We start from the raw sequence: 72,089 nt of genomic DNA on the forward strand, positions 1-72,089 counted from the left end.
ACTGTACGAAGTGCTGAATACTCGCTGAATACATGCACAGGGTTGTATTACGAAATGTGAAGTCAACGTTATGCCTCGAAATATTTAAATTATTGTTAGCGTTGAAGTTTTTGGATGCTCAAAGGAAATATTTGAAAACAATATACATTTATCTCATTACATTATTTTGTCGCTGTGATGACTACTTTAGACCAGCTTCATTTAATTACAAGGCTAAAAAACAAAAAGTGCAATCAATATAAGTTAAAAAAGAAATACAATTCTTATTACATACATATCGCGCTTTTAATAATATAGAGAAGTAACTCAAGATAGATATAGAAAAGCGGTCACTGCCCTACATGCACGGAAAATGTCTATAGGTACAATAAAAAATTGCGGTTGTTAGGTCTATCTTTTTCTACAGCGTCACTGCTTGGTGGTCAAAGTTAGAAAATATGATATCCTGAGCAAAATGGAAAGTATATAAAAAGCAACAGTTATGCTTATCGCAGGATCGCTGCTTTCTACCCCCTCCAAGATCCTTGATACTCTATTAGACCTTCTCCCCAAAGACGTCTATGGCAAATTACGGGCTAATTGCAACACAATCGTACTGAATGTATGCCTACTCGGGAAAGATTTCAGATTTTGACACTTGAAAATTGTCGTAACTTTTTCTGCAACACATATAGGACTAGATTACACTGATCCACAATTTGATTTCGAAAGTAATTTTTGGTACGAGTGCCAGAGAGATGTGAATGGGTTAACATTAAAAACCTTGGTCCTGGATATCTTCACCGACCGCTCAAGACTAAATGATAGGGTCGAGAGTGGCAACCACTCAGAAGTGCTGCAGCTGAGCCTAATACTACTGTCTTTCAAGCAGAGTTAGTAGCAATAAAAGAGGCTGTGTTGTAGGTCAGGGACTTGTCTGTTATAGCATAAGCTATCATTATCTACTGTGTAAGTCAAGTGCCCATTAAATCTCTACAGTGCCAAAATACTTCATCCAAAGAAATTGAACGTGAATCTATTCTGAATGAACTGGCTACGCAGTGCACTACGAACGTTGTCTGGAGCCATGGACGTAAAGATTTTCCTGGAAGTTGCATTGTCGAGGTGGATTGGAGGAAACTGCTCTTAAGTCAGTCAACTCTCCCTTATCCCCAAACGAATTCTGAATCAGCTTGGTCTACATCGCGCAGGCCCACAGCAATGAATCACGTAGCCCACTTCTGAGGTAACTAGACAGGTTTGACCTAGAAATGATGAACCGATATTCCATTAGGACGGTGGAATCAGCGGGCACTACCTAATGCGAACACAATCAAAACATACGCGGTTTCCTTAAAATTACTTCTGTAGCAGCTACAGGAAAGAGAGGCAAGTGGAGATCGGTGAACATTTCTTACCAGAATGCAACGTCGATGTCTAAACTCTTAACTTTTAAACTCTAAAATCTAAATTTTTTTGTGTCTATGTCTAAACTCTTAACTTTTAAACTCTAAAATCTAAATTTTTGTATGTCTGGCAGACTTAAAATCCATAGCCATCTACAATATTTTATCATTTAATAGAGAGACGAAGTGGTTTCGACACATTGATGAATAAAGTGATCGAATTCAGTGTTGCACTAGCATCAACTTGAAATAAATCCTTTTTTCACTAACATACCAATATATAACCTTGGTCAGAAAATTCCCGGAACAACCCCCAGGTTACGCTCTAAGACAACTGAAAAATAAACAAATAATTTTGATTTTTACTTTTTAATGATAAGATTTCATTCATTATTCATAGGAATAAATTAAATATACTATCTGGAGCATAGGGCGTCATCTATTCCTCTGACCAATAAACACGGTTATGTGTTTTCGATCTCACTTCGTTTCATGTTAGGCTGAGAGATTTCATTTCGGCATCTGTAGAATTGGTACGTAGTTTACCAATTCCTCGATCGGTTTGGTGAAAAGGATTCTGGCGCAGGTCCTGTTTAGTAACGTTGGCATCGCACTTTCTCAGCGTGTGGCCATTTTCTTTGTCATATTTAGGTTGCTACATTCACAAATCGGCTCCATTCACAACCACAAGGCAAGAACAAAGTCCATGGTGGTGATACAAGGAAAAACTTCAGACTACTTTGATGTTGTGACAGGTGTAACTGGTACACTTTCTACCATCATATTGAACTTAGTTTTAAATTTTGTAATCAGCGATATCGACCATGGAGCTATCATTTTAATGAAAACCATCCAGATCTGCGGCTATCCTGACGACCTTGCTTCTCGTTGCGAGAAACCAACACGCATTTGCTTACTAAACGCTGGAGTTTGGATTTGGCCTTGAAGTTAATGCCTACATATAAGACAAAATACTTCGTTAGGTCTTTAAGCGCCACACGCTAAGGCAACCTGCCCAGGTCGGCCCATATATTTTTCGCAAAGTGGAGAGTTTTAAATACCTGGGTGTAAACCTTAGCCGCGCTGTAGACCCCCTAATCGGCGTGAATGATGGACTACAAAATGCTAACAGAAGTTATTTTGCTTATCTGAAGCTTCTCAAAAATAAATTACTATCAAAGTCGTGTAAGATACAAATCTACAGGACGCCAGCAATACCAATAGCTGCATATGGCTGCGAAGCATGGGTACTTTCATCTACGATAAACAACTACCTTCTCTGCTTTGAGCTCATGGATATTACTGAATCAGACACCATGATAAGATCGAACAGCTGATATCAGGTCAAAATATTGTGCATTTTGCTAAAGCTTAGCTGCTGAGATGGTTTGGACACCTACTCAGGATGAGCAACTGCAAAATAACGAAAAGGACCTGAAACTCTCTTATTATGGGCAGTAAAAAGCGCGGAAGACCGCCAATAAGATGGGCAGATGATGTAGAAGCAGATTTACGGCTTGTAAATGATAGAAGAAGCGATGCAATGAACCGAGTCGCATGTAGCTCGATTGTGAAGGAAGCACCTGCTCGCCCCGAGCTATAATGGCTATGATGATGATGAATATGTTTATTGTGAATACCTGAATTTAGAAAAAAAAAATAATAATAATAAAACACTGATCTTAGTAGAAAATTATTTAATATTTGTCTTAATTAAGGATTTTTTAAAATAGTTTTATTACCAAAAAACTAATTCACAGGAACCAATTGATTAATATACATACACTTTTCACATTTTTCAATATCAAATCATTAATTCACTTATTTGAGTATTTTTCCATTCAATTGCCAAAGATGATAAAATACAGGTTCATTGGTTAAAGTTACTTACTAACCGATTCTGTTAACAATAAAGCTCAAAACTGTTCCAATACAATAAAAGCATTTTATGTTTGAGTATTAGTGAGTAAGAGTGTTAGTACCAAAAAAATGCGAGAGTGCACAGTGGTTAAAAATGTAGAAAAAAGCTGACTGAAATATGGATACCCAGATTTTTTGCACACCTACGATTTTGGAGGTTGCTGGGTAGCAATGGTGAGTTCACGTTCCCAATATGCAATATCGTGAACTCGAAATGGCAAACACAAAAACTTGGTCCATTTCTTTAAGCTTAGTATATTTAAATGAGGCTGATTACGTCATTACATTCAAATCTCCAAGACTTCAAATGATTGCATTAAAATGAAGGGCGAATTTCGAAAAAAAAAATTATTAAATTGGCTTGACCTTAGCACACCTACTTATAAACAAATTCTCTAGTTCCCAGATTGCGATATTTTATTTAAATTTTCAAAATGTAAAACAACGGCTTTAATGGGCGCACATATATTGGAAAAATTTGTTGAGTCTTGAACACAGTTCTAGAGATCTTAGCTCATCTTGGATTTATATATATATTACGAATATTTTCAGTCTTATTTCGCCACGATGTTTCACCGAATTCTTTAAAAGGAGATGCAGACTGACCTTTTGGTTCCTTCCAGTAAGAAATGATGTAGAAATTGACTTGGCTGGTTGCTTTTACTATACTTATTGACGTTGCTCCAAATCAGTAGAATATACATAGTATATGTACATATATTACCTATAAAGGCTGATCAGATTGGAGGTACTTTTTTCAATAGGGTTTTTTTTGCGGATCACGTGTGGCTACTGTCAAACTAAACATATATTTTTTTTCAGTATTCATTGACATTTCATCATGGAAAGACTTATGTCTCAACAACGTTTACAAATCGAAGAAGATCGACGCTCTGTGAAAAGTGTCCATCGCGCGCTCAGGCCAACTTATGAGGCTCCTTATTCGGCTTAATGGCTACGTCAATAAGCAAAATTGTCATATTTGGGCTGAAGAGCAACGCGAATCCATCCAAGAACAGTCCCATATGACCTAGGCCAATCATCGGCCCATATTTCTTCAAAGACGAGGCTGGCGTCAATGTAACAGTGAATAGCGAACGCTATCACGTCATGATAAACAACTTTTTGATGGCAGAAATTAAAGCCGTGATCTTCACAACAATTGATTTCAACAAGACGGCGCTACTTGCCACATAGCATATGAAATAATGGATTTACTGCGTCGTCGTTTCGGTGAGCCATTTATCTCTCGTCTCGGACCAGTGGATTGGCCACCAAAATCGAGTGATATCACGTCTTTGGACTTTAATTTGTGGGGTGTTTAAAGTCTAAATGCTTTGTGTATAAACCAGCTTCAATTGAGGCATTGAAAGCCAACATTACTACAGTTATTCTCGAGCTACCGACCGAAGTCCTACAGCGAGTCATTAAAAATTGGCTTTTACGGATAACCGAATTAGGCCGCAGTTGAGGCCAACATTTGGAAGAGATTTTCTTTAAAAAATAAATATCATGAATAGTTCTACGCGAAAATGATAAAGATTACCCAATCAATTTGGATTTAATTAATCACCCTTTAAATATATAATTGGCGCATACACCCTTTCATTTAGAGTTTTTGGCTGAGTTCCTCAGCGTATTTGTTCCTCCGCGTAATGTATGATGTAATGATGGTATTTTGTGGAGCTTTTCTATAGTAGAAATACACTCGGAGGTTTGCCATTGACTGCCGAGAGGCGATCGCTATTGGAAAGAACTTTTTTTATCATTTGGTGAGTCATGCCGAAAAATATGATACTTTGTTTTGTTCGCACTATGGAAGGGCCAACATACATTCTGTCAAAAAACGTACCGGGAATTGTTCAATAAAACGGAAAATAATTGTTTAATTAGCAAAATTTATTTTGTAGCCTTCAAAGTAGACTCCATTCGAAGCAGTACACATATGCCAACGATTAGTCTAGTCATCAAAGCACCTTTTAAACGCGAATCAGCTAATTGAGGGAATTCACCTTAATGGGTTTTATCGACTTAAAGCTGCGTCCGCGGAGTGGCAATTTAAGTTTTGGGAAAGAGAAAAAGTCACAGGGGGTTAAATCTGGCAAATACGGTGGTTGTTCGCCGATATTTGTCGAGTTTTGGGTCAAAAAAGTGTTCACAATATGTGCCTTGTGAGACGTTGCGTCATCATCTTCGTGCTCTGTCAACACCCTTTGCGTTCTCGCTCTTCTCAATGTTGTTGTTGACTGTAGACTAAAAACTCACGGGGTTGCCCTGTGTGGGTCTACTGAAACTCTCTTGAAATAGAGTTGGCAGTATTGAAAATAATGAGTTATACTAGTTTTATAAGGAATAACCATACTTGCTAGCGGCGGCGAATATTGCTCGATAACTTTGTTCCTGCTTTCACATGCAAATTTTTCATCAAGTGAACAAAACCCAGAGATAGCGAGCAGAGAAGTGGCGAATCGAAGGCACTTGCTATTTTGGTTGTCAAGGCGCAGTGAAGTCATCGGTCGCTTACGTCTAACTCATCTAACGGCAGGCCCAGGAAAGACGTTATCCCGAGGAGGTGGGTGCAGAGGGAAAGGGGTGTAAGATGAGTGGCGTAATAAATTTCAATTTTCAGGCATAATAAGAGTGGCCATTGACAGATTGAGGACCTTTGTGAGATAAACTACACCCGCTTGCATTTACTATAATAATTCTTACTTGTTATAAAATCTTGTATTACATCCTTCATCTATTCACATTTGCTAATATCTCATTTCATTCATTCATGTTGCTGAAATATTCCAAATTCAAAGAAGTTAAACGACGCTAATTTTTGACCAAATTATTTGAATTCTGAACCACTACTGGCTGGCGTACTTTTCACATACAAAAAATTTGCGCAGTCACTGTTAACTGGATACAAGAACGCCACACCGCAGCTCTAAACTAATGATTTTATATTGATTTAACTCGAATATTTCCTTTCTTTTACCACTCAAGCCATTGAATTTTGGGACGAAAAAATACCCAAATGGGGTGTGCTTATAATCCACGAAATTTAATTGCCAATACCTAATTGTGTTGGTTCCATGAACAAACAGCAATGACAATCAGTAAAATGATAAAAAAGTTGCTGTAAAGGCTGCTGTGACGAAGAAAAGTTGAGCAGCGACCGCAGCAACAAAAGTGGTTTTCTTTATGTCAATAAATTAATTAAAGTTCGAACAACAGCAAAAAATGTACAGAAAAAAAATCTGCAAATTACAGACTTATGTACATATGCACCTATAACAGAGCAATGCAACAATAATGACAACAGAAATAAAACAGGGCGTCGCGATAGCGCTGAAAATAGCAGTGTGAACAACAATAACAACCGGCAAACAACTGCGTGCGCACACATACATATGGACTCATAACATGACAAACAACAGCCATACCCACAACAGACGGTACTTCCCAGAGCATGAACAGTAGGTGAATATGCCAAAAAAGATTCTGTATCACAATGCATTAAAATTGTGGTTTTGTTTCTGCTGAACTTCTCATTACATAAGTTGTTCCAGTTTGGTGTGAAAATGTAGAAATGTACGGGTACATAACAGAATAACAAGTGATTCATTAATTTGTGTCATTTGTTTAATTTGTTGAATAATATCTGCGCTTTTTAACTGTTAACTAATTAAGTCACATTAAAATATGTCCTCATTTTTATTTATTTTAAATTTAGCATCAAGAGATACAGGTATTTTGTTTTTCATTTGTATAAACGCAATAACTCAACAGATTATTTTTAAGCAGAAGACTACCAGCTTCATAAATAAAATTATCAGTAATCAAGCGTCGACTAATAACGAATATCTTTGAATAACTAAGATTGAGAGCATCCAGCCAATCGAAAGTAATTGAACTGAACCTAATAAACTTTTCCTGCTAAAACATAGATGCTAATGCCTTTATAATAAATGATATTTGGTAAAGATAAAATTTGTTAAAGAGTGTATAGATAAACTTTTCATCAACAAATTACTTATTTACGGTCACAAATTCAAATATCTCTTCCAGGTTAGGTTATAGCGACTAGCGACTAACCACTATGAGACATACTCAAGCACACAACCCATTATGATATCGCGAAGGTCGTTCAAAATCGGTTCCAATGTCAAATAAAATCGGCGTTGACTTGTGATATTCCGAGAAATTGAGTAGCTTCAGCCTTAAATAGCAATCCTCATAACAACCAGAAATCTAACTCTTTCTTCCTCAAGGTTCTATGAATATTGTAAAGGGTGGTTAAATTTCAAGGGCCCATGTTGAATGTGAACCACGCCTAAACGTCAACGACACCGTTGGACTTCTTTCTTTGGGGTTATTTGAGAGAAAAGGTGTACGTTGATAAGCCAGCAACAATTCAAGAGCTAAAGGATGAGATAATTCGGCACATTAACGGCATAGAATCTCAATTATGCCTCAGCGTCATCGAAAATTTGGACCATCGGATGGAAGTGTGCCGCCGAGGCTGCGTAATGTTCCATACATAATTGAACCATACTAATATTATCATAATAAAGAGAAATGGCAATCATTTCGTAAAAAGATTGTATTTTATTCAAAATCAACACCGGCCCTTGAAACTTAACCACCCTTTATAATACTCGTATTATTAAAATTTTCTTTGCTAGCAACTAAATATAACTAACATGTTGTACGATGGAAGAGTCTTGTCGAGGCTCTATGTTCCCGAGAGGAGTGAACAAGGAAAAAAGTAGCTAACATCCAAAAGGATCATTGGGAGCGCTTCTCTTTTGAAATGGAACACTACTTATATGGCACACAAAAGAAGATACGGAGCATGCTGCGGAACCTAAATAAACCTATTTAGTTAGCTTTGCAAACATCCCAATGAAAGAATGGGAGAATTATTTTAGCCAGCTCTACCTAAAGGAGCAAGAAAAGACGAAGCGGACTAATAACAGTGAATTGAACGGCGTCCTTCTGCACATTCACAAGATTTAATCTCCCTTAACGATGTGTAATCTAATGCAATGAAGCTCAAAAACCGAAATTCACCAGAAATGCTAAAATATGGAGGTGACGAATTGCGCATTGAGCTCTCACAACTTTTCAACAAAGTACTGGAGCAGCCTATAAGCACAGCATTACCACACTCGAGTGAAAAAAGGTGACAGGAAGACATCAGACAATTATAGAAGAATAATTTTATTAAGCGCAATGCTAAAGCGTTTCACAAAAATAATATACTTGGAAATAAAATTGAAGAAAATGGAACAACAAGGTTTCAGAAAAAATAGGTAAATACTTCGACCATATTTATACTTCGGCAAATAATCGAAAAATTGATAGAATACAAAAACCCTACCCATGTCTGTTTCGTTGATCTTACTAAAGCCTTTGACATGATTGGAATTCTGAAAAAATAGAAAATAGATAACCGAATCATTTCAGCTATCAAAAATCTTAACATCGATCACACAACAAGTGTAAAAGACGGTAATTACGTATCTAAGAATCTATTAGTAATCTCTGGGATAAGAGAAGGGGGATGAGGCAGCAAGGGGATAAAAATTAAAACCGAAAAAACTGAAAAAAAATATCTTCCGACAATGAAGACGATTTACAACTTCTTCTCTATAGTTTCGAAAAAGCTGCAGAAGCTTTGAATATGAAAATGTCCGCATCAGAAACGAAATCGCTTACAATCTCAATACATACGCTAAGACGCTGCGTAAGGTGCATCAATTGAGCAAGCTAGTGAGTTCAACTACCTCGATGCCAAAATAACTTCTTCTAAAGACCTCTGTTCTGAAGTCAGCGCACAAACAAAACAAAGCAGCGAGTAGCACGATGTCTTAGGGACACTACGAGTATATGACGCAAAAAACAGCTCATCGCCAAAGGTAAAGTCAGAACATATAAAACATGCGTGAGGCCTTTACTGACAACAACCGAGCAGGCAGTATCAAGAACCGAAATGCACACACTACGCACTATAGCAGGCATGAATCGCCGAGGCTTTAGGTGCAACGAAGAGATACGACAAATATGCGGTGTACCGGATGGAGCAGAAAGAGGCGGAAGGAATGGTAACATGTAAGCATGTACAGGGAATGGCCGACCAACGACTGACAAAAATATCAATGATAGAAAAACCAACAACTTCAAGACGTTCTGGTCGACCTCCAAAGACATGGCAGAATGTTGAACTTCAAGCTCAACCAATACATAATTTTTATATTGTATAGACATTTATTAGAAATGATCTTTAAATATGTCGTGTTGTGTGTATTTTAACCGTTTCGGGATGGGAACTTTTGTGACGTACAATCTCAAAGAAAAGTGTTTATTTCGTCTCCTATGGCTATTTTAAGAAAAGTAATTTGATACAATAATATATTTTTAGCGCATGCCTAAAAGGAGATATTCTCCTGGGATAAAAACATCCCAAATCCATCTGTATTCAAAAATATTAATAAAAAAGGTGATATTGTCCTGGGATAAAAACATCCCAAATCCATCTGTATTCAAAAATTTTAATAAAAATTCTAGACTTAAATTCACTCGATTTCATTTTATTTTGTCGTTTATATATTCAATTTTATCTTATAAGACATTATATTTATATCTGATGGCAAGGAGTAAAACATTTTTTACAAAATGCCAAGTTGCAAGCAATGCAAATCTGATTCGTACGGCTCTCTTTGCCCCTTTTAGCACAATTTACGCATCGTTGTCTCTTGTTCGTTCTTTGGGGCAAATGATCTCCCAGATTTTGTTTAATTTTTTTCTTCATTGCGGAGACCGGTTCTGTTCGAACTTTGCGCTGAATTTTCGCATTATTTTTCCCTTCGTCGATGAGGCATTCGGATAGCTCTACCAAGAATCCCAAGAACGGTTCTCTTTTCTGACGTGGATGGTTTATTTCCGCCTGGATAATCCAAGCATTTACGGCGCATGTAATCATAAGTCGAAAGAAAACTTTTCGCCACCATTTAGCAGACTTTCGGTCTAGTTCATACAGGGTAACCATTTTGTCGGCCAAATCTACGCCACCCATAATGTTTCGGTATGTTTTCACTAAATCTGGACAAGTCACATCAACTCTGGTGCCACCTTTTTGTTTTCTTTGAACGGTGCCCACTGTAGCCTCATGGCAATTGCTTAGAAGCATTACATGTTTAGTATCTTGCCAAACCACTGCCAAAATACCAGATGAATTACACTTGAAAACATATTCTCCTCTGTTTAGTTTTTCAGTAACTTTAGGTAAATTTTTTCTGTTAGATATACAGGTACCTAAAGCTGGAAAAGGAATATTATTTATCAATTTTGTTGACGTGAAAAAACGGTCAAAACACAATGTAGTGTCAGGATATCTGATGGTCGATGCCAATTTCATAATAACGCGTTCGCCTTATGTGGATGATGTATGCGAATTGTCTTCTTTTCCGGAATATATATTAAAATCGTAAGTATAGCCAGTCATACTGTCGCATCTCATCCATAATTTTATTCCTCTCTTCACTGGCTTCAATGGCATATACTGCTTCAAGGTAGAGCGACCCAAAAATTTGGTCATAGACTCATCAATGCTTTGGAATGGAGAGTCGGATCTACATTTTTGAAAGGTGCTTTTGAGGCAATTGACCAAATCATCAATGAAATATGTTTTAGGTTTTGGATCAGGCTGGTATGATAACGAGGAAAAATATAGTTTGGACATAACGTGTAAGAACCGATCTCTGGACATGGCTTTTTTTATGTATGGATTCCCCAATGAAGGGCTATTTGAAAAATAGTCCTTCAAACAAGGCACTCGATTATATGACATTACAAATGTGCATCCGAGAATTATGAGGATCTCACCAAAATCGGTTCTAGCTCGTTTGTTTTTTACATGGCTTATATTGTGAATATCAATTCTCTCATTGGTACAATATACTATGTGATGAATAAAGCTTCTAGGCAATAGCTTGAAAAATACCTTCAAAGGTTTCAGTCCACGAGTTATGCCCTCATTACTAATGATTCGTTCTTGGCTAATAGTGAATCGTCTCTTGAATGTCGGTTGTGGGTCTGTCCATATTATAATATCATCAGGCCATTCATTCACATTATCTTCTTCCAAACGTTCAACTTCGTATATTTCATCATCAGTACTTTCATTTTCACCATCATTTTCATCTATAGCACTTTCATTTCCACGATCAATTTCTATTTCTTCATCATATGCTCTGCCGGGCTGTGTGTTTTCTCCATCTTCTGAATTAATGTTGCTTTTTTCACTGGGACTGTATGCGAAACCACTATCAGCAAACAGATCATCCTCATCACTCGATTCATTCAAAAAGTTCTGAATTTGTGAAACACCCAGTCTGCGTGGTCTCTCCATTCTGTAAGTAAAATAATGTACATGAGTACGTATGGGATAATAATATCCCACAAATAAACAGATTTGGGATGATTTCTTCCCACGGAACTTACCTTGACTTCTTATCAGGAAAATAAGTTATTCTTTATTCTAAACTTTTTATTTCAATAGATTAGCACTATTTGCACAAAATGTAACTATATTTCTAAGCTTTTTCCAAACAAATACCATCTACGCAACGTGTCTAGAAAATGACATTTAATAAAAAACTGATGACTCCAACCAACAGCTGGTATTTTTGTTTTTGTAGAGAAGAGTATAATGAATGATTTGGGACTGTTGTGAACCGAATCGCTTCCATATTGTGACAGATATGATTTTTTTAATTTCTTCGGGATAAAAACATCCCCATCGTCCCGAAACGGTTAAATCTAAAATTGTTATAAAACAGGATTTAATCATACAATAAAAATGAAGCAGAAGAAGTTTACTAGAGTGGACAGATGTAAATCTGCCGCTTGAAACCATAATCTTCTTCCTTACAGCCAAACTAGAATTGTAGGTAAATGTAATGCACATGGAATTTTATTTTAAAGTTGTATGGAGTTGTAGATATGTACAAAATTTCTTCCTTAATAATTTTTTAACGCACATAAAAACGCACATAGCAGCCAATAAAAAATGCCAACGATAAATGCTGGCAGAAAACTGGTTTAGTTTGTGGGTGGCTTGGCCGTTGGCAATGAGCCGGCGTGGTTGCCGGCGTGGTTGTCGGCTTCGAGCGGTGACGACCAGCAATTATTGTAATTTTCGCTTTGGCTGTGGGTGAGATGCTGTGATGTCATCATCAGAACATTTTTGAATTAACATCGTTGTTTTTTATTTTTATACATTTGTTTTTTATTTTATTTTGTTTGTTACTAATTTCACTCAACAGCGAAAATGAGTCGTCGACATCATTTTTAAATTAAATTTAAATAACTAAAATCCGGTTAAAAAGCAGTTAAGGCAAATAGCGGTACTTTCGTACCGCAAATGGTATGCACGCAAACATGCAGCATAATCATCCCTGCAGGAAATGAAGCAAGTTTAAAATTTGTTGCGAATTGTATTATACTTAGAAGTAGTATTCAAAAAAAGTACCCTAGTAAAAATTTGTGTGTGGGAAATAATTCAATATTACTGAAAGTTTTCACTTTGTTTTGAGCAAAGTGTGTTCTCGAATTTATCTATACCTTCAGCATATCTTTGAGAGCGGTTGCCATTATCAGTGAGCACATACAGTGAATTGTCAACGACCAAACTCGCAGGTGAGATTGTAGCACTCACACCTGCATGCACTTTTTTTCAATTATTAATTGTATTACGCTGTTCATTATAACGGTCCCTGCTACTCTAGTCCGTAGCAATAACTCTATCCATCTGCAAATAAATCTTTTCTTTACTACAGGGCCCTCCATGTATCGTTACGGATTTGAACTAGGTATTATTTGAAGAATGGTAACACTTAGCTGTCATCTGATTTGACAGAAAATTAGTTTTATTCTTCCGCTGAACGAAAATGGTTGCGTATACGCTCAAAGAACGCTGGGATATATTGCGACATTACTTTGAAAATCATGGTAATGTTGCAGAATGTGTACGAAAATTACGTACGGCAAAGGGAAGAAGAAAAGCACCGAATGAAGCGTATGTGCGTTACTTTGCGAAAAAAGTAAGAGAAACTGGGCTGCTTATTGAAAAACCAACGCGTGACCGTGGGTGCTGTCAAAGACCAGTGTTATGCCAACAAACCAGCAACAATTGATGCACTGAAGACCAACATACGCGATGTCATAGCTGAAATACAGCCTCATACAATCGAAAATGTGTTGAAAAATTGGACCGATCGTATGGGATGGTGCATGGCTAGCCGAGGCAGCCATATGAATGAAGTTGTGTTCCATCATTAATCGGATTGTACTTCAAAACAAAAAAAAACAGTTTGGAAAAATATTGAGTAGTTTCTTTTTTCTTTCCGTAAAGTTATATGGCGGACCCTATATTTGAGATGTTCCCGAACGTGAAGCCTTGCCAAAGGCTCATTCGGTGTCGAGAAAGGCACAAGGTAATATCTCCTCGCAGTCAAAAGCACTCGGGATCTCTATGGACGCCTGATATAGTGACATGCCCGTAGATTTTCCTGCTCTGTATGTGTGTTGATTTAGATGGTGAGGTTTTAAGCACAGAATTTTTGAACTGACTTGAGCAACAAAAAATTTCTCTAGTACCTTCAAGGCAAAGGAGGTAAGGTTAATCGAACTGAAGGACATGATTAATCGACTTGACGAGTAGTCATTTTTTTCTTATCTTCCGAACAAAAATTACTTCACCTCTTCCCTACATCTTTGGAATGTAGGCTAGTATACGACTGTCTCGCATTAGTTGGCAGATTAAATTGGTCTCTCTGTTTTAATAACCCCAAACCAATGTCATCTGCGCTGAAATATTTTATGGATCAAAGCAACTCACGGCCACCTTTGGGTTGCTGGGTAAATAGATATTTAGTCAGTCCGATTGAACCGGATTTATACATCGAGCACAGGATTCCAAAACGTGCATCGCTAATTGTAACGATTTCTTAAATTTGCTGTGCATCGTCTTCAGCAGCGCTATGAGTTCATTCAACAACTAAGGTATTTTGAGTATGCCTTTTTATTTTGGTCTCGAGACAATTGCAATTAATGGCAACAGTAGGTAAGCATTTTGTGAGATCTTCTGGTCCTGTTTTTTGAGCTTCATATAGTAATTTATTTTGTAGTAAAAATCTGTGCTAAGTAAATTTATAGCCATAATATTTGCAAATATATTGAAATTAGTGCTCTGGGGTTCCTCCCAGGATTTCGTTGAGTGACTTTTGCTCTCAGCTTAAACTGGACGATTCTATGGAGTGATAGAGAGGTCTCGGAGGAAACCTTCTAACAGCAGACCATATTCTCGGCAAGCTTGCTGCTAAAGCTGAGGTAAGGATATATTGGAGACTCAGGTTAGGAGAATCCTGAGAGACTCTGGTTAGGAGAATTCAAAAGACTGAACTAAATAACTTAATGCGCAAAAATTATCTTCTAAGACAAGACCAATCTCTTGCTCAACAGCTAAAGGGTGTTTTTTTTTAAGAGGTTAGGTTTTCAAGATGAAATAAAACATATATAATTTAATATTATGGCCAAGAATTTAGCTTTATTATAAAGATAAGGGTTTGCCATTATGTTTTAAAAATGATTTCGGGCAAGTGGCCGCCGCGGCTGGCTCGAATAAATTCCAGCCGAGAGGCCCAATTTTCGACCACTTTTTGCAGCAATTGGGGCCGTATGTCAGCAATAACGCGCCGAATATTCTCTTCCAAGAATTCAATCGTCTCGGGCTTATCTGCGTAGACAAGCGACTTCACATAGCCCCACAAGAAATAGACCAGCGGTGTTATATCGAACGATCTTGGAGGCCACGCCACAGGTCCACGGCGCGAGATGATGCGCTCACCAAAAGTTTCCTTCAATAAATCGATTGTTGCGTTGGCTGTATGGCATGTAGCGCCGTCTTGTTGGAACCAAAGGTCGTCCACATCAACATCGTCCAATTCAGGCACGAAAAAGTCATTAATCATGGCTCTATAGCGCTCTCCATGGACTGTAACATTATGGCCAGCTTCATTTTTAAAGAAATATGGACCAATGATTCCCTCTGCCCATAGAGCACACCAAACAGTGACTTTTTGAGGATGTAACGGCGTCTCAGCAATGGCTTGTGGATTATGTTCACTCCAAATGCGACAATTTTGCTTTTTGACATACCCATTCAACCAAAAGTGAGCTTCATCGCTGAACAAAATTTTCTTGTGAAAATCGGGATCGGTGGCCATCTCGTTTTGGGCCCATTCACCGAACGTGCGACGCGCTTGTTCAGGTGTAAGTCTATTCATTATGAAATGGCAAACCAAACTGAGAATAAATCAAGTGACAGCTGTCAAAAAGACCATCTACGAAAAAAGTAGTGCCAACTTGAAAACCTAACCTCTAAAAAAACACCCTTTATGTTCGCAAGTAAATTTGCCGCTATTGCAGTGAACAAAATCACAAAATCCACAAATATTCGAAAAAGTACCAACGCATCTCTTGAAATGATGAAGCAGAAGCTGTTGCCGACAAGAGTTCTCAGTATAAAGGGATGTAAACCGGCATCCTGTTTCGAGAGTTAGACAACATAAGAATATTCGAGCTGTGGTTTCAGCAAAATGCAGCCACGGGTCATACAAGCGATGCAACGCTCAAGGTTTTGAAAGAAAAATTGAGCTACCGGGTCGCATTACGGCGAGCGTTCATCAATTGGTCACCACGACTTGAAATTCTTTGATTATTTTCTCTGAGACTACGTCAAGTCATAGCTACACATATCATTTGTGAGCAGGTTTTCACAAAAAAGGGGAAGATTTGAATATCTTTCACTATCTGCTCTTCGAAAAGTGGGCTTCGTGTAAAGTCGGCGAGCGCTGGGTAAATAAACCAACTTACAAGTTCGCGAGATACTTCTGAACTCGTATGGATTGGAGTTCCCAATTTTAGTGCTACGTTTTTATACTTTTTGTGCTGTGTGCCTTGGTGTTTTCCATAAATGGACGAACCTACAGTTGCACGCCATTGAGCGTCCGATGGTTTTTTTCATGAGCAGCTTTTTTGTGGCAGAAATACACTCGGAGGTTTGCCATTGTCTATCGACTAGCGTGAGCTATTAGATAAAAACTTTTTGTATCAATTGGTGTTTCGTGTCCGGGGTTTCGAACCTGCGCACTTTTGAATGGCAGTCAAGCAGCAATCCATTCGGCTACGGCGGCCACATTACTCGACATTACGTGAAGTCATTTTTGAAGCAGCTGTTTGGAGGGTGAGGTTGAATCATTTCAGCAACTTTTCTTCAATCCTACTGCTTTGCAGTGCTTTGCAGGGCTAATACTTAGGCATCTTGATGCCCACTTCACTTTTGATCATTTTTATCTCATCACCCTTTATAGGGACAGAACTTTCATTCTGTTGCTCTAGTAGCGCTCAGGCAAAGTTAGCGCCGCTCATTCTATTTTCTTCCACATGATGGCTGACTTGTGCCTCATAATTTGTTTGATTTTTCCAGTAGGGCTACAAAATGAACGCTCACAAGAAGGGGATGCTGAAAAGATGATAACTTGCAGTGGTCAGCATTTCACTTTTGTGGTAATTGATTCGTTTTTAGATCCACTTTCGCAGCTGATGTAAAATTAATTATAGCGCATACGCCTCCATCGCCATGGGTCAGGCGTCGGCAATACGAGTGTTACACTCATACACACATACATACATACAAATGTGTGTAAAAGCAAGCATGCATGTGTAATGCGTATAGGGGGGAATTGAAAGTTAAGTTGTATTTTTTATGCTTTTTTTTGCGTTCTTTGCTTTTATTGTTTTTCTTAATGAAGTACCACCTGATGTGCACTACCTTGGAAAATCAGTGTAGCCACCACGAGCCAGCCAGCCAGAATCGTATGATGTCATGTACAGGCAGATAGGAATGCGGTTCACTTCCACGTTTAGTTTCTAACTAACTGCGTAGAAGTTGAAATATATAAAACTATGTTTAAAATCTGCCGGCACGAGGAATTATAAATGTTATTGATTGTAGTTTCCATTCCCGTAGTAGAAGGTCTGGCGAGCACGGACACCAACCTTCAACCCCTTGCCGCCAGTATTTCCGGCAGTCGCCGCATAGCGCGTAAGATTATTGTGGTTTTCGTTTTTTTATTGTATATTTTTTTTTTGATGAAATAAAAAACGAAAAATGCAAATATTATTTTCAAATGTAAAATACGTTATTACATGCTAGTAAAATTTATTTTATAAGTACTGATCTATGTCACGTCAGCCTACGATCAGCAACGTCAAGCAACTCCCCGCCAAACTGACTGGCGACGCCCGAATTCATTGAGTAAATGCGTAATTTTTTTGGAAAAAACAGATTGGCGCTTTAGTGACTCCCCTCCCAATTACCCAGTTTTCTACTAAACTAATCAGCGATTTTATTTAAAAATAAAAATATTTTGCTGCTGCGTGTTCTAAATAATTTCATTTCAAATCTAATTGATATGCAGCGCCCGTACGCGATCGTTAACGTTTTATGAGGAGCACAAAAACAAAAAACAAAAACGAAAACATCACAAAAAAGTAAATAAACGAAAAAAGCTTAAATACTCGTACAAAAATTGTTGCGCCAACGGCATAATAAATGCGCAAGCGCGCACGCCGCCGCCGCCTTCACTTTTTCTAAGAACTAAAAACAGGCTGGCCAGTTTGCAGCGTGCGTATGGGAAAACCCAAAAAATTAATTGCATGCAATGGTTGACATCCACTATGCGGTTTTTCTCAGAATCGAAAGACCGGCCGGCCGAGCGAATGGTTTGGTGGGCATCGGCGAAAACATTAACGTTCTGATAATCAGCGACATTTTACGTGATTTTAATTTCTAAATTGCCCAATTCATGCTGATAAAGATCATTGTTTGTGTGCGATTCCCACGATATGCTATGTATATGACGGCTAGAATTTACCTTGAAAGAGTTTACATTTTAATTATAATATTCTTTGACTGATAAACAAAAATTTCTGAAGAAAATGGTTTCAAGGAACTTTCTTATTTACTAGGAAAAACGCGACGTTCGTTGTTGTACCGTTGAGCTAATATTTTTTTGAGTACTGCAAAATAAATAAATATTTTGTTTTTTGTTCTATTTTGTATTTAGTTCCATTTTGTGTTTTCCAATTTGTGTAAGAGTAAACAATTAAAAAAAAATCCCAATCTGGGTGCAACAGATATTTTGTTAGTCATATAAGGGGTATCCATCGATTAATATTTCACTCAGGTTAGGTTAGATTGAAGCGGTTCTTCTGTGGGACACACTCAGGCTCATAGCCAATTCTGATGCCGTGTGGTGTCTTTGTCTCTATGACTCTTAAAACCAGTGTCTGCTTTTCAAAAATTTTTGAATATTCCAGAATTCTGCAGAACTGAGATATTCCAATTCAGTTAAAAATTGTCTACCTGGAATAGTAAACCTACCCCTGGATAGAGCAGGACAATAGCAAAGAAGGTGTGAGATGGTCCCTTCCTCCTCTTCATCTAGACAACTTCTACAGAAGTAATGTGTTTATACACCCATCCTTTGGACGTGCCTACCTATTAGGCAGTGGCCGTTATGATGCTTATTTTGGCTTAGCAGAGATTCTGTGCGTTTAACATTGAGGAAGGTAGGCAGGTAAGTAGAAGTGACAGTCGGTCTTTAGACCAACTTACTTAGACCGTTGCCGAACCATTGTGATACCACAGTAGCAGTTTATCTGCTACTTCTCGCTAACTCATTTTGATTTAAACATTAAATCATTTGATGCAAACCCTTTGATCTGGCTGACACATATATCCCTAAGGTCAATCATTTAGAAACGATGAGCCAAAGTATCTAAACCTAGTGGCATGCCACTCGTGACAGTAACAGAGAAAGTGTTTAACGAACTTTTCCTCCTCCTTATTCCTGTAACTTCTGTAATAGTTGAAAATAGGTACGTTCAATCTTTTAGCATGTAGAAATAATATTCCTTGACCGAAAAAGTACCGCCTTTGAGCCACTAGCGTCCTATTTTGCCCAAATTCTTTTTGTAGCATTACAAGACAGACTATTAACCCATCTCGTGTTCGCTGAAGTGGCAATGCGACTTGCACCATGCAGTTTAAAGGGAGACAAGTGGTAAATTCATCTCTTTAATTTGTTTGTCTTATAATTCCCTGGTATGTCACTATGTCCTGGCACCTATATCAAATGGATGCGGAAATATTCCGCCGTCTCGTAAAGAGACGCCCGGAATTTGCGAGCAATGATGGAATTAGTGACAACCCCACTAAGAGATTTAATCACATTTTTGCCTAACCAGACAGCTACCTCATTAATGGATAGAATTTCAGCCTCAGAGTCGGCCACAATTGTCGGGTGATTTTGCGGGTGGTTTCATTACGCCATCTTTCGTTCGCTGTTCTTACGGTTTCCTCACGGTTAAGTAGCTTACATGTTTGCAAGGGTATACCCATGCCATTGTCAATGTACTCATTGGTCAATTTGGTGCCAAGCCTTGCTAGTTCATCGACTCTCTAGGTCGCAATGGCCAGTAACCCATGTTACCTTTAAGTGAAATGACTTGGCCATCTTGTTAAGAGATTTGCTGCATTTGCATTGTCGACTGTCTTGTGAGGGATTTTATCGCCACCTGGCTATCAAAAAAAATATAGATAACATTTCCACATATCGCATCACACTGTACCAGTCTCACTGCTTTCAATATTTCGCTTAGCGAACGAAGAAATGTCAATGTTGTTTTCAACGTCCGTTAGATCCCTTTTTATGCCCATTATTCGGCCGTCGTAGCCAAATGGGTTGGTACGAGACTATTATTCGGAAGTGCGTAATTTCGTATCTACGTGCACGAAACACCAAACTGATAGAAAAAGTTTTTTATAATAAAATGCCGAGGAACAGGCAGGCAATAGCAAACCTCCGAGAGTATTTCTGGCACGAAAAACTTCTTCATAAAAAACTATCTACCGTTTGGAGACGGTTTAAAACTTTAGGTCACTCTCTTTGTGAAACAACATCAAGGCGCATGCCACAAATAGGGCCAAACACCAAAAACGGGTGTAAGCCCCAACATATTCTCAAATCTACGAACGACATCCCAGTGCGGGCATTATTACAACAATAACTCTAATTCCCATTAACATAGTTTTCGTCAGATTTAAAAACATTTCAAAATCGCTTGATACTGTCAAAGGCAAGGTGTACAAAATGTGGCAATTACAGTATTTCACAGAACGCGGTTCGGAGTTTGCTAATTTTATCAGAAATTTACAAATTGGGTCCCGTGTATGAAAAACTATTTGAAGCAGCGCTCCGGTGATCACACCTTAACGGTCCAAATAAGGCACGTGCATCTGTAGCAAAATATTTTAAGAAGTTGAAGATGTTCATAATTGAGTGCAACGGCATAACCAAATTAAAAAGTTTGACGAGTTCTTCGCACGAGGCCAAAAAAAAACCTCTCCAAAACAAAATCAGAAGATCATTGTTCAATCAATTCCGGAGCGCATTAAAAAAATCGCTGCTCTTATTATCACACATTGAAAAAGCGCTTGCGTGGGCGAAGGGAAATTCTGGATGGAAATTGGGCAAACGTAATATTCACACATGAATCTTCTTTTTCTGGGTAAATAGTTGCACACAGGGTTTGATGGAAAAGTAATGAGCCGTCCCGCGCGGAGCGTCTGCCAAGCGATCAACCGAATCGGCTGGTGGGGGCAAATAATCGTTGGACCTTCCCCTTCCACTAGAAACCGGTCCCTGTTCGCTGGCAACAGCGGTGCAGTCAACATCGCTCCGCGCGTGTAAGCTGTTTTAAAAGTGTGTTAGGATTTTGCAGTGGCAAAAATGCAGCGATCGTTGGAGCAACGTTACTCGATCAAATTTTGCGTAAAGCTAAACAAAACGAGTACCGAAACCATTGGGCTACTCAAGAAGGCTTACGGGGACCAATCTCTGTCCAATGTCCAGGTAAACCACCTGGCACAAGTCGTTCAAGGAAGGCCGGGAGGACGTCGAAGACGAATAGCGATCTGGAAGGCCTTCGATGACGCAAACAGACGAAGATGTGAACCGGGTGCGTGAATTCGTCCACAAGGAGTTTGTATTCCAGGAAGCACTGTAAATGCGGCATTTTACAAAGAAGTGCTCCTTCGGCTGATAAACCGCGTCGCCCGGGTTCGGCCCGACCTCGTCAATGATTGGACTCTTCATCACGACGATGCGCCGGCGCACACCGCCTTCCTCTGCACCTCTGCATTGGCCAAGATGGGGGTTCCGGTGCTTCCCCATCCTCCCTACAGCCCAGACCTGTCCCCTCCGGACTTCTTCTTGTTCCCGCGCCTGAAAAGAAAGCTGAAGGGGAGGCGTTTCGACTCCATCGAGGCGATCCAAAAAACTGTGACAGCCGAATTGAACGCGATTCCGGCGGATGAGTTTAAAACATGTTTCCTGCAGTGGAAGCACCGCTACCAGCGTCGATACAGCTCAAGGGCCCTATTTTGAAGAATATTAGTTGTATAAGCGAAAAGGTTTAATAAAACTGCTTAAAAAAAATAAGGCTCATTACTTTTGAATTAAACCCTGTATGTCGGTTCTGGTGTACTGCTGATAATCGACAACATCAACGAATTGTTAAGCATCCAGTTTAGGTTCATGTTTGGGGCTGCTTCTCCGAAAAATGAGTAGAAATTTTAGTATAAAGAATTGTTGCCTGTTCCCGAGACGTCACCAAGTCATTTCTGTTCTTATTCCACTCAGCCTATTAGTGTTGGGTTACTGCGAATAACTAAGAAGCTGAGGTGTGGATTTAAGACGCTTCTTGCGATAGGCACCCATTACCGATGGCAAATTGTAACCCCCTAACCCGTTGGCAAGCCCCCGAGTGTATTTCTGCCATGAAAAAGCTCCTCATAAAAATATATGCCGTTCGTAGTCGGCTTGAAACTTTAGGCCTCTCCATTTGTGGAACAACATCAAGACGCGCACCACAAATAGCAGTAGGAGCTCGGCCAAAGACCTAACAGAAGGGCAGGCGCTAAATATTTATGTTTTTATATTTTTTTTTTGTCATTCAGAGAGTCGTGTAGTATTTTTTCCATAATTTAATTATTATATAAATATCGGTGCCTACGTTAATGTTTTTATGCTTACAGAGAGGGATTCGTCTTGTTTTTAAAACCTTCTACCACCCACCGATGCCTTTTTTTTCTACTTAATATAATTGATTTTTTTAGCTTGGTGAGGCGCCATTACCTTTCAGAAAAAATACGAAAGGAATGAGAAATATGAGCCTCGTGTTTGCACTTGCTTTAAACTAACTCGTGGATTTTTTTTGTTGATGAGCCGCGGTATGTGCGTATCTGAATTCATTTTAGACTGGACTGATTTGTTTTCTCCCACGTAAAAGATCTTCTATGTTTTTCTTTTTACTTCAGTCTTCTAATGCTGGGTCTTACAGACTAATATATTTTCGATCTCAATGAATCCTATCTGTGAATCCAAATATTCTTACTAGCTTATTAAGAATTTATAGCCGGAAAGGTAAGCATCATTTTTCAGCGAGTAGTGTAAAGCGTTCTTAACCCCTTGTCGTGCTTTAACGAGTCTGACTCGTGATGAAAATTTTAGTCCAAACATGAATAAGACTAGCCCGGCTCGTTAATAGATCCTCGGGCCAAACGTAAATATCACGAGCCGAGGTCGTGATTGAATGTTAGTTTCTAGCTGTACGCCACCAGACAGCTGTACGCTAGTCTCGAGTCTCTTAATTGCTGTTACAAAGTAGTTTATATTATTCTGAGCTGTTTACCACGCGTTGACGCGTAACACTTGAGCCCGACTTTCGTCGAGCTAAATGGCATGGCAAGGGGTTAAGTGTATATAACCTTAGGGCAAACCGTCCTTCACTGAGCGAGACATTGGATAATTTTAACTCGTTGAATAATTTAGCTGACGCTGGTCTATCAGAGTGAAAACGGCTCTCGGTGGCTACAGTGTTTTCTTTTGAGTTGATTATCTGAAGATTGCGCGGGTTCGTACCCCCACTTATTCGAACGGGAAACATCCAACAACTAGAAGTAACAGAAAAACATTTGCACCAGTCACCTACAGCAAAGCAGCGTGGGAGTTGTTTGCCTGAACTGCTTACAAAACCAGCTAAAACGGATATATTTCAATATTTGACACTTTTTTGTTTACCATTTGCTTGTTAAATTCAAAGATCCCTAACGTTTACTTCCTCCTCAGGTGTGGTAATATTTTTTCCTTTATTTTCTGTCTGCATATTTATTTCCTAAACATATTAATTTGCTACAAGCAACATTCAAATGGTGTCTATGGAAAAAATTAGCTCTCAATCCACACATAGAATCCTTCTAAGCGTAACTTTATCTGCCGACGGAGGATATCGAACATCTGTTGCGCTGATCTGCAGACAGTGTTTTCAGTTATTTTTTCTTAGTGCACCGTATGTGGAATGCTGGCGTTTTTTGTTCGCCGGACCACAATGAAGTTTTATTGAGTTGAAGCTCAGTGATCAGTGAAACTGTTATCCGATCTGAGCATTCTCACGCTGGATGCGTTCGTTGGCCGCAGCTTTCCTCTCAGGTATCTAGTTGTTCCATGGTCATTGATGTCTTATTTCCTTTCTTCCTGCTTTGAAAAGAGTTAGTTGACATCAGCAACATCCACAGGTGGCTAAGATATTTATTATACTTATATGTATGTATGTGTTTGTATATGTAAGTATAAGCTTAAATCATAGAGCCTCCTTCAGCTTACTGGCTTGCAATCATCGCTTTATAGTGACGTCATTGAAGTTAAGAAAAAATAAAGATTCACACTTAATTGAAAAAGACACAACATGTCGTCATCAAAATCCATAGGACTTATTCCATTTAGTTACACTCAGGGGCAAATAATTGCGCAGTAGCGTGAAAAGATATGCCAGTCAAGTAGAATTTAAAATATACACTCGCACAAACCTGCATATAGGTATTGTATGTGTACTTGGCAGTACGAGTATAAAGTGGCAGTTGTATCCATAAGTCACAATATCACAGCTCAGCAGGTGCTAATGTCACATAGCACTGGCTTTTATTGTTGCAGCGATCAGCTGTATTACAGACTTGCCCCATATTACATAACGCCTTGCGTTACAGGCTTACTCACAATTTCACACCCATCCCACACTTATTGGGGGGAAAAAAGATTTTTTGGTGCAAGAAGTGCCGCCAGTCGCCGACGACCTGCTGCCTGTAGCCTACCGCCTGTCGTCCATTATTACCTGTTGCCTGTTGTCTGTTGCTATGCCACCGCCACCATCATCACCAGCTGTGCCAATTTTCACAATCAGCTGCACACTCGACTGATGAAGAAAAAAAACAAATTAAAGAAATACTTGCAAACGAACATACCTGTGCATACATACGTACATATACACATACATAAGTCTGGATATTTCTAAGCGTGTATGTAGGTACCAATTTTTATATTGTATATGAAAGTTCATAAGCATATTTATGTGTGGGAGAGTGTGCATGCATGCTTGAATGTATGTTCCCTACTCATATGTCGCTGGCTGGTACATACCAACATACATATACCTATACATACATAAATAAGTAGTGAATTGTGATGAGGCACAAAGGTTAATAACTTGTGAAATATGATAGCCATAATGAGGTAGACGACCGTTCTTGATGCCAGCAATAAACAGCTGATACTTGTATGGGCAGTGGGTAGCGATATGCAAAAGTTGTTGGTAAATAAAACTATTATGCTTAAAATAGATACGGGTGGATTAATTTCGTAAAAAATCGAAGTGCAGTATTCCAAAGAAGAAGTACACCGCGTAAAATATTGTAGTAAACTAACATTATTGACTTTACGATTTATTTTATAACAGAAGTATTTTAAATATATTTAAACTTGCCATATAGAACCGTTTTATAATCGATTGTACATTTGTATCGATTTTTAATTTGTTATGCTTATCGATTAATTTATGTTATCGATAAACATGCACATATATACATTAAAACTGTATTCCAGATTTAACTCATTTAAAACGATTTTTTATCGATTCTATATATATATCCATTTTTAATTTGTTATGCTTATCGATTAATTTATGTTATCGATAAACATGCACATATATACATTAAAACTGTATTCCAGATTTAACCCATTCAAAACGATTTTTTATCGATTCTATATATATTATATATATCGATTTTTAATTTGTTATGCTTATCGATTAATTTATGTTATCGATAAAGATGAACATATATACGTTAAAACTGTATTCCAGATTTAACCCATTTAAAACGATTTTTTATCGATTCTATATATATATCGATTTTTAGTTTGTTGTTATTATCGATTTTTTATCGATTACTTAAAATAATTTGGCAAAAGGTTATACCCTGTTATCGATTTTTATATTATTATTAATTTTGATAATTTTTTAACTTAGTATATACTAAACTAAGTTATAAACGTATTCCAAATGTATTAAATTTCACACTTCAAACCGATTTTGCCGTCATCATCATCGGTTCCTGTTTCTCCCACTAGAGCATAGGACGTCAGTAAAATACCTCCATCTGGTTCTGTTTTTTGCTAGAATCTTGATTTCATCCCAATTTCCTTTGGACCGTTCTCCTCTAAGATATTTTTGGTCGGCCACCCTTCCGCACACCTTGTGGATTCCAATCCATTGCTTGACGACAGATTTCATTCGCGTCCTTTCGAAGCGTATGCCTAATCCACTTCCACTTTCGTAGTTTTACCATGTTAGCTACCGGCTGAATTTTGCACCTCTCGTATAGATCGCCGCTACTTATGATGTTGTACCACCCGACGCTCAATATCTTGCGTAAACATCTGTTCACACAGCTTTGAATTTTGTTTGCAACCCAATTGTTCGTGAGCCAGGTTTCCGATCCATACAAGAGTACTGATAGTACTTAATTTTGACTTAAAAATCTGTGACTTTGTATGTGCGCTAAGGATGCTCGACAACCAAATAGATCGGAGCTGTGCATACGCGTCGTTCACTTTACTTATTCTGGCGATAACGTCTAGTTTTACACTATCTTCAGCGGCAATGATACTACTCAAGTAAGTAAACCTGTCAACGTTCTCAATTTGATCACCATTTAAGAGGAATGAGCGGTTGCTTGTAAATCGAATTTTCATGGCTTTCGCTTTCTCGCGATTTATTTTTAGTCCTGCATTCAATGAGGTGGAGAACAGATCATCAATTTTGTTCTGCCTGACTGTGTGTTTGACGGAGGGAGGGCAGGCATTTATCATCAGCGTAGGCAAGGTCTTCGAGATGTTCGTGGAAGTTCCAGTATATTCCTCTTCTTTTCCTCTCAATGCAGCTTTAGAGTACATCATCAATAAAAACTAAAAATAACAAAAGAGGCAATAGGCAGCCAGAATGTTCAACAAAAAGAAATTGGCACGAGACTTTATAGCCCAATAAATTGTAGTTCAAGTTTGAAGTGGCTTAAAATTCTCGCTGATTCTTGATCATCTTCAACGTATATGGGTTATTTATTGTAAATTTTTTGTGTAAAATTATTATAAAAAGAAATATAGTAAAATCTAATATTAAGCTAAGCCTTTGGCTAAAAGAACATAACCTTGTTACACAGCTAAAGAGAAGAAGGTCAAAATAATTGTTTCGTATTTCAGAACTGAGATGTCGACTGAATTTTTACATGCAAAATGCGAATCTGAATTCAAAATGACCCCAGTATGGTTTTTGGCCATATTTGAGGTTATGCAGCATCAAAATATATCATCTATCTATTGTCCGCAGAGTTTCTTAAAGTACAGCTTTTTCTTTTTTTAAGCCGTTTTCATGCGTAAAAGTCTTCATTTGTCTCCAAGATATTCTCTATTGAATTTGCAAATAGAATACATGCCACATGTGGTAAACTGCAAGCTAACTTCATGCTTTAGTATGCTGATAAATGATGTGTTCAGAAGCGACCACCTTGGCTCCTTGGAACCACAAGACCTACTCAGATTTCTTCGGAGATCGGGTAGATTTAAAGAAAATTAAAAGGGGATTCAAGTGTAGTTCAATGGACTTAATTAATGTCTGAGTGCTGCACTTGTTAGTTGTCCCGACAACAAAAAAAAAAGAATTGTTGACAAATGGATAAATAGATGGATATGAAATATAGCAGAGCGAGGAGTCACTGCAATCTAACTGACCTTTTCCATCCCCATAATACTTGCATACACATCTGTTACTAGGGTTGCCCAAGAGAACGCCCAGCCTGCCTAAAAATTGCTAAACGATTTTTGGTACATAGATTTATTCCCAACGCTTAGTGGTTCTACACTACAAACATTGTCGTGCATCAGTCTCTATCCGCTCAAAGCTGATCCTGTTATCTATGATACAATACATATGACAAACTTTATCTGCGTGCAGCTTCTTGAAGAGATCTCATTCATCACAGATGTTCCAGAAATGAACATTTGAATAGAACGCGGCCTCTGCTCTCATGAAATCTCATTGAGGGAAGCTTATAGACGGCCAGACCACTAGCAGATATCTATGCAATTTACGGATTGATAGAAATGCTGGAAGCATGATTCCCCCTTTGTAGATAATCGAGCGGATATGAGACCCTTGGATCATTAATGACTAACTGAAAATGTAGTCTAGAATGTCGAAGATCCTTACAATCGAAGAAACCTCGTCAACCAATATTTCGTAAAAAGAACTCTCTCCAAGATTCCTGCTATTGCAGGTTGAGAAGAGGACTAGAGCAGATACTAGAAATAGTTGAAATTTGTACACCTACAGGGTATTGCGTCCACTTTGACCACGGTTTGATGAACAAAAAACACTAAGCTCGCTAAAGCTCTCTGAACCAAATATATGGCTTTTGACGTGAATATTTACCGGACACTGGACTATCGACCATACCACCGCCAATGTCGGAGCCCCATAAAACAATTTTTGTAAAACTATAGGAATGAGAAGGTGGTAAAATCGATCCAGCATTTTCTGTGCAAAAGCGTCGCAGATTTCTTGTGTGCCATTTCTATGGGTAACTGGGAAGTTGGGCTTACTTCTTTGAAAGCGATGACTAGATTCGCCAACAGATCGGGATGATTTAAGGCATGTAAAGAAAGGTCTGGGGCAATTTTCTCGTAGTCTTTTTAGAAGCAACCTGTCTATTCTAGCTTAACGGTAAATTGCATTTATTTAATTTTTTTAATTTTTTTTTTAATTCACTTCACATTTTTAATGGATTTGTTGTACCGTAAATCTCTAGGTCTACCTCTCATTTTTGCGCCATCATTGCTTGCCGAAAATTACATTCTTCTGGCTCTTTTGACTTTTATCATACCTCTGTTCATTCATGCATACATCTTTGTACAACCAACTACATTTACAAGTATTTTGTTTGCGACATCTTTAGCATCTTTTTTTATATCAGATTACAGCTATATCAACATCAGTTCCGGCCACTCACTTGGCACTTGGTGCTTTGACGCTTAACGCTTACCGCCCATTTCTCATTCATAAGCGTGCAAGGCACGTTACCAATAAATATTATCAAATATGAAAGCAAATACAAAGACAAAAACGTGTAAAAAGTTGAGAAGTACAGCATGTACATATAAACCCAGCAGCAAAACGAATTATTATTATTTGTAAATATATAGTGGGAAGAAATACTATAGTTACTAAGAAGATGACTGTGCTGATCCCTTTATTCTTCGGTAATATATTCCAGTGCCTACCTTCCACGACGACACTCTACGATGCGATTATCGTGGCGCTTTGCAGAACTTGGGAAAGATTGCTTAGATGGTTTCATTACTTATAATATATTAAATTTTGTAATAAAAAAGATAGAATGTTGGCATAGTCTAAAGGAGACTCTAGGTTGGGCTCTTCGGCCATTTGTTTTAACATTTTATTATTATATTTTTATCTACAATTAATTTGCCAAAATACAATCATTTATATTTATTTTACTATACAATAAAACGGAAAAATTAACATCTTATATGCATCGAATGTGCAAAAATACATTCAGATTCTTTAGACAATTCGAACTAGCAACTTGTCACAAGCATCTTAAGCCAAAGTCTCGGTGGTTACTGTCAGCCTATGCAAAAAGTCGATTTTGTCTCAGCTTGAGTCATATCCATATAAGAAGACGATATGAGCGCAAAACCAAGCACCAACTTTCACACCCTGCAGCCATTTTGCACTAGTTTGCAAATGTTCGTCAAGTGTATAGTACAAGACTAATGCCTTAAGAGACTGCTTCAATATTTTACTATAGGGAAATGTTATAAGATATGGACGTTCCAGACAAAAGATAATAAATTACATTGACTCGTATATGAGTGACGGTATGTATATTCATATGTGTGCATGTTGGTGTGAATTTTTTTCTTGACAGTGAGGTGGTCGCGACAAAAGTTTACATATGGCAAGTGAAGATTTCTTTTTGTAATAATATCCAACAGCATGTATGTAGATGGAGCAGATAAGAAGAAGAAACAACAGTTTAGGTAATACGAAAATTTTAATTATATCGTAATAAAACAACTGCATAGAAGTATTGCTGCTCTGGCGACATTGGCGCAATAAAAGAAGAATAGTAAAGAAACCAACAAACCATGCGTGGATTTGTTTGGATTGGATTTGAATTGAGTAGGCCGGTTAGTTTTACTTGCGATAGATGATTAAGGTTGCAAAAGAAATTCGATAAGTAGAAATTCGCCCAAGATGGCTTCACAAAGGAAAAATGTTAGAAGAGAGAAAGTAACAAGAAATACATTTGAAGGATTGCGATTAGGAATTGGAATTAATAATGCGAATTGCGGGTAGATGTCGAAAAGGAATAAAACAAGCTGTGTGTGAGTTATTGATAAAATTATTTTTTTATTTGAAAGGCGCATATATGCCATTAAGTGTGGAATATGACATCATTCAAATGTCCGCCTCGGCTTCTTACGGTGGAACGGATCCGGCTGAATTTGAGCGATGGCCTGTGTTATGTTCACCTTTAGAGCATGGGCCGATTGTGGTTTATTTGCATAGACCTGAGACTTCAAGAAACCCCACAGGAAAAAGTCTAGCGGGGTCAAATCGCATGACCTTGGTGGCCAGTTCACATCACCCCTGCTAGAGATAACCTTACCCTCAAATCGTTCATGCAGAATGTCAATCGTGGCGTTTGCTGTGTGGCACGTAGCGCCGTCCTGCTGGAACCACATGTCGTCTAGGTCCATATGGTTCAATATGGGCCATAAGAAATTGGTTATCATCGTTGTGTAGCGCTCGTTGTTGACGGTGACCGCCTCACCAACGTCGTTTTCAAAAAAGTACGGACCAATGACGCCGCCGGTCCAAAATCCACACCAAACGGTAACTTTTTGAGGATGTATTATCACCTGGTGAACCTCGTGTGGATTGGTGTCGTCCCATAACAGCCATTCATCCAAAAATGCGCCTCGTCACTAAAGATGATTTTTCGCCCAAAACTGGGGTTCTCTTCCAAACGATTCGAAGCCCAGTCAGCGAACAAACGGCGTTGTCTATGGTCATTAACTTTGAGCCTCTGGGTTAGTTGGATCTTGTACGGGTGTAGGCCCAAGTCCCGACGCAAAATTCGCAAGTTGAAGTCTGCGAAAGGCCAAGTTCTCGTGCACGGCGAGGAATAGACGGACCGCGGCAATGTTCTCGGCTGATCGTGCGTTCCTTGAACGTACGGGTATTGGCTGATTGTTTACTGACCCGGTCGTCTCAAATTTGGTCACCAAACGTTGAAGAGTCGACTTTGAAGGGCCACCACGTCTACCGAAAAATGGGCGCAATGCGCGCAACGTTTGCGTTGATGAACACTCATTTTGATAATAAAATTTTATCATTTGAACGTGCTGTTCAATCGTGATGATGATTTGGCATAAACAACTGAATAATAAACAAAAGATTTGACAGATGTTACCAAAACAAAATGGCTGCCACAGTTCGTCAAAATCGACCCGCGCCAATTGAAAACCCCTTTGCAAGAGTGCTTGCCTATCCAGCATATGAGTCCTACAGTTTGGAAGCTACTTAGACAACGCTTTCTGAAATTTATTGAGTAACAGAGCGGAAGAATTGTATAAGTAAAGAAGAATCTAAGTTCGGTCGAAACTGAAATTTATCTACTCGGAACATGCTTTTCGTAATCATTAGCTTCGAAATAGTTAATAGCTTTAGGAAACCCGCAAAAGGGTTATACATTTTTGGTGTTGCGCTTGATTTCGATGGGCATTCCGTCTATTCGCCGTCTTCAATACTTTGATGCCTTGATATCCAACCTTCGCAATGGGTGTACCTTGCTCTAGAAGTATTAAGAGCAGTGACGCACTCCTCTACGCGTTAGGACGATATTATGTGAGACCGCCGACCTCATAACACTTCGAAGAAATTTTTGATATAATTTCCTATGCAATGGATCTCCGCTTGAAAGACTGTGGGATAACCGTCAATTGGTATACATTTTGTTAAACTTGATCCAAAGTCACCCGCACCAGTCCTACCACCCGCTAGCCTGGAGCTATCTGTGTCCCACTTTTCCGAACCTGTGCATTCAGTGCATTGGACTACATGTTTCTCATAACGTCCGATCTAAAATAGATAATAATTTCGAAATTTTAGGAGATCTTTTGTTGCACCACTCTTGGACTAATTCCCTTTTTAAGCGCTTTTTATGCGCCCTTTTAAGTAAACTAACTACATATGCTCCTAAGACCAACTGGGAGCTTTTATCGTGATTGAAAAGGATTTTTTGTACTTCGTATGCATTATTTCCTTCATTTAAAAAGTTCTTTTCGTACTGGTGTAGGAGGTATGAAACCTTCTTGTTCAACCGCGACGGGTTGGATCCTTCATTCGTAACTTCTTAAGTTGCATATATAGAGTTGCCAAGTGAGATATATATACGACAAATATTCAACAGCATATTAAGGACACAATGCTTCCCACGCCTCTGGAAAGTTTCACAAATAACGGCAATCCCCAAACCAAGTAAAAGTGCATCAGAAATGACATCATATCGCTCTATCAGTCTCTTGCCCATTCTTTCAAAAGTGTTTGAAAAAATACTCTTTGCCAGATTAGACAAAATTCTGATAGAAAAAAATATAATCTCAAGCCATCAATTTGGATTTAGACGACAGCATTCAACTGCGCAACAAGTCCACAGAGTTATAAACAAAATATTAAATGATATGGAAAATAAAAGGTTCTGCATAGCTGTCTACCTGGATATTGCAAAAGCTTTTGACAGGGTTTGGCATAAAGGACTACTACATAAGCTCAGCCAAATATTACCACGGAATCACTTCACCATTCTCAAAAGTTATCTGGAAAACCGACATTTTTTTATAAAGTTCGAAGACGAATGCTCAAGCATGATGTAAATGACAGCAGGTGTACCCCAAGGTAGTGTCCTAGGGCCTCTATTGTACCTGATATTTACAGCAGATATACCGATCCCAACCACAAAAAATTGCATGATAGCCACATTCGCGGATGACACGGTTTTAATGGCATCGGATAAAATAGAAAAAACCGCGACTGACATTCTTCAACAAACAATAAATAACACCGTATCATGGTTCGATAATTGGGGAATAGAAGTCAATAAAGATAAAACGGTACAAGTAATATATACAAACAGAAAGCCTAATAAACAAAAATTAACAATAAAAAACAATGAAATAAAAATCCTTCCTAGTGCAAAGTACCTTGGCATAACTATAGATGAAAAACTAAATTGGAAACGACATATACAAAACAAACGAAATGAAATCAAAAACAAGTTCAGACAATTAAATTGGCTGTTGGCTAAAAATTCAAAACTAAGCCTTAACAACAAAGTAGTGATATATAAATCTATAATCTCACCCATTTGGAAATATGGCATTGAAATCTGGGGCACAGCAAAAAAAACCAATATCAAAATAATTCAAAGGACGCAATCTAAAATACTTCGAACAATAACAAAAGCAGGCTGGTATATGCCAAACGACGTGATCCACAGCGACCTCAATATCGGCACAATAGATGACACAATTAGAAAATACAGCATCAAGCATATAAAACGACTAACAAATCATCAAAATGAACAAATGCGCAAACTACCACAATCGGAGAAAGCGGAAAAACGAAGATTAAAACGATTAACTCCAACAGAACTCACAATTTAACAAAACAATAAAGAAAAAGAAAAATAATAATAATAATAATTATAACACAGAAAATAATATAATGTAGCATAATCTGAAGCAAAATTGAATGTTTATCTAGCATTGGTTAGAGAACAAAGAATTCCAATACTACTTTAAAAATAATTACTTATTGTTAAAATTTAACAGATTGTAATTTAAAAAGGGAAATAAAAAAAAAAAAAAAAAAGTGAAAACGAAAATAACAAAGGGTTGTTGTCAATTATGCCTCAGCGTCATCGAAAATTTGAACCATCGGATGGAGGTATGCCGTCGAGGCTGCGACAGCAATTTGGAAAATATTTTGTTCCGTACGTAATTGAACTATACCAGTATTATCATAATAAAGAAAATTGATAATAATTTCCTAAACAAATTTTATTTTATTCAAAACCAACACCAGCTCTTGAAACTTAACCACCCATTAGATAAGGAACTATTTGCATTTGGTGGTCTTTGGAGGTGTGCCGCCGAGGGCGCGGCAGCCATTTGGCCAATATTTTGTTCTATACCTAATTAAACCATACTAGTATTATCATAATAAAGAGAAATGGCAATAATTTCCTAAAAAAGTTATTTCAAATCAGCACCGGCCCTTGAAACTTAACCACCCTTATATTAGGATGGACAAAAGAATTCGTTTTAAGAGCAAAGTACAGTTTTTCCGTAGGAATTCAATGGTAGTTTTCAATGCGTTGGCGGTACGGCCATAAAACAAACTTGGGAGGATTGCATAAAAGAAAAAAATTCTTTGAGCCATCCCGATACATACATATGCATGTTTATGTATGTTATGCCATGTATTGTGTGCATTAGATCCCTGATAGGAAATCAATTTGGAAAAGAGTACCAAATAGTAACTTTGGACAGGGTGGGCAACTTTCAGGATAGTTGGATTAAAAAGTGAGTACGTTACGGCTTATTCTATGTAAGGTTAGAGGCTATCCTTTGGTAGGCCAAGGGAAACTTGGAGGCGGACAGTTGAAAGGGAAGCTGGAAGCTTTGGAAAGAGCTGGAATCAATTGAAGTGCATTGCCAAAAATAGCGTAAGATGGCGCGCAGGCGTGGTTGAGGCATTGTATCCCACGAGGAATTAAGGACCTGAAGAGGAAGATGCCTCTTAAAAATAAAAAAATATTTGAAAAATTGGAAACTTTGCCACATAGGTGCCCACATACCTATGAAATGAGACTTTCAACTAAATACCTTGTTTTTTTCGTCTGTCATCTGTCAACAATATTCCGTTCATTGTTTGTTTGCTCTTAAAAATGTCGAATTTCGTATTTTCGGGCATCGTTGAAATGATAATTGCGGACTTGTGAAATGCTGCTCTCCCGGTTCAAAAGGAAGTCTTTTTGTATCGAATCGTTACGGGTGATGAAAAATGGGCGTATTTCTCCAATCCCAAGCGTAAATGATCGCATGGTCCGCCCGCCCACAAGCCAAAAACAACAGCCAAACCAAATCGCTACTGCTGCAAGGCAATGCTGTGTGTTTTCTGGGATCAGCATGGTATGATTTGGTACGAGCTATTAAAACCAGGTGAAACAGTTAACGGTGCACGCTACCAACGACAATTGGCCGATTTGAACAGCGCTATACACCGAAAACGCCCAGAATATGCCGATCGGCGTTACAAAGTAATTTTTCTGGATGGCAATGCACCGCCACATGCACCGGCACATCGAACAAGAGCGACCCGGGAATTGGTGGAGACGTACGATTGGGAACCGCTGGTGCATGCGGCTTACTCACCAAACTTGGTGCCTTCCAATTATCATTTGTTTGCATCTATGGGCCTCGCGCTTTCCTAGCAGCGCTTCAATTCTCATCAAGAAGTCAAAAAATGGCTCGATTATTGGTTTGCGGCCAAAGAGGGCCAATTTTTTTGGCGCGGCATCCACAAATTGCCTGAGAGATGGGAAAAATGTGCCGCTAGCGATGGCTATTATTTTGATGACTAAATTTGTAACCATTTTTTGTTAATAAACATTTGAAATTGAAAAAAAAGTCTCTTTTCATAGGTGTTCTACTTAAAATCTCCAAATCGCATAGGGCACATACAGGGTGCGCCATCTCGAGCTTCGGTATGGAAATATTGAATAACTTTGCTATCCATTGTCAGAAGGACTTGAGAAAAAATAATTTGGAGACGTCAATTCAGTACAATTTTAACGATGAATAACTTTACACCTAAAGAACGCGCGGAAATTGTGACCATGTATTTGGAAAATGGTCGTTCAATTGTGCTTGCTCAACGTGCATACCGTCGAAAATACCGCGGTCGTAAAGTGCCTTCTGATAACACCATACGCAATCTGACTAAAAATTTTGAAGAATCGGGGTCTGTAGCAACTTCTCGTTGAACTTCTGGTTTCAACAAGACGGCGCCCCATGCCACACGGCGATCAAAACGATGAACTTTTTGAAGCTAAAGTTCTCTGGCCGGTTGATGTCGAAAGGTGGCGATGTTGAGTGGCCTCCAAGGTCGCCGAATTTGACACCGCCGGATTTTTTTTGTGGGGCTATTTAAAAAGTAGAGTATACGCCAACAAGCCCACTACATTGGAAGCGCTCAGGACCAACATTAGATCTGAAATAGAGGCAATATCACCCGAAATGCTAGCAAAAGTAATGGGAAATTCGAAAAAAAGAGCACAATATTGTGTGGCTCCTAAAGGTGGTCATTTGTTGGATGTTGTGTTCTAAGTGCAGTTGAAACAGATTGTAAAGGACAAAATCAAATAAAAAAACACCAACAATCATTCAATTTTGCTAGTTGCTAAAGTTATTCAATATTTCCATACCGAAGCTCGAGATGGCGCACCCTGTACAATTTTACGAATTCAAATTGGAAATTTCTGAATTTGAATTGTAACGAATTCAAATTCTAAATTTCTGAATTTCAAATGGAAACTCTGAATTTAAATTGCAACTCTCGCAACTAAAGTAAAAAATTTATGAATAGGTGTATTTTATAAAATAAAAACTACTGAAATCAACTTCATCGAATAAATAAAATAAAAAGAATATAATTTCTTTTCTTATTATTAATCACTACAACTGTTTGCAAGCTTGAGACGACTTAAAAGAACTTATTAGCACTAACCTTTGTGAAGCTCCGAAACTTACTCATTCTAAACGCTGACCAGATCCTTTCGCTACTGTGGCCTTCATTACATTCGTGACAGTTATTGCTTTCACTATTTACCCATGGGTACCGAGTCGAAGGAACTTTTAATCGAGCTTTACCGCCCTTGCATACGACATATCAAAGTCTGAGTTGTATTTTTATACCTTTGGCTATGTTCTCAATATTTAATCAAATAATAGAATATCCTCAAAATTTCGTAACTAGAGAAGGTGCAAAATCAAAGCGAAAATCCTATTACATGCTTCACTCTCGCGTCCTATATTTGTCTACGTTTAGTAAGTCGAATAATGTGAATCGTATTAAGTTTCACATTTTACCCTAAAAAACCTGCACTTTTCTCCGAAATAATTTCAATTTAAGAACAACCATGTAATCGCCAATAATAGGTGTATGCAACTGATTATAAGTATAATACATAACCAAGAAAGAGGACAAAGAGGGGCACAACTGAATGCAAATACATCTAAGCAGCCATAGTGAATTCTAGTCTCCCTGCCGGCCAATGCCATCCAAGGGGAAACGTTATTCAACACTTTCACTGCAAAGCGTTACATACAAACCATTGCCTATTTATAGCACAAAATTATTTGTATATACCTACTCGTATGTAAGTTCTTACATACATATTTTTAAATGGAAATATGGCAGTTATGAATGCGTGTATCCTATGTAGGTACATGTGCTTGCCTGAAGGAAAGGTTAATAGAAACATTTCGCATACGCATTGCGCAAGCATTGGGAGCTTTAAACGTGACTAAGCATTTTCGAATGTAGAGAGAAAGTAAACAAGAAAAAATATTTTAAATATTTCAGTTAAAATGTAAGAAATGGGTGAAATAAAGTTGATTTAAAAAACATAAAACCACTAATATCCTTTTTTGAAGGAATGTAGCACGAATATAACTGATTAGAGGATAGCATTTTTTACCTTACCTCAAAACAATCACAGCTTGGTGCTGTTCGACTAATGCAAGGATGAACAGCTTTGCGCTGATTCAAAATGGCAGATGATTTTTATAAGAATCTTTGTCTTTTTTTATTTTGGGGATGAGGAGGTTTAAAATGTGTATGCATTATCCACGCTACCGTCGCAGCAATGGTATGTCCTGAGACTAAAAAATTCTCCCTCGCTTGGAACCATCGCCCACCATGAAACCACTTTCGCATTACTTCAGATTCGCGTTCCATCTTCCTCATTACCAGGTCTATTCTTGTGTGCCTGCATCCAGGTCCCGGAAAAAATTTTCCGTGAAACTACTGATGATTTTTCACGTTTCATCGCTACTTAGAATCATGTCTCCAACGTTCGACGTTCTTGTTCCCAACGCGTGCATTGAAAAAAGTTGTGTTTAGCGTCATCTTCGGCTGCAGCCACCGTATAAGCATGTGAAGTGTTCGCATTTCTCTATTTTGAACAGTTATTCCTGGAAATACCCGTGCCCAGAAAACATTTGGGTTGTATAAAAATTGACTTCACCGAACTTTCTGCTGTATCATCTAGTGACGTCTTTTATTAGTCTGGTCGTCCATCTGCCACACGTTTCCTTTCTTCAGCGGCTTTGCTATTTTCTTATCGATTCGTTCTTTATTTCGCACGCTGCAGGTTTGCTTACTCCTTTTTCCATCCTCTCGTTCTTTAATGCCTACAACTTTTTGCTCTCAACGGCAAGTAAATCTATCTGCATTGAAGCGCTTATCACTTGAACAGCTGTCCCATATAGGTACTGTGCGGTAGGCAGACACAACTCTTAGAGCTGCTGTTCGTTGTAACGATGCTAGGAGCTCTTTCGTATAGGAAGACGGAGAGCGTTAGATTGGTCCCCCTATGTTTGCCATCAGTCAACAGAAAGGGATGCCATCTTGGCTGCTTTCTCTGCCGCGTGTTTTATTTGGGCCCGGAAAGTTAGTCTTGGGTCCAAACTAAAAAAATGTTTGCCTTTCATGGATTGAACGGCTCAAGTTGTGATAGATAACCAGCGACAAATGATGGCACATCAATGTAGTGACCAGTTTTGATTATTTTTCTTTGATTTTCAATGATATTGATGAGAACACCCTGCGACAAATCCATAGGCCATTAACATAATGATTAATTTTCGTGTTTTTTAAATGTTCATTAATTATTTTTTATTACAAAAACCATACCATGCAAATCCTTGCTTCAAACTTATTACAATAATTAGAAAAAATCCAATTCAATTGCTGCTGAATCTAAACGTAGTCGTACAAGCCGTGAAGACGATCCACGCTAAGGACGTCGTATTGGAAAATCGTCGAGTCACTGAAACATATTTCGTAGAAGCCCTAGGCATCTCATTGGGCCGTGTAAACAATTTTTTGACTAATTTCGGCAATGCCAATTGGTCACGTCGAAGCTCCGATTTGACGTCGTTAGACTATGTTTTGTGGAGATCCGTTTATTTATGATTCAAGTGCTTAAGTCAAATATCGAGCAAGGCATTCCTGGTTTAGCAGGATACGTTACTGCGAAGACAGCCGACATAAACTATTATAGGGCGTACCCTTTACTTATGTGGCTATGTACTATTTGGCTTATGTCTGCTATGCTGATTCGAAGGTTCTTATAATGATTTATGTAAGAGCTGTGGAGATGAGGAATATATGGAGGCCTGCACTCTTTTAGATACATTCGTCATTTGCCAAACACATCGGAATGCTTTAAGAACTTGTATGAAGATAGGGTTATGGGTACCACTATTTGTTTGATTATTTATTTTGCCACATTTTTTTAACCCAACTCATCCTAACGTAATTGTAGTTAGTATTTTTTATAACTATTTTTACACACTTCTCATTTCAAAACGCTTTGCATCATCGTTTTTTTCTCGGAGCATCCTAAAAAGTATGCAATTACAATTGTGATCCGCTGCGATCTGCAATTTTCTCTACATATAAAGAAAACATTGGCATAGGCGCTCAGCATTTGTCAACTGACGCCTGTTAGCTGTTTGTGGTTGTGCACGGGTCTTTAATTAACGCTTTTGTGTGGAACGGAATTATAGGATGCTGCAGTTGGATTTTCGCTTTACTTTTTTATAGGACTCAAATATTTTTTCTATTCGTAAGCCTTTTGTCTGTGACCAACTATACACCTATACATTGCTTTTCGCTTCCACTTCCTCTTTCATTTGCGCTGGCTTATTTAAGGTTGCTCATATGAATGTTTACTCTGTGTATAGGGTGTCACAATAAGGGCGAGTCGGAATGGAATGAAATGAACTGTGTGTGCAGTAACAACGAAAGGGATTTTTTCATTGAAAGGCTAATAATGGCTTGTATGGGAATGTGAATTCGTTCAATTGTCCGGCACGATTTCGAATTCGAAATTCGATAGATCGACAATGATTCTACTGCATAGATTTAGTTGAATTGGAGTATTGGTTCGGTTTATGTTGACTTTGAAGATATCGGTCGTTTGCTATTTATTGACAGCAACCAGCGAAGCCATTCCAGAAAACCGCATAATAAAAAAATTAACGCGGTGGTTCTGGTGGCCAATTCACGGCAGGGAGATAATCCACAAATTAATGATTGAATGATCTAATATAGTAAGCCAATCCAGGTAGCAATAGAATTTTAATAGAACTTTTTGCTCAAAATAATTTGATCTCATCGCAGGACGCGCCTTTTGACTATAAACTTGACAGAGAAACAACATGGCCAGCGCATCCTGTCTCCATCGACAGGCCCCCATTCGAAAACCCTACACGGGTTGATTTTAGTAAAAACGTGTGAGTTGTCGTTTTTCATTTGCTTTTGTGCGCCTTCTCTAAATTAAGTTACCTAATCGTCAAGAAGAAGCGAGGACGGCTTTCTCAAATCCATTTGACACTAACACTTACATGCACCTATACATTCACATATTTATATATATGCATAGTTATGTGTATGCCTTTATTTACCCAACAATTGGCAAAATGCACACATATTCATACACAATACATACACATAGGTATACATATACATAGCTGAGTCCATATGTATGTGTGAAGACTACAAAGTTGTTGCCGGCAAAATTTTTTCATTTCACTTCTGTTGCCATTCTTTCACATTTTTGTGGTTTGTGCGTTCGAGTTTTCTTTTGCATTATTTTTTTGTTGTTTTTGGCTCACATACTGTAGTGTATCTTTGTTTGTTGCTAAGTTGAACAAGTTTGATGTTTCACCCCCTCTCCATTATTCACCATCTTTTTGTTGTAACGGTTGTGTTTATCGTATGCTGCACGTGACTCGCCCACATGCAGCAACTCATGCTTCCCCAAAGGACGTCGTGGATATTTAGTATTGCCTTGTGGTTGTAGTGGTTTTACGAGCAGTTGCAGTGGCAAGCAGGCAATGTTGCGCCACGCTTAGTTGCGACGCGCTTGTTTGACGCACATGTTCGTTGCTGCGCTGCAACTCACTCTCACACTCGCTCTCTTCGCAGTCGCTTCCTTGCAATTCGTTCGCTATCCTGGTCGATAGTGAAAGCGCTATTCCTTTGCGTGTGGCAACACAATTGGTGGCTTGGACAATAACAAAAATCAAACTACCACATATAGCCAAGTTCGTATGATACAATGTTTGCAAGTAGCCAAAACTATGGAAGTGTAGCAGAAGCGAAAGTGCGTGTGTGAGTGTGCGTGGTGTCACAATAAGGAAGATTGCCTGCTACTTCGAACTTATTTGTTGGTGCTAAATAAGAAAAGTAAATAAATGGAAGGCAAAAACAAAAAAAAAATTAAAAAAGCAGCACAAAAAGCAAAAGGAGTTGCCTGAAGCAGCGCAACGTTGACAAAACGCATTTCATCAACACCGCATTGCGCTGCATACATTTCGGAGGCACGACGGAGACGACAAACTAATGGCACACAAGGCACCGACCGTGGCCAAGAAAGACAGGTCAGTCGATGCCGACTTGTTGTGCGTGGCGGATGGCAGATTGTCTCTGTGTATTTGAAAAATTGTCAAACGACACAAAAGCCATACTTATACGAAGCACTTATTAACGCTTGAAGGGATAATGTACGAGCGCCTGATGATGGCGGTGTCAAAGTGCTAACGCGAAGTTAATGCGAATTGTTGGCTGCGTGCAGTAATGAAGACTTATGAAGTGCTGAAGCGAAAAATTGGAGCAGTGGAAGTGAAAGTGTGAAAGTGGTAATAGTGCAGAAGAAAGTAAGCTTTCGAAAGGGAAAGTGTGAATGTGAAAGTACTAGACCGATGAGAAAAATAAGTAAATAGATAAATTTAGTTGAGAGTTGAAACGATTCAGAACATTTTTATTGACAGCAAAAAAAAAAAAAAAAACAAAAAAAAAAAACGCTGAAAGATGTGATATTGCGAATGCTTCTATTTTAATTGAAAAACTAAGTGTTTCTTATTGTGAAACAAAGAACCAATAAATTTTAATTGCAAAAATGTTCCAAACCTGAAAATAGAAAAACTAAATATTTCTTATTGCGAAACAAGAACTAATACAGTAAAAAATAAAAAATTATAAAAAATGTTCAAGGCTTAAAAATTTATAAAAATTATGTAATTACCAATTCATTTCAAGTTTTTCTTGCGAGTTTAAGGTTTTAAGGAATAACACAACAATAAATTCCCGTGCGTTTTATTTTCTGTGCGACAAAGATATACATACAACAGATGATGATTTTTAAATAAAATGCTATTTATGCTCTTGAGTCCATGAGGAGCTGACTCGTGAAAAAAACTCTAAAAAAATATACATATATTATTTTTTTTTAATAACAGAAATATGTTAACTTTCCAGAAGATGTTTTTTTAGTTATTATGAAATAGCGTGAATAAAAAATAATAATAAATAATTCAATAAAAAAATTAATACTAATTAGCTGATTATATGCGAAAAACTTAAAAAAAAAGTATTTTTCTTATATATGTAATTTTTTTAAATTAATTGTATTTTTTAATAAAAGAAAAGAGTTAGGTTTTATTTTATTTTCTGTGCGATCAACAACAAATCGCTCTGTTCTTTGTTTGCTTCTCCGAAGATGTTTTTTACTTCAGATCGAAATGCGCGAACAAAAAATATAGCAAATAAAAAAAAAAAAATAAATAAATAAAAATAAGTCAATTATTTGTGAAAAAACCCCCGAAACTAAGAAAGAATATTTTTCACAATATATAAACATATTTAAATATGTGAAAAAAAAATTAGATTTTAATAATTATAAATTTTAATAATTTTTTTTTTACACTTTAAGGGTTTTTAGCTAAAGCAGACTTTTAGTGAGAAAAGCTTAGAATTAAAAAAGTAAAACAAAGAACTTAAAAATTTGCAGTTAAACTGAAATAATAAAATAAAGTAAAAAAACTTTATAAAAAATGAAATGAAATGAAATTAAATTAAATAAGGATATAAAAAAGTAAAATAAAGTAAAACAAAAAAATTAATGAAAATAATATACTTGAATTAAACAAATAAGGGATATAAAAAATTTCAATAAAATAAAGTAAAAGAAAAATAATTTAATTAAAAAAATTAAGTAAATAAAAAAATTAAAAAAATGTAATATAATATAAAATAAACTAAATGACATAAAATAAAGAAAGTGAAATAATACAAAAAGAGTATAGTAAAAAATGAAATAAAAAAACATTTTCTTGAAAAAATAAATGAAATAGAATAAACGAAATAAAATAAAATAAAAAAAAAAAAGAATTAAAAAGAAACAAAAAAATAAATAAATAAATAAAATAAAATAAAATAACGAGTCTGAACAGTGGAAATAAATGCAAAGCAATTAATATCTGAGCCATACCTCTTTTGACTTACTCGTTCGGAGTAATAAAATAATCTCAAACAGATATCCTTCGGATCGAAACGCTGATACGCACCACTTTTACTAAGTTCCAAAGCCATTACCCTCAAACCGCTGTGTGAAGAATATCGCTTCCTCGAAACGTTGGTGGGAGAGGAATCATTAATAAAGCACGCCTACACTTTTCGCAAACGTTGAAGCTATTAATGAAGCGAGTCTCATCTATTTAAAGCTATTGCTATAGCAGATAATGGCTTTACCCCGCTCAGTTTGATGGAGCAGAACTTCCCAGGTACAGGACTTCCCAGTACCTGAGCGGATTAAATCCCAGCAGAAATGGTCGCAGCATGGAAGGCAAAAACAATACACGGTGACCATCCCCATGATCTTCAAATGGAGTGGGTAGACGCACAATCATCCAATTTATGGTTAAAAAGAGGAAAATTATTTGCTGAAGCAGAAGGTTTCGCAATCGCTATCCAGGACCGAGTTATTTCAACCAGAAATGTCCGAAGGTTGATACATAGCGAGGTAATCGAAGATAGGTGTCGAAGGTGCGGCATTTGTGGTGAAACAATTAATCATGTAATTGCTGGATGTAGCGTACTTGCCCCCCTCGAATATGTCATAAGACATAACAATATAGCAAAGATCCTGCACTAAAGACATGCGATCAAATATGAACAAAAGGCAATATTAGATAATGAAAATTTTCTGTACTGTACTGGAACAGATTTTCCATATATCCACAGATCACACCGCAGTTGCCAACAAAACAATCGAAATGATATAGCTGTGCCTCTTAATTGCAACATCCAAAGCATATACATATATATATATATATATAATTGGCACGTACACCCTTTTTGGGTGTTTAACCGAGCTCCTCCTCCTATTTGTGATGTGCTTCTTGATGTTGTTCCACAAATGGCCGGACCTACAGTTTCAAGCCGACCCCGAACAACAGATATTTTTTATGAGGAGGTTTGTCATTGCCTGCCGAGGGGCGACCACTATTAGAAAAAAACTTTTTCTTCATTTTGGTCTTTCACCGACCCTCGAACCTACGTTCCCTCTGTGAATTCCGAATGGTAGTCACCCAACAACCCATTCAGCTACGGCCGCCAAAGAACATACTCCATTAAAATATCAAAGTATGCAGCACAGAACTCGCTTTGTACATCCGTGTGTACAAGTGAACATAATACCAATAATTATATCTTCTACTGGTGCCTAAGCATCTAATAAAAACCTTGAAGAAGTATGACTGCCAAAGACATGCAGAAGTCGACCATACTGGACAAATGTGAAATAGTTCGAAGATTTTTAAATATTTAAGCAATAGCTATCGCATGGGCGTAGAACTTGGACTACGCTCCACCAGAGCAAAATCGCTTGACAATTTTATTCGGGATCTGTAATCTCCGGCAATAGCTGAGATGGATTAAACTAAATAAAAGTAATACATAAAATATAGCAAAATAAAATAAATTTAAATTCAGTTAATTACATAATTGCTTAAATTTAAAATTTTACAAAGATTCAGAATTTCGGACTTAAAAAGATATTTTATATGAGTGTTTGTATTATTAATATTGTATATTCACCTTAATAATAAAAAAGTTTACTTTTTCAGCAATTTCAGATGCATGTAAACCGCCTATGAATTTGTTAAAAAATTATTTAAAATTAAAATAGAAACTATTCAAGTTCTGCGTTGAAAAAAATAGCGCAAAATATAAAAGTACCAGCAGAGATAAATATTACAACTAATGGAAAGCTTTTTAATTTTTAATTTTCCAAAAACGTGAGCAACACCGTCAATTTGAAAACATTAAAAATCATCTACTGCTCAGAAAACCTTAAGAAATGGTTAGAGAGGCAACAATAAAACCAAAGTTAATTAACGGAAAATTTATTAATGCATAGAAAGTTGTGAAAATATTACCAAAAAATTGCCGAAAAACAATTGTGATTAAAAAAAGAACAAACATCGTACCTTGAAAATTGCTAACGACTTTAAATGGTGTACAAACGAATTAAGACAATTTATAAGTGAGAATAAAATACATTTTAAATCATCCTACAAATTTTACATACATACACATGCGAAATATTTCAGTTCAAATATTATTAAAAAAATTCAACAAACTAACAACTGTACACAAAAAGCTCCATAAAATAATACGCATCTACCGTTATGCAACAAGGGGTAAGTCTATCAAATATAAGAAATTGTTATAAATACATAGACAACTTTAGGTACTCAACGAGATATATTGAACAGATAGTAGCATTAGAGAGTTCATACATCTGTTTTCAAGGATACAATTTATAGCAAAAAGCTATTCGAAAAATTATTTAGTATTTGGTTGAGCTCCTCCTCCTATTTGATTTTTTCCACAAATGGAGGATCTTCAATTTTATGCCATCTCCGCATGGCAGATGCTTTTTATGGGGTGCTTTGTCATGGCAGAAATGCACTTGAGGTTTGCCTTTTCCTGTCTCATAGCCACCGATATTAGAAAAAAACTTGTTTTAACATTTGATGTTTCATGTCCGGGGTTTCAAACCTGTGACGTTTAGCCCCGCCATACCTTATAGTTAGAGTTAATATTTTTATTTTTTTTTGCATCAAATATCAAAGTATAATGATACTCTGATATGGGCGACGAACTCAACGGTGACCTTTAATTCGTCATTATTAATCTTTGTTACTTAACGACCGCTTGACTTTTTGTAAAGCCTTTGTTATTTGAACGACTCTTGGTGACCTTTCTTGATGATCTCTGCTATGTACTTAATTGTAGTTATAACAGCACGCCTGGTACATCAGGATTTTTGTTTTACAAAACAAACAAAAAAAAAAAAAACTGATTTTTCAGTGAAAACAAATTAAATTCAAATCACAATAGACAAACAAAAAATAGAAAAAAGTATGAAAAAAATTCATTTGATTTGAGAGATTTCCATTACTCGAAATAATTCTTTTTGTTTTATTTGGACAAAAAGTTATTCAAAAACTAAAACGGGTGCTTAATTTTGCGCCGCGTTATGGGTAGCATATAGGCTCAAACAATATGATGATTTAAAGATGAAATTATGCCAAAATTTTTGCTCATTGACAGTTATGTGTTTGGGAAAGTCCGCTGTGAGATAAAGCGCTCCATAATAGAGGTAGAAAAATTACAGTTCCACGTGTTCCTCAGAACACCAATAGGTTAGGTTAGAACACCAATAACTAAATATCAGCCCGAAAAAAAAATGTGAATGAATCATAAGTATGCTAAAAAATATATTTCTCGGAACATAATTTTGATTTAAAGTATTTTTATAGGAACCCAGAAAACTCCCAACATTATAAAAAATTTAAATACCAAAATATTTACTTCCAAGTAGCATTTCTTTGACATTTATGAAGGCAACTTAAAAGAGGAGCTTAAATAATGCACATCTATAAACATTTTATGTCAAAATTATGGAAGAGTTAGTATGTTGCATAGATTTCAATAATAATTTTCGAATCGTAAATATTAAAACAAAAATTAAAAAATGGGTGAGTGATTACATGTCAAATATTGTGGACATTGTCGTCGATTTTTCTGAAAATTGGTTTATTTGAAGGTTTGATTATAATAAGAGGTAAACTGAAAAAAATTAAAAAAAAAACTTTATGTAAAAAATTTATGCTTTCAAAAACTGTTATGTGTTAAAAAAAATTTTTACGATTCTGAAAAAAATGTTGTAACTTAAAAAAAACTTATTTTTAAAAAAATTTAATTTTCAAACAAATTTTCTAACTATGATTCGGAAAAAAAATTTTTAACTTACAAAATTTTTATTTTGAAAAAAAAGACTTTTAAGGTACTTGACCACCTTGGAAAGCTAAAAAGTACAACATATTCAATAATTTTTTTTTCATGTTCTGTATAATATATATTATTAAAATAAATTTTTTTTTTAATTTTTATTTAGAGCTTATATAATACAAAAAAAAAAATTGATTTATTAAAATTTCTTTTTTTAACATATATACAGGAGGCGCCAAAGTCGAGGCCTGAAGAAAATCATGTCTTGCGGCGGACAGTTAATCTTAGAAATGGTAATTCTAAAACAAAAGAGAGAAACAAAATTTTCAAAAGGAAGGTTCCTTGCGTGAGAATTTACCACAAACTGACAAAAAAAAAAATAATAAAAAAATGGCGGATGTTTGAAAAAAAGTTAAGAAAACACCCCTGTTTTTCACAATGTTTTGCTTAAAAAGCAATACTTTATTAACTTTTTTTTGCAAAATGTGGTAAATTGGCATACAAAACATCTTAACAAATAAAACAAGACCAAAATCATTAAAATCGGCTAAGCAGTTTCGGAGATAAAGCCATTCGAAAAAAAGTAATTTCTGGAAAAACGCGTTTAAAGTTAAAACTTGCTATTTTCTTTCCGCTGAGTCAGCAAGTAATGAGTGCAGGATGCGCCTGCACATTTTCACTGATTTCACTTTGTTAGAATTCGAATTTAAAAAAACAGTTTCAGGTGATGATTTTTAAAAGTATAAGGATTGAAAAAATGTAAAAAAAAAAATTTAATTTTTTGAAACTTATAAGGTGGTCAAGTACCTTAATTTTGAAAAAAATTTTCTAATTTTACAAAAAAAATTGCAATTTCGAGATTTGCTCAATATAGAAAATTTTGGTAAAGAGCTTTTTAAAGTAAATATCCTCGGTTCTTTCTAACATTCTGTAATTTTTAGTATGAAATAATAAAAATTTTAAAATAAAATAATAATTTTGAAAAAAAATGTATAATTGTCAAAAAAAATTATATGACTTTGAAAAAATTAATAGGACTATAAATAAGTTCGTGCGGTTTTTTTTCGAAATTTGAAACTTTATTGACGTAAAATGGTTACAAATTTAATATTCAAAATATTGTCCATCGCTTACTACTACTTTTTCCCATCTTTCTGGCAATTCACGGATTCCCTTTGTGAAAAATTCGGTCGGTTTTGCCGCAATCCACGAATCGATCCATTTTTTGACTTCATCGTAATTACGGAAGTGCTGGTCAGCCAGGCCATGTTGCATCGATCGGAAGAGATAGTAATCGGATGGCGCAAGGTCTGGACTATACAGCGGGTGGGGTAGGACATCCCATTTGAGCGTTTCTAAGTATGTTTTGACCACTTGTGCAACATGTGGCCGAGCATTGTCATGTTGCAAAATAACTTTGTCGTGTCTATCGGCGTATTGCGGCCGTTTTTCTCGCAGTGCTCGGCTCAAACGCATCAATTGTCGTCGGTAGACATCCCCCGTAATCGTTTCATTCGGTTTCAGTAGCTCATAATACACAACACCCAGCTGGTCCCACCAGATACACAGCATAACCTTCAGGCCATGAATATTCTGCGCCGACGTCGATGTTGAAGCATGGCCAGGGTATCCATACGTTGCCCGACGTTTTGGATTGTCGTAATGGACCCACTTTTCATCGCCAGTCACAATTCGATGCAAAAAACCCTTTCTTTTGTGCCGTTGAAGCAGTTGTTCGCATGCCATAAAACGGCGTTCAACGTCTCTTGGCTTCAATTCATACGGCACCCAATGGCCTACCTTTCGGATCATTCCCATGGCTTTTAAACGTTTGGAAATGGTTGATTGATCAACTCCCAAAGTTTTTGCAACCTCTTCTTGCGTTTGAGCCGGATCTTGATCGAGCAATTCCTCCAATTCGGTATCCATGAACTTTGGCGGCGCACCCTCGCGTTCTTCGTCTTCCAAGCCAAAATCACCACTTTTAAAGCGTGCAAACCACTTCTGGCACGTTCGCTCAGATAGAGCATGCTCACCATAAACTTCCACCAAGATACGATGACTTTCGGCTGCTTTTTTCTTCATATTAAAATAATGAAGAAGAATTCCCCGCAAAAACACATTATTTGGCACGAAATTCGACATTTTCAAGTGTGGTAAAAATATTGTTGTTTACGCTTCAAATAAAAAACTTATACTGACGTTTGTGCCTTACGACAGTAGCTCTCCAATGAATGTTTGGAAATGTGGATCGATGGAATAATAATCAAGTTACGCCATCTGTTGTAAAACCGCACGAACTTATAAATAGACCTATTATATGATTAAAAAAATGTAATATTTAAAAAAAAATGTTTAATTTTGAAAGAAATTTTCTAATTTAAAAAAAAAATTACAATTTTGAGGTTTGCTCAATATAGAAAATTTTGGTAAAGGGCTTTTAAAGTGAAACATATTCAGTTCTTTCTAACATTCTGCAATTTTTATAATTTTTGGTTTGAAATCAAATCAAATTTCGCAAAAAAAAAAAATTTTCGTAAAAGTTTGGAAATTTGAAACTTTTATAATGAAAACCTCATACATTTGCGAGTTATATTCAAGTAGCCACAGTAAACCAGCGATAAATACCGTGCATCTGCTTACCAATGTACGTCGAGACGACTTGACAACGGACCTAGTAACGAGTAAATACGCTAGCGCTTCGCTAAAAAAGTATTTTGCAGTGGTTTTTCTCCTTATTATACTGAAGCTTCCAAATAAACGAATTTTCCAAAAAAATGTGCGGCATTATCCAAGATACTATACATGGATTGAATTGCTCAGGTGCCTAATATTTTGACAATGGAACAAATTTATGGGTTGTCAAAAAGAAAAAAAAAACTTGTTTTTTGGGTAACCTACCATATATTGGGTTGGGGAAAAAGAAATGTCGTATTTGTGATCGAAACTTGACGCTTTATTTAACGTACTAGAATTATCCGATTCAAGTCAAATATGCCCCGTTTTGTTCGCAAACTTGTTGCCATTTAGAAGGCATGAAGTCATTGTCCACTCTTTATAAAACCCCCCCTCCTTATTTGCAAAAAACTCAGACAACCAGTTTTCGCAAGCCTCTTTTGAGGCCAACTTGGTATCACCAAGGGCATTTTGCATGGACCGGAAGAGTTGATACTCACTTGGTGCCAAGTCCGGACTATATGGTGGATGCGATAGGACATCCCATCCGAACTCCCGTAGCTTCTGGCAGGTCATCAAAGATGTGTGAGGACGAGCGTTGTCCTGGTGGAACACAACACCATTCCTATTGACCAATTCTGGCCGCTTCTGGTCAATCGCCTGCTTCAAACGGTCAAGTTGCTCACAGTAGAGGACCGAATTAAGGGTCTGGCCATAGTTGAGCAGCCCATAGTGGATAATTCCCTTCCCATCACACCAAACACACAGCAAAACCTTCCTGGCGGTCAATCCGGGCTTGGCGATGGTTTGGGCTGGCTCGCCGCTTCTCGACCATGATCTTTTTCGCTTGGCGTTGTCATACGTGATCCACTTTTCATCACCAGTCACCATCCGCTTCAAAAATGGGTCAATTTCGTTGCGTTTTAGCAGCGAATCGCAAGCGTTGATTCGGTGCAAGAAATTTTTTTGCGTCAACACGTAAGGCACCCAAACATCCATCTTTTTTTTGAATCCAATCTTCTGCAAATGGTTCCAAACGGTTTTGTGGTCTACACCTAGTTCCTGACTAATCGAGCGAATGCTCACATGCCGGTCTCTTTGTATAATTTCAACGATTTTATCAGTCTCTACGACGATTGGCCTACCAGTATGGGGTGCATCTATGACATCTACTACACCAGAGCAAAATCGATCGAACCAACGCTGTGCTGTGCGAATCATTACAGTATCAGGTCAATAAACTTCACACATTTTTGCCGCCGCCTTCGTTGCATTTTTACCTCTAAGGTAGTAAAAACGTAAAATATGACAAATTTTTTGCTAAAAGTGAACAAATGTTCTTTACTCTGATGCCGATCTTATTTGTGAAGCACTTTCGCAACCCAGTGTAAATATTTTGAACTAAGTATAATAATTGTGCAAGGATTACTAGAAACGTGGTTGGTTCAAAAAAAAATCTAAATACTAAGGAGTACAACGCATTCAAAAGAATTTTAACTAGAGAATAATATTTCGTCATTGACACATAATATTTTGCCCGAAGAAAGGTCGAATAGTCTCTTTCCTCGCGCAAGCTATTTATCCAACAGGATGGATATTAATGGATAGACCAGCTAATATTACTTTTAAAGTAGTAAACATTTTTTTAGGTTGGCCTAATTTGGCGGAAAATGATCAGCTGCACTCTTAAAGTATCGCAACTGCAACTATGTACCGATGCCGTTCTCGCCTGAAACCCTTTAATATGTATGTTTTCAAATTACTTACACTGTCCTAAATAGATATAGCTACAAATATAATTCCTTCGTAAAAACCACTAAATTGTTGCAATAACAATTTTGTAGTATAAATTTCCAAACTGTAGCAATTACACCAAAAAACAACAATAATAAATTTCTTACACGCGCAGTTGGTACATCAATAAATTCAAATTGAAAAACTGCCAAAATTACTGCTGCATTGTCGGCGAGTGGGTAGCCCATCAGATTTTCTCACTGCTCTCGTGGCATTTTGTGCTCCGATGGGACCTACAGGGCGTATGAGTGCGATTGCGTGTAGGGAAGCATTTAAATTGTAATAGTATTTACTGCGGTATAACGACTCAAATGTAAACTCAAATGAGAAAATGGGATGATGTCGTTAGTGTTGGATGTAGGGTTTGCGGTTTAACTGAAAAACCAATAATCCACTTGAGGGGTTAGGTGTAGAGTAAGTGGAAGCGACAAAATGGAAGCAGCTGCAGGCGAGTAAATTTGGCTGCCAAAAGTGAAATGTTGAGATGGAAATTTAGAGTGAAATGCAAATGCATATCTTAGTTGAGATTTTCGGTGTTTGTGGGGTTCGGGAGAGTGGGAATGTAATACTTTAGCGTAAGGGAGTGCACGTTTTATGGAGAAATATTATGTAATAGATACAAACGAAAGGCAAACAAATTAAGGAAGTCAAAGTCGACCATATTTAAGCTGCTTAATGAACTCAGTAGCATAAATTTGAATTGGAAATTAATATTGACTTGGAAAATACGTTTGTAATTTATTTATTTAAAATAAGCAGCTCATAGTGAAACATGCGACTTAGATCAGGAATTTTTTTTTCATATATTATACAAATCTTTATTGTATAATATCTGAAAAAGGAGGGAAAAAAACGTTCAAATGTTTTTACTTATGCTTCGAATACGTTTATTTGAAAAAGTTGTACTTATATTACTATACATAGATACATTATTATATATATATATCAAGTTTTACTTATTTATATATATATATTTATATATAATTGGCACGTACACCCTTTTTGGGTGTTTGGCCGAGCTCCTCCTCCTATTTCTGGCGTGCATCTTGATGTTGTCCCACAAATGGAAGGACCTACAGTTTCAAGACGACTCTGCCGTTCATATTTTTTAAAAGGAGCTTGGTTTTTACTTAGTTTTCAATTCTATGCAAAACCTATATTTTTTGTAGTAGTTCGAAATACGTTTCTGAACGCAGCTTCCAGTGAGAGAGTGGGTAAATAATTGTTGAGTACAAAATTTTTAGTAGATGAATTTTGTAGTATATTTAAAAGTAACAAAAAAAAAATAACCTCTAAAGTGGTGGAGCAAAGTAGGAATAGCCTCACCAACTTGAGTGAAAACCATAGGGTAACCTTAATTTGGGTCCCGGGATACCGGAACATAGAAGGTAACGAAAAAGCCGATGAACTGGCAAAAGGGGGATCTGTCATGAATAGCGCTCTTACAGTACCAGTACTCACTCCACTAGGTGCGGTCAAGAATGCAATTTCCCTAAAATACCTTCGAATTGCAGAGTGTAGATGGAGAGACCAGACGAAATGCTAAATCAGCAGAACGTTACGGCCCACCTACAACCTCAAGCAATCGTCGACATTACTAAACATGAAACGACGGGACACCTGTAGACTTACGGCAGTCATAACTGGCTTCTGGTCTATCGGAGAACAAGCCGCCAAAATGGGCATCCCTCACAACACATACTGTCATAGTTGTAAACAACCGGAGAAAAAAGGAAACAATCTTCCATTTCCTCTGTGAATGCCCTGCCCTATGGAAGGACAGAATGTCAACCCCGGGCAAACCGCTGTTCGAGAGTCTCGAGCAGCTGTCTGGCTTAGACGTCAACAACCTAATAAGGTTCCTAAACCGCACAGACTGGATATAGTCCTGCTGTAAATAACTGTTAAACAATTTGGTAACGAAGATGTGGCAACAAAATGGTGCGGAAGCGCTATTTGGATTCTGGATGAATCACCACTCTAACAAACCAACCAACAAAAAAATAAGTAAACAATTACCGCGTATACATCTGCCCGACCTCCTTCTCCTATCTGTGGTGTGCGTCTTCATGTTGTTCCACAGACGGAGGAACCTACAGTCGCACAAATGGAGGGGCCTACAGTTTCAAGCCCACTCCGAATGGAAAATAGTTTTTATGAGGAGTTTTTTCATGGCAGAAATATACTCGGAAGCTTGCCATTGCCTGGCAGGGGTGACCGCTATTAGAAACAACTTTTTCTTAATTTTGGTGTGTCATGCATGGCGATCCGTACCTATGCTTTCCCGAATGTGGTTACCAACCCATTCGGCTACGGCGGCCGCTTTAACTTTAATTAGGTTAACTTTAATTTTATTTTCACTTATTACATTTTTTTACTTTTATTTAAATTAAAATTGAAATATTATATTAATTTTAATACTAATTTTAATTTTGGTTTAAATTTTGTACATCAGTTCAACTCAGATCTTTAACTATATTAGTTAATGAATCAGTTTTATATAGCCCTTAAAGTTTATATAAATTTTTGTGCTTGAATTCTAGTTTAGTTTAAATTTTTCAGTACAGTTTAGTTAAGAGCTGTATACTTTTTATTACATTTTTTGTAGAGAATTAAAAAAGTTTGAAAATAATAAGCTTTATGCTTTTTATGCTCAATAATAAGAAAAAATACTATTTGTATTTACCTTAGGTAATTAATTTTAAAGGATTTTTTTCGAATTTTAAATTAGTTTCAGTTCTTATTTTCATTTCGTGAAATTTTAGTGAAAAAAGATTTATGTAGCTTTTTTATTTATTACAAGTAATACTTACATATTACTACAATAATTTTACTATTATATATACTCTAAGGCTGATTTCAGTTAAATAGAACTAAATTAAAAAATTTTCAATTTTACCTGTTCAAATTTTTTCACCTGCTTTTTTTTAATAAAAACACGATTACAATAATTATCAAATAACTAATAGTTAAGGTACATTTTACCCAAAATTGCATACTTTTCCATATAAAATAATTTTTATCCATCCACTTTGCTCATCAAGCAAATGAAATTTAACTTTAATTTCCTAATTATTTACCTTTTCGTACTTTTTCTCTTCTGCACGCTAAATAAACTCGCAAATAAGCTTTTAAATGGTGTGCGGTTTAGCTATTTAAGGGGGGCGTTGTATTTGCACGAATTCGGTAGTCAGTAAATACCCACTTAATTACATATTCACACACAGCGCATGCATGCGCCCACACATATAGGGACACGTATACACACAAATATGTCCATATAGCGGTCTGCAAAGTGAACCTACACAAACACAAGTTTGATTTATGTGTACGTTTGTTCATACATCAGTTCGAGCACATTTGTGCGCTTGTGTGTGCAAAAATTACCTTTGCCTGCAATTTCCAGTCTCTTTGTATTTAACTGCGTTTTTATTTGTTGTACCTAATCTAATTAGCGATAATAATCATAAATATACCTAAATATGTATAAGTATATGGATATGTGTATGCATATGTATGTGTGGATGTGTACTTATGTATGCACATATTTAATTATGAAAACCAAAAAAATATTTATTATTTTTCAAGTCTACTAAACTCCATCACACTCTTAGTTACTGGTACATCGAGCCACTTTACTTACAAAATATATTTATTTACCCTTACGAGTAGGCTTATTTGGTAAATGTTGATGCCCTATTTATTCATAAATGCAAACAAAAACTTACTGTGGACTGCCGAGCTGCTACGTCGTTGGGTAATGCGCGTGCGATGGGGTACAACAAGGTTGTGATCTCTTGTTTGGGCATCCAAATTAGGTCGCCTATTACTGAATTTGGAAAAACGACAAAGCGTTTATTTGGACAATTGTAATAATTTTATTTATAAAGAGAGTAGTTTGAGAAATTATGTATATTTAGCACAAATTATGCCGTGGATGACCTTTTTATGAGACTGAGCTTCTGATGAATATTTTGATGGCATTTCGGATTAGAGCCGGCACCCTTTGACTATATAGAAGGAATTATTGATTGGTGCTATAATCGATTTTGGGCGAACCTAACAAAGCGCACCAGTCTTTTTTTTTCGGGCGCTAGCCGGTGCTAGTTGAATACACCATGTCACACTCCGCCTGATCTTTCCAGCGCAAGGGATGATTTAATCTTTTCTTACTACCATGAAGTGATACCGCATTGAATACTTTCAAAACTGTAGATTTTGTATCAATTCGGACGCTATGACCTAACTAGTGGAGCCGCTGGATTTTCATTCTCTTCACTATGGCAATGTCGGCCGTCAAGCTCATTTCATCATAGCCTGTGATACTTTTCCTGACAAACACAGAAAGATCCAAAAATCTTACGTAAAATTTTTCTTCGAAACGCTCCAAGCGACTTCTAATCAAGGGAACCATAATCATGATAAGAGACCTGTAAAATTTACTAATAAATATGATTGTCCGTTTTTGGTCGGATGTAAATCCAGGTAACGTTGAATCAGCTGTCGGTGGAACATAATTTTCAATACTAGCTCGGTATGATGCCGGATCTTATTTATCCAATCATTTTAATTTGCATATATTTCTGTCTTAAAACAACTTCAACGGAACACACACAGCGAAGATCTACAGCTTCCCAATAAGCAGTCTCATACTACAGGGCCCGGCACTCGAAGTGTAACCAATAAAAAAGGTCATACAATTAGGTTGGAAAATTACTTTTTATTCAATTCAAAGTAAAAAATGTGTGAAAATAATACAAAATTAAGAATCAATTAAATTTAGCTCGATATGACCACTTCTTCCGTTGATAATGGTTTTGAGATGGTCTAGAAACGAGTCGCATGCTGCACAAGTGTGACATGCAGATATTTTAGATCACTCACAGACAATGGTTTTTTCAGCGCCTCGAAACTGATGCATCTTTTAGTACGGACCTTGCTCGCCAAAATGGCCCAAAGCGAGTAATCCATCGGATTTGCGTCTGGCGAATTTGAGAGCCATTTTGTGTACGTTATGAAGTTCGGAACTTTGTTTTCTACCTATTTTTGGTTCACTCGAGCTTTGTGAGACGGTGCCGAGTCCTGTTGAAAAGTCCATGGTCTGCCACCGAAATGTTTGCCTACGGTTTCACGAAAAATTTTCTCGTCAGAAAATACAATGTTCGGAAATTGACCGCTCCTTTGCTCTCTTAAATCTGACTTGTTGCCGCTTTACTGCTTTGGTGTGAGACCATGCGCCCTTTGGATCTTATAAGGCTTGACTTTGAAATTATTTTTCAGTATGCGGCGGATGCTACGGTCATCGCTTCTTCCCTTTTTGAACCATTTCACGTGACGTTGCAGTCTTTTGATGACCACCTCCATGACGTTTCGCGATGCTACCAGTATCATTGTGCCGAATAATGTAGCGATAAACAAATATTTTATTTACTTTAAGGTGATCAAGCTCACTAACAATCGCTGGTAGCGATTTTCCAGCCAAATATAATACAATCACACTAATACGTTTGAAATCCATTACTAATTTTGTTTTTCGCGTTTACTCTCGACAAATACCCTGGACTGTCATTTAACTAATTAGCAGATAGTTGATTGAGCTTTAATGTATTATAACTTTCAATATTGAATTTTTTTATCATGAAGGAGAACCTTCTCGATTTGAAATTAAGCGCACACAATTTTTATGTCAGTAATTATTTTCGTAGAAAGGCAAACAGATGAATGGAAAAATGTTTGCTATATGGAAGAAGTGCCGATTTCATTTGCTTCAGCATTGTCAAGATGATAACAAAAATAATGTATATATGGACGTATATATCATATCCTGCAGCACCGTAATACTTAAATATATGTTTATGTATATATTATAATTGTCGCGTACATCCTTTTTGGGTGTTTGGCCGAGTTCCTCCTCCTATTTGTGGCGTGCGTCTTGATGTTGTTCCACAAATCGAGGAGCCTACAGTCCCAAGGCTACTCCGAGTGGCAGACATTTTTATGAAATAAATATATTAAATATTCATGGCAGAAATACACTCGGAGGTTTGCCATTGCCTGCCGAGAGCCGACCGCTATTAGAAAAATCTTTTTCTCTCTGAATTCCGAATGGTAGTCACGCACCAACCGCGCTGTTAGTTCTGCCTTCTCCAAACTGGATAAAGAGGCAAAGCGAATGGGTTTGGTGGTGAACGAGAACAAAACGAAGTACCTCCTGTCTTCAAACAAACAGTCGGCGCACTCGCGTATCGGCACTCACGTCACTGTAGACAGTTATAATTTCGAGGTTGTAAAGGACTTCGTTTATTTAGGAACCAGAATTAACACCGATAACAATGTCAGCCTTGAAATCCAACGTAGAATCTCTCTTGCCAACAAGTGCTACTTTGGACTAAGTAGGCAACTGAGCAGTAAAGTCCTCTCTCGACGAACAAAACTAACACTCTACAAGACTCTCATCATGCCCGTCCTAACGTATGGCGCAGAAGCTTGGACGATGACAACAACCGATGAAGCGACGCTTGGAGTGTTCGAGAGAAAGATTCTGCGTAAGATTTTTGGACCTTTGCACGTTGGCAACGGCGAATATCGCAGACGATGGAACGATGAGCTGTATGAGCTTTACGGCAACATAGACATAGCGCAGCGAATAAAGATCCAGCGGCTTCGTTGGTCATGTCGTCCGAATGGATACAAACGCTCCGGCTTTGAAAGTATTCGATGCGGTACCAGCTGGTGGTAGCAGAGGAAGAGGAAGGCCTCCTCTGCGTTGGAAAGATCAGGTGGAGAAGGACTTGGCTTCACTTGGTGTGTCCAATTGACGCCGGTTAGCACGAGAAAGAAACGACTGGCGTGCTTTGTTAAGCTCGGCCAAAATCGCGTAAGCGGTTATCGCGCCAATTAAGAAGAAGAAGTCACGCACCAACTCATTCGGCTACGGCGGCCGCCATCATCATCTGTGCTATTATTTATCACTTGAGCTTTAAAATAAGGTGGCAACACCATAAATAAATATTTGTAAAGCTTTAATCATTCTCTTTGGTATATTTTGTAATTAAAAATATATTTATAGCTAAGAACATTTTTTTATTTAAACTTGTTTAAACACCTTTCTTTCGATGAATATATATTTTAATATAAAAATAAGTGAAATATTTGAAAAATTGCACGTTTTGCAATAAAGTTCAGGTGGCCACGCTGTAAATATATTTTTCTTAAAAATAGCAGAAAACCGCCGAACATGCAAAAAAATTGTCTTATTTATGCCTCTCACAAACAAATGAAACATACTATATTGCTAAAACCGTGAACGTATCTTCCAGACGTGTGGACCAACATAGAAAAAATAATAATAATCGAAAGTCGAATGTACGTAGCCCACGAAATTTGAAACCTTTACCTAATTTTTTGAACACACCTCGTATGTATAGAGAAGCAGGTATGTTTTAATGAGCTTCTTTTAGTAAGGCAGAATTCAGAATTCATAGGTGAGGCTCTTGTCTGTAAGAAAAAATATAAATATTTTCCTAATATTTTGTAGGTATACGTGTCGTATGAGTAACTTTGCATTGCATTGTAAATGAAATTGCGAATTGATCTAGAAAAACTGAGTATGAAGGGTTATTACACGTAAACTATTTACAAAACATGTATGTACAGGGGTTGATCCAGTATGCAATGTAGGCGTTCACGGTGTTACACTTCGTATAGTCGTTTTTTATCTTTAGCAGAAACGTGGGAGGAAAGAGGTTATAGTGATATATGTATAAAAGCTCTGGCAGATAGTACTCTCTATATTTAGCTATAAGCATTCTTTATATATCTATTGTAATGAATAATAAAAATAATAATATGTACATATTTTTTAATAATATTGTGAACTTTTATTGGTAATATCGGAAATTAAAAAGAAAATCGCGTATTCTTAATATATGTATTTCAAACCCGTTGGGTCTACAATTTCCATCCCCGCATATTATACAACATAAAAAATGGAATCTGTGTAACAAATCACTGCAATATATGCCCACTTAAGTATAAGTATATACATACATACATTCATACATACCTTTCGGTTTGTTATTTTGCTCCATTCGCGCGATAAATCTTTTGTATAAATGTTTCTTTCATGCCTTGAACATCGCATCAAAATAACAGTAATAAAACACCCAAACACAGAAGTAGGATATGGCGTAAGATATAGCGTGGAATATAGCGTAAAAGTGAAGCCACCAAACCAAGCTGCAAGCACGTCGCCAACACAGCTGTAAAAGCCAACTAAATGCTGATCTAGTGAACCGGCACGAATTGACATGATAAGTGCGACCAAAAGCAAATAGCAGGCATGCACAAATGGGTCAAAAGCACTCGTGAGCAAATAATGAGCACACAACAAAATATATATTCCTACTTACAGACACACTTAATACTCAATGGCCAACACCCATTCAAATTCAAGTTTGTGATGCTGTATTAAAAATTAGAAAAGTATTCATAAAGCATTAAATGCAGAACGCGTTACAAATTTGTGAACAAAATAAAGTAACCCAACTTTAATGGGCCGAATTGAATTTGTGCGAAGTGCATAAACTTATAACACGCACGAGTGGTCATAATCAACGGGGCGTATGAGTAATACGAGCGAAAGAAATTTTTATTGGGGTGAAAATAGCAATGAAACAACTTGATGGCGGCAAATACTGAATTTTACCCCAATAAATGGTGGCGCATAAGTATGCACTCAGCATCGTCAAATATTGACAAATTCAGCGTGCACTTACGCATTTATTAAAGTGTAAATATTTAATGTAGTGTAACATAAAAAAGCTTCCCAGAGCGAGGCGTTTCATATCTATGCATTTGATATTAATAAATGAATGTTTATGACCAACGCGCGGGCTTGTGTGTGCGTACATATATGTACGAAGCCCGGTGTTAACACATTAACTGTAATAAAGACGGTTGCGTGGGAATCTGGGAATTAAGTTGGAGAAATTTTTAGTGACGCAAATATCCGCCAGGCAGCACGTTCCTCTGCAAATGTCATCACACTTGATTACTATGCTCTTGGACACTATTCTTGTCTTATTAATACTCCAGTTATTTCTGTTCTTCCCACACGCAAATACACTTACTATTTATTTATTTATATTTGCTAAGAATATTCGAAAATCAAATCCGATCAAGCGTCGTTCAAATCAGCAAGGTGCAGGAAATGGCGTTGAAATGTAGAGAGGAGCTGTTTAACTCAGCTTAACTTGGATTGCTGTTGTTATGCGCGTACATTGTGTTTACTTTTGTTCAGTCCAAGCTGACCCGCGCATAATGAAATTAAGTCAGGTAAGTGAATAATATTACAAAAAACTGGACATAGTTCATTTGAAATTGCCAGAAACTCTTCGGCCTTGTAATTTTGGCTGTTTTAAGTCGTTAATTACTTTTTTCTAACCATTGCAACATAAAGACGGCGGCCGCCGTAACCGAATGAGTTGATGCGTGATTACCATTCGGAATTCACAGAGAGAACGTTGGTTCGAGTCTCGGTGAAACACCAAAATTAAGAAAAACATTTTTCTAATAGCGGTCAACCCTCGGCAGGCAATGGCAAACCTCCGAGTGTATTTCTGCCATAAACATTTAATATATTTATTTCATAAAAATGTCTGCCATTCGGAGTCACCTTGAGACTGTAGGTCCCTCCATTTGTGGAACAACATCAACACGCACATCACAAATAGGAGGAGGAGCTCGGCCAAACACGCAACTCTCGATTATTTCCTTGGGTTTTCGCTTAACCTAACTACAGTAAATGTTATTTGGAAAACTTTTTAAAAACTGAATTTGGAAATTAAAAAAAAAAAATGTTTTATTAAACTACATTTCATTCTCTATAATTTTTACTAGTGAATTGTTTCTTGTTTGAATAAATTTGACGATAAAAATTCTGAAAAGATGGCTGAAATGGAATATTTAGTAATGACTTGCAAAAAACTTCAAGTTTCAAAAAGCCGGATAGCCCAAAATTCCAGAAACCAACTTTAACAAAAATATGTTCTTTCGATTTTTGATTATTTCCTAGAGGTAAAAAAGCAACAAAAAAAAAGTGAAAATTATTTTAAGAAAATAGCCATTTTTAATACATATATTAGGTGCGCTACTAAGTTCCCACTGTTTGTCAACAGATGCCACAGCAGGGTGTGCTAGTCAATTCTAACGTAACCCAAACGTCATAAACCAAGCTTAGACATATGGTAAACAAACTGCTTCGACAGATTAGAGATTTTGTTTTGATATCACAAACTTTTGGTTTTGTGAAAATGTCTGATTTTGTGCCGAATAATCATCATTTGCGGGAAGTGTTGATTTTCCTGTTTCATTAAAAAAAAACAAAAAAAAAAAAAAACGGCGGCTGAAGCGCATCGAGAGCTACAAAAAGTTTATGGAGATGCTGATTTAAGTGAAACAAAGTGCCGAGATTGGTTCTGTCGCTTCACAGACGGTGATTTTAATGTTGACAACCGTCCGCGTGAAGGAAGTCCAAAAACCTTCGAAGACGCTGAATTTGAGGCATTGCTCAATGAGGATCCGTGTCAAACCCAAAAAGAGCTTGCTTCAGTATTAGAAATTACTTGCCAATCCATTTCCAAGCGATTGCATGCTTTTGGGAATGATTCAGAAACACGACTTGGGTTCCTTATAAGTTATAACCAAGGGATGTTGAACGTCGCTTTTCGGCTGTGAACAACTGCACCAACGGCAAAAAAGGAAAGGTTTTCTTCATCGCATCGAAACATGGATTCCTTACAGTAACCTAAAGAAAAGAAAGTCATGAGGACTGCCCGATCATGCTTCTACGTCGTCGCCTCGGCCGAATATTCACGCTCCGAAGGTTATACTATATATTTGGTAGGACCAAGTTGGTGTTATTTATTATAAACTGTTAAACAAGCGAAACCATCACTGGGGATCGGTATCGACTTCAGTTGGTGCGATTGAGCTGAGCACTGCGTGAGAAGCGGCCGCAATACGCGGAGAGGCATGAAAAAGTAATTCTACAACATGACAACGCTCGGCCTAACGTTGGCAAACCCGTTAAAACCTACCTGGAAACACTGAAATGGGGAATCCTATCCCCCCGCCATATTCTCTAGATATTGCGCCGTCCGATTATCCCCTGTTGCGATCGATGTCACATGATCTAGCTGACCAGCAGTTCCATTTATATGAAGACATCAAACAATGGCTTGATCCGTGGATAGCCTCAAACGATGAACAGTTTGACCGCGACGGTATACGAGATCTACCAGAAAGATGGAAAAGAGTAGTAGCCAGCGATGGGCAATACTTTCAATGATTCACTTGTAACCATTTTTTCAGAATAAAGGGGTATTTTCATCAACTTCAGAACTTAGTTGCGCACCTAATATTATGCTTATCATTTTTATTAGAAACAATTTTTTTTTTGGATTAATAGATTTGGAGGTAATGATTGAAATTTTTCAAAATATTTTTGTCTATTTTTTATCATTCCTCTTGGGAGCAAAGGCTCGCTGCAATGCTTTTCTATTTGACCTGGTTCTAGGCAGTTATTTTCGCAGTGCTCCGCGTTATATTTGCCGCTGTAAATTCATGGAGTTTTGTTCTGACACTTCAAATATAGCTCACATACAATAAAATTACTAACTAACTGCAAAATCTGAATTTGAAAAGTTAACATATGCCCTATATCGCTCCTTATGTATAGTAATTTTATCACTCAAATTCACAACTTCATACGTGGAACTCCAATTGGCAATATACAACAATTAAGCCCGATTTATGCAACCCTAATTAAAATGTAGATTCTGCGTAAGATTTTTGGACCTTTGCACGTTGGCAACGGCGAATATTGCAGGTGATGGAACGATGAGCTATATGAGCTTTACGATGACATGGACATAGCGCAGCGAATAAAGCTCCAACAGCTACGTTGGCTGGGTCATGTCGTCCGAATGGATACAAACGCTCCGGCTTTGAAAGTATTCGATGTGGTACCAGCTGGTGGTAGCAGAGGAAGAGGAAGGCCTCCTCTGCGTTGGAAAGATCAGGTGGAGAGGGACTTGGCTTCACTTATTGTGTCCAATTGACGCCGGTTAGCACGAGAAAGAAACGACTGGCGCGCTTTGTTAAACTCGGTCAAAATAGCTTAAGCGGTTATCGCGCCAATTAAGAAGAAGAATAAGAAGAAGAAGAATTAAAATGCAGAACATATATTGGAAAATATTGGAAAAAAGAATTTTCTGCTCTTTCAAAAAATATTTCGCGAACAGATTTGGGTCGAATACAGAAGTCATCGACAAAAAAAGAATTTATTTTGAGGTACGCATAAACTTGTATTGTCCGTAAAACTATAAAAAAGCTTAGAAGCATTGCATGAAGTTTAACAAGTAAAAAGAAATGGGCCACATTAAAATTTTGAAGCACCTATTGTTTCATCATTGTGGAGCTCAGGAGTCAAGATGAGCTTGTCGTATGGAATACGTTGATTGTTGATTTGTTGGTCATTAGCTGAACTTGGCAAACATATTTCATTGTTGTTGGTCTAGATAAGTATCGCTACTGCTTATTTGCTATGAATCCTAATTCTGCAGCTACCAAAGCTTAAATGATTTGTGCTGGGCTGCCATGCGTTAGGTATCAGGTTCGAAACACACGGCGGATATTAAACAGGAAATAATAGAAAAGGTTTTTATAAAGCAGCCGCCCCTCGGCAGACAATTGCACGCGTCCGAGTGTATTTTTGGAATGGAAAAGTTTCTGCTTGTGGGAGGCGGCATAAATCTGTAAGTGCCTCCATTTGGGGAACAACAGCAAGAAGCAGCGCACAAATTGGAGAAGAACCTCGGCCAAGCAGCTAGCAAAGCTCGAATGACGTGCCAGTCTTTTTCTATTTAATGGAAATGTAAACAAAATAAACAAAAACTATGTAGAACAATAGTCAGCTATACAACAAACAACTACAATTTTTGCCCACACTTTGTTTTCTACACGGCACTACTGTACGGCGTTGACTGAGGCGCCATTTTCCGTTTGTTATTGTTATTATTATTGTTGTTGTAGTTGTTGCGGGCACGTGTTGACATAAAGTGTTCATAGACTCACAGTTCGGTGTATCTTCTCATTTTCACCATTATTTACCAGCAATGTGGATGAGACCATATCCACAAGTGTTGTTGTTGCTGTAATTCTTTTCGTCACGCTAGAAGGTTCTTTGCTTAGTCTTCAGCTCCAACTGTTTTTTGTATAAACATATATTTACAACTATTAGTTCCAGTTAAAATTATTACACTTGTTATATTGCAGTTGGACCTGCCTTTGTGGTGGTGTACTGTACACTGTGTTCTGTATAATGTGCACTGTTTATGTATTGTGTGCTTTTGTTTTAATGTTTTTCTCATGTCTTTTGTAGTCTTCAACGTGTAGACAAGACAGTGGCGCCAGTATGACGAAGTATAGGTGGGTGTCGTCTATGCTTGGCTTATTTGTGTGGGTGTGCTTTTGTGTGCTGCCACATCACTGCCTCCTTTCAGCAGGATACGAACATGTCAGCGGGGTGCGTGCATATAAAAGAGAATATTTAATGTCACGAATATAATCAGTGACTTAATAACTTCTACTCTCTACCCCAAAGTAGTAGACTAAGAAGGAGCTTATTTGTTGGTAGGATTAGCGCTAATAAGAATCATATAGCGTATTGTTTATTATTCACATTGTTGGCTTTTTTAGCGTCAACATATTCTAGAATCTATAATGTCGTAAATAACAATATTGTTCTGGAATAATTTTGCCATTCACAAATTTATACGATGCACTGAATCGAATAGTAAATCAAACAGAGCAAGTCCCCCTCCCTGAGGAGTTAGGTTGTTGTAGCAAATACCTGCGTGCAACCAAATTTGCCAAACGAAAATTGCTAGTTTTGGTAAGAAAACTTTTATGCAAATCTGCTATTTATTTAAGGCATACAAATGAGGCCAAAAATAGTTGAATGCTTTTTAACGTTTAGAGTTTTTTCAACATTTCGGTATATTTCCAGTAGTTCTGCAATTGTTTGCCTCTGGTTGCCTTTCAAATCACCTCAGATTGACGTAATCAGTCTCATTTTGGATTCATTGTGTTGTTCCCCCTCTTTTTTCTTCTGATCTTTTCAAAATTTATTGCTTACAAATCCAAAAGTAATGCAGCTGGCGTAGCCGAATTTGCTTGAGGAAGGATATAGGTGCAATTTCAACTTCGCTAAAAATAGTTTTGTCACGAAATAGCATTCTGGAGTAGCTTTCTAGAAAAAAGAAAACAAATTCTTATTCGGGTAGATAGGTACGGGGGCGCAAAATAAATCACTCTATCGGAAGATTTATAATTTTTGCAAATGGCGTCGTACGTGAATCATATTTGACACCTGGGAAATAAACAGCTGCAGTACACAAACAGAGAAACAATGGAGCGCGTAAAGATCAAAGTAAAGATTTTCAGCACTCAAAATCATAACTTTTTAATTGCCTGATCAAAAAAATTACTCAGAAAAAAATTAGGTTCACTTACCTTGCATATGCAGATAGATATCCATTGCAAAAGTGAAGAAAAACTACGAAAACTAAGTATTTTATATTACCATAATTCAAAAGGCCCTAACCCTCGTTAGACAAGATAACTTCAGTTTCCCTAATGAAAACTTCACTTTTCCTAATTAAAATATGCTTGATTAACGAATTCCTAATGCTTAAGGGATCAAGAGCAGTCAAGAGGGGAAATATGTATGTAAACCTCTACCAACATGGCCGCCGTAACAGAGAGGGTTTATGCTTGTGAAATACCAAATTATATAAAAAGTATTTTCTAGTAACTATCACCCCTCGACAGGCAATGTGAAGCCTCCTACTGTATTTCTGCTCATGACAGCATTTTATAAAAAGCCATCTGCCGTTCGAAGGTGACATAAGGCAGTAGGTTCCTGAAATTGTTAAAAATCATCAAGACGCATAACACAAATTTAAGAAGATTTCGACTAAACAAGCAACAATGGATGTACGTGCTTAGGCGTCTCATCATCTGCAAGGCGTATCCATCAATCTGTCTAGGTAAACTCGCCTAACTGATGCATATGAAAACACAGCTGATTGTGTTCACTTGGGTAACCAGTGTGCGCGACCTAATGCCAGCTCTAGCCAAAAGCTAGAAAGCATAACCAAAAAGCTTCACTTAGCTTCTTGTTGTTGCTCCGTACTTCCCTACCTCTGAGTTTATCCATTTTGAAATCTGAAGGATGATCAGATAAAACCACAGTAGATTTTCTATTTGATTATAATGGTCCTTCTCGGTGGCCTCACAACCATCGATGGAGTAGTGACGCGAAGTATCAGAAATAACAACAGCTTGTCAGAAGCTAAATGAAGCCATCGCACTTCTTAACTCTCTTGGTCGTAAACAGCCAAATAAAAATAAAGTTATAAGCGTGCCCGTCTAACTTTTATCGCCTCTCTAATGGCGCCGGCAGCCAACATAACCTGCCCTTCAGAGGCAACATACCTGAAACTGGAGCATTCATATATAGGAAGATATTAAGACGTACATCACAAAGTGCAACTGAAGATTCATTGCTTTATCCTTTCAAAGTTGTGCTTAAGTATTTATTTAGGATCCAGAATGGACAGGTGGCAACCTTGTTAAGTGGACCAAAGAGCCCAGCGTCTATCACAAGCGGATAATATAAAATGTATATTATAAAAAGTAAGAAGTAGTATTTTAGGTGAGACTCATCAAGCCGACAAAAATATGCAAGACGTGGACGAAATAAAATATACTGAATTTCCACGAAAGACCACTTTCTGTTGTTTCCGACATTTATTTGCACATTGTGTAAGAATACGTATATATGTATTCGCAAATCTACATATGTAATATATAAATATTGAGCAATCGATTTAATATTCCTTCAATTCATATTGATATCAATACTCGTCGTTGGTGATGTTGGGGCTCTCTTTTCTTAATTTCAATGAATGATACCCACTTCGTGACATGCAAACTACTGTCGTCTAGCTTTGTTTACTTTTAATGCATTTTATACGTTTTCGTTGGCTTTTTAGGTCATGTAAAATAAATGTTAAAGGTCATAGAGTAATAACAAGTTCTTATCTATTTATCTCTTTATTTAAAGTCAGTTGACTTTAAAGTGCAATATCAAAGGACAAATTATCATTTCCCAGAACTTTCTGGGTGCAGTTCCCAGAACTTTCTGCATTCTGCGTTTATTGTAATAGGGCCACCGGGTTTTCCAAATATCCCATAAAGAAATGGAGCTCCATCTGTTCTGCGCTTTTCTGAGAAATAAGTCGTGCGATTCCACTTTAACAACCATCAGGGGGATTTCGAAGACCGCGTAAAAGGCCGATGATCTTCTCATTGCAGATGGTAAACAGTTTGAATCTGCACCATGACGTCGTCAGTGTCCTGCTCGCAGCTTGATTATCGAAAAAATGTTATTATCTCTCTCGCTCTCGCGTTCCTTAAGCATTCTGCAAACCTGCAGATCGCAAAGGCTTCGGTAGTTTTAAGGAAATAGAAAAATTAGCTGATTTAGAGATAGAATCGATACAGATTTTTCCACGTTTTGATCCTGTCTACTCGTAAAGATTGCCCTAGTACGACATCAAACTCCAGTTTGCGGCCAGAGAGATCTGTACGAATGAGTGTAATTTTACTTCACATATTTTTTTAGATAAGCGGTAGTTTTGAAGGCTGTTATTATTATAATAGTCCTTTTATTTCATTTATTCGTAATGATATCGTAATTTTTTCGGTTTTCGTAATTACTGTGAAACGTTTGATAAAAATAGTTATTGGCTAAAGCCACATATAATCATCCACTTTGTATGAACGAAAATAGTCGCAGACGTGACCAAATCCATTCAACTCATCATCTTGAATATGACTGTTATATAGCATATATGTGCATACATATGTAACATAAATATATATACATAGTATTGTATAACCCTTTATCCATACGTTCATACATGCACACATACATATTTAAGTATAAATATACATAGTACATCCATTTATTCCCTTGAGCGGTTACAAAAGACTGTTATGTGAACAAAGTTATAATACCCTGCTTCGCTAATGGGCTGTGCATAAAAACCGACTAATTGCATTAAGCCCATGTTAATAAATATTAATGCAAATATGCAACTTATAGTATACTACATTTGAATGGATTTACATATCTACGCAGTTATATAGTGTAAGTTAAACACAACTTTTCCCCTTCACGATGAGAACGCATACTCACGCGCGCACATTAACACACTCAAACGATGGGCTCATAACTGTTGTCCAGCAGAACCGCGCTCTCCACCAACTATCGGCCACTGACCGCCACCGCAACCGCCACCGCAACCAACACCGCAAACAACCGTGAACTCCATCACTGACACTATCGTTTTCTTTCTTCTGTTATGCATTTGTCATTTTAATCAAACCCCAAGTCGTATGAGAGTGGGAGCGTGAATGCGACTTGTTTGGGGTGAGCCAATTAGCAACGAGTTTAACTCACTTGAAAAGGACAAACGTGAAAATACATGCATGTATTTGTATGTTGGTATGTGGTTTGCGTCCTAGCTTATATTTAAGTGGAAAGACATTGAATTTTTCTGTTTGCCAAGGTCACCGGTTGTCGCTTAATTTAAAACCATTATGCACCGACACTCAGCAGCTCTGCTACTACCACTCGACTGGCTTTTGCTCTCCTTCACACTCGCTTGCATGCTCACTTACACTACTTTTTTCACTTCCCCTCTAAAGTTAATGGTGAATGGTGATTGTTGAATGATGGATATATAAGTAAATACGTATGTGTATACATACACATATATTTGTATGGTGGGTATATACGGTATATATAAGTGATGAGAATGAAATTAAAATGAAAATCAATAACTATGAAAAATTAATACACTACGAATGGATGGGCAAACGAACGGAGCGCGAATAATCGAAACTGTATACTCGTATTAAGCCAAAAGCATTGGATAATCGGATAGGAAGTTGTTGCAGAGTGACGTGGCATTGCGAAAAGGAACACTTTTGAATGAATATATAAAATATCAGTATGCATGTAGCGTATTTAATAATTAAAATTCACTTCGGTAGTCTAACAGTCGTTTTCTCCTCTAACTACGAGTATTAAAGTGAGCGCGACTAATCGTGCAGTTAACTTATCCCTAATTTTTCGTATTCCACTATCCATACATCAGTTATATGAGATTCATATAGTACAGTTTTTTAATTAAAGATTCTTTTTTCAGCCATAAGACAGTGATGGGCTAGAATGGAGGTAGTTTATAAAGGGTTTTTCAATAACAGGTGTTATTCTGAATAGCCGGCTATTTCGGTAGATGCCACTTTTGAAGGTGTCATTTTTTGATATTTGACAAGTAGAAACTACGCTATTAAGGGGTTATATACCTTGTGTTTTTCAAAAAAATCAAAATAAATTTTATTTCTTTATCGTAAAGTACAATCCCTTGAGAACATTTTCCAAAAATTTCATAGAGATCTGAGCAATAGATCGAAAGTTACAGCGTTTTAAATTGTGCGTCGTCACGTCCTGAGCGTACGGCCTCATGCGGCGCGTGAAACTTTAAACGCGATTATCTCAAAAACGTGTTTTTCCAAAAATGCTTTTGCGGTGGACGCGATTGCAAAAAAAGTATTCAACCGATTTTTATAATTTTTTTTTAAATTGTTCGTAATTGATGTCGCCTCTTAGTGAATGATCAACTTTTTATGTATAAATTTTTATTTTGCAGATATGAATTTTTTAATGCCAATTTTAGGACTGTAGAAGTGGAGTTTTTTAAAAACATGTTCCTATTTTCACAAAAATCAAAATATTTAATATATTGATCGTTCACTAAGAAGATATAACCCTATACTAATGAAATCTTTTCGATTTTTTGATTTCAGTTGACTTGGTGGACTTGAATCGCGTCCACCGCAAGCTTCTTCCAAAAAAAGGGTCTTGGGGGAAACGCCATAACTCCGCCATTTTTAAATATTTTTACACAAACAAAGCCTTTTTTTTTTCTTTAAACATTGTAATATCCAATAATAAAAACTTTTATACAATAAAATTATTGCTACATATCTTTAAAAAAAACCCAACTTTCGCTAATTTCACCGGACCACAAGGTATATAACCCCTTAAATGGAACGATACAAGCTTAAACAACGCATTGAAATTATTAAAATCCACTATAAAAATAGTGAAAATTTGGCAGAGACGGTTCGTAAAACTCGAACATTTTTGAGTCATCAGAAATTGGTGAAAAATTCGAGCTGGTTAGTGATGTAGGACGAGGACAAGTTAGTGATGTAAAGAATAAACCCCTGAACGTCGCTCAAGAACAGCCCAAAATATTGTTGTTGTAGCCGAAAGTGTTGAAGGAAGTAAGATAAAAGCACCGAAAAACACGTTGTATTGAGTTTTTACTTTCACACACACCGAAATTCTATAAAATATATGTATACCGTGGGATTCTCTAGTGGAAAATAGTTAAGTCAAAACTTTATCAAGCAACTATTTCTAACTGTCAGGGATTAGTTCAAATTCTATTGATGATTAGAAAAAATACCTTTTAACTAAAACCAAAAAACAAGCTTGACCCAGCAACACACATTAAAAAAAGTGGGCGTCTAAGCAAAAATAAAAAAGATATTTAAGAAAAATCTTTAAAGTTGAATATATCAAAAAAAGTTCGCTTACGGAAATCATGCCATGCAACTTAACTTAACAGAAATAGCCTTTTTAGACCTTTCCCGTTTATAAATATAAAAATCAGGCAACTTCTTCGACCGAGTAGCACTCGAAAACTACTGTCCGGATTTAAAATTTTTTACACTGTTGGAAAGCCTTTAAGTTTTAGATAGTCTATGTGTAGCACTCAGTTTAGCACAGTGTTGCCACTTGTTTGTAGTAGGTGTTTTTAGTAAAAAAGAGTTTTACGGCATGCGTAAGCAAATATTAAAAAAATCAACCTAAAAATGTTTTTCCGATAGCGTTGCCACCTGGCAAATATATAAATTTGTCACACATTCCAGTTACAAAAAGTAGTTTAGTAAAAAAGTGTATTACGGCATGTGTATCAAGCAAATATTAAACCAAGAAAAAATCATTCTAAAAAA

This window comes from Anastrepha ludens, chromosome 2 (assembly GCF_028408465.1).
Source record: "Anastrepha ludens isolate Willacy chromosome 2, idAnaLude1.1, whole genome shotgun sequence".
NCBI classification, from domain to species: Eukaryota; Metazoa; Arthropoda; class Insecta; order Diptera; family Tephritidae; genus Anastrepha; species Anastrepha ludens.